Raw genomic sequence first — 63,260 nt, 5'->3', positions numbered from 1 at the left:
TTAATATATACCCTTATTGAAACAAAGAATAGGAAAGTTACACTGAAGACCTGAACTGATTTTATAATAAAATACCAGTTTAGAAGTGCTGGTTTATGATAACCTAGGTTACATTTGTACACTAGACATCCTGGAAAAGGTTGCTGGAGGTCAACCACACCATTCTTTGACTGAAACTACAGTTGTGGTCAAAAGTCAAAAAGAGGCTGAGTGAGCAGTTGAATCAAATTGCTCATTATGTGTGGCATCTACTGCATATAAAGGTGATATATTATTCCTCAATGCATGATTATGGTAACTTTCATATGCACCAATGGACATTAAACACAGCCCCACAACAATTTATAGAGATGTAAAGGAGACACTTATAAACGTATATATTGCCTGTCCCATTTGCTTTATAAATCATGGCACAGAGACCATTGACTTGTGGTTTGATCATCTACTACTGCACTGGTTGACAGAGCTGAGATGACAGGGAAGCAGTTTTGAGTGGGGATGACCGGAGGCAGCAGTGAAAGTATGCTTGACAGGCTTTAAAAGCATGCTTGACAGGCTTTACACCAATACAGATGCCCTGAAATCTTTTTATTCTGCAAAGCTGAACTCAGCAGTAGCTAGAAATCACAACATGAATACCATGACCATTTCTGACATGAATTTATCTCAGTTATATAAAAAACCACCACACTAAACATGTCAGGTAAATTGGGAAAAAGAATAGACAGCATTTTACATTTGGTTGGTGCAGATTTTGCCTACTGCTAGATATGACCTTTTGAGGGTTTTTTTTTTTTTTTTTTAAAGATTGCTTCTATTTACTGTGGAAGTGGTGGCTGATCCCCCCCCCTGCATATCCCCCCCCCCCCATATATATATATATATATATATATATATATATATATATATATATATATATATATATATATATATATTTCCTAACATAAAACCAATGTCACCTTACAATAATTGATTTTAAGTTTCAGTGTTTTAAAATAAAATATCAAACAGAACGAAATTTCAATGCACCATTTGTAATTCAGTAATATGAGAGAATTGGTCAGGGGTCTGAATACTTTTGCAAGGCACTGTATATATATATATTCAGATTCACAAAAAATCTTGGAAGGTCTCATGTTGGCCATATAACTTTAAATGATTATGAAAAGGAAAAAGTATGTAAATAGTCCTTGAGTTTAACAATAAAATCTCATTTGTATATTTACACAGTTTACATTTTCCTCACTCTCTGTATGCTTTCAATCATGTTGTTAATTTACAAAGTTGGTTCTTACAGACCGAGTCTTGGCACTCCCCCTCCCCTATTCTAACTTATTTAATTGAACCAATCTCACCATCACATGTACATTGCAGGTATTAAAATACCACACATGATAATTGTTTTTTTATATGTATTATTCATTACCGGTACTGAAAATCTGGCTATGTTTGGTCAGAAATGAGTATGAATTTAAACAATTCATAGCATGTGTGTTTGCTACCATTCAATGCTCTTTAAAATATTATGGTTTAGTTATATAAGTACCTGTTTTAGCCAAGCATGACGGATAGAATTACAATCAGAACGGTATATCACCATTACACTGATTCCATTAGAGCAATTAAACAGCTTCAGAGCATTGCTTTATTATTATTATTATTATTATTATTATTATTTATTATTATTATTATTATTATTATTATTATTATTATTCACCCTAAATGATTTTGTTTCCTGCAGAGTGACCTTTTATTCAAGGCTACAATTATGAAATGATCCTTAAAACATTTGCATTCAAAGAAACATTGGGATCTGTTTTCAAAGTCTGTGTTTATGAATAAAATAACACTTGAAATACGTGCAGATGTTTTAGGCCTTTGTTAAAACAGAATATAAGCAGTAGGAAAAATGAAGGGGAGATGACTGATTGCAAATACCTATAGAACAGACCATCACTTGTGGCTCTTTCAGCGCAGGACTATCTTCTCCAACCAGGTTCAGATTTGGTTACTTTTGAGGGGTGACTGATAGTTTCTTTTGTTTAGTTTTGTAGTGTTTGTATTCTTGCAGTAATTGTCTGTGTCCAGGAGGGCGTTTCTATATATCTGTAAAAAATCTGCACCCATTGTAACTGGTGATTCAACCCATCATTGGCTGTTGTATTATATAACATAGTGTATGCTCTTGCCATGTCCCTCAAACATGTGCAAGCAGGCAGGTACACTTATGTTGGTGGAATGCTGTTATACATAAGGCTTTGATATTGTATTTTTTCTTAACCAATTTTACTAATGCAACTTACCATGCTTTGTATAATAATGCAAAATTTAAACACCTTTTAACCAAGCAGTTTGCGCAATTGAACATTATTTGAGAGAGAAAAAAAAAAAAAACATAGTGTAATACAAATTCATTCTACTTGTTTTAGACAGAAAAAAAGTGGACAAAACATTTTGAAATGACTGTGTTTGTTAGAAAGTATATGGGCATTAAAGTATGGACATACTATACAGCACACCTTTAAAATCCTTCCCTTTTTTACATTATTAAATACAGAAGGCAAACTGGAAGGTTGAAAGCCTTTAAATAGTTCAACATTTTCTAGAGTGGTTATTTACAGGACTATACTGTACACAGCATACTGGTTTAATTGGTAAAACAAACCTCATTAATGCCTTTCTATTTGCAGTATTTACAAGCGCTGAACAAAAACATTGTGCTCGGTATTTTCTTTGTAGGATCTTTTTCATCCTTGCAAGCTGCAGTGCCAAACAGCTTTCATCTTGTAAAAATAAAATCCATTACCTTCTTCAACAAGATCTTGGTGCTGTTCAGTGACTCTTAGGAACATGTTGTATAATCAATTGTTGCTTCTTCAAACTCTGTATTGAACCGTTCAGTTAATTGCTGTTCCTTTTTGTCTGTTTTCAGACGGGGACATTGACAATCATTTTATTCAATGTTCCTTCTGATACACGTCAGCCATTATAATGAGCAACAAGTGACACTACAGGCTTTAACCCCTCAACGGACAATCCCTGTTCACCATTGCTGTTTGTCTGGTTCTGAAAAAAGATAGATGGCTGACCCATAGAAGCCACTGCGATGGTGAAGTTGTTGATGTCTACCTTTCTGCTTTTTCGCCCCTGTTTGGTTGCCTTGGAGGTACTCCTGTAGCTTGAGATCAACAAAGGCTTATGGCATGTCAGAAAAGCTTGAAAACACCTGGAGAACTAAAACATGAAGAATTCATGAATATGATTGCAAGTTACAAAAGCAAGGCAACAATCACCAAGTTTGCCACAGTAATTCTTTTGCTTTTGCCATGGTTATACTATGCATTTACTAAAGCCTACCACGGTTTTTCATGTTTTTAAATAGGCTTTCCCATACCTCTCTGGGCTTACCATGCTTTCACAATGCTTTATTCAACTTTGCTATGTTTTATGAGCCTTTTTACAGTCCAGTTTGCATTTTTACAGTCCAGTTTTATACTCGATGGTCACTGAAATAATGTGAAATTTCATTGTGAAAAGTACCAGACCCTTAAAAAAACAAACATATAAGATATTATGGTGAACCTCCTTTTTTATTTTAATTTTTTTAATTTGCTTCAGATATTTACATTTATATATTTTTCCTAATATTCTATTGTATGTTAGATGCTTATATGTTGGAAAATAGGAAACAGAAATAAAGGATTTTTATATTGTTGTAAAATAGGGGGGAAAAAAAAGATATAATATATAATAGAAGATGTATATGCATCAGGCAACCTGTAACCCAGCAACCAGCAAATTTCGGCATTTTCGATCTCTCCACGCTGATACTTTTTTCTCAGCAGTGTTACGTTGCTGCTTGTGTACTCAGGCAGACGTCTTCGTTCATCTTTTCTCGGCAGTCAGTCACGTTGCTGCTTGTGTACTCGGGTAGTCAGGTCTTTTGTTGGTGATTTTAAGACATGCATCACTATACTGTACTTGAATTTAAAACACAGGCTATTTTTGAGAAGCAAAATTTTTTAAAAAGAGTGTCTTAAATTGGAAGGAATATGGTACTTCTTGAAGTCAGAGCACAGTTGGTCTTAACTATGTTAATTTAAATTCAGTATATTTAAATACAAAAACAAAACAGTCATCCATTTCACATAAAATATTCAGAATAAAATAAGTTTGAACAGCACTGTGCTGTGCAATACGTTTCTGGTGTTGCATAACCATCAGTTCCCCCATGCATCACATATCAACACTTGCCTAGACAAGAATTGCTCATCATTCAAAATAACAGCCCCCACATAAATATCAAACTTTGGAGAACTTTGGAGAATCGGTTCCCATTACTGAGGATTTCTGGCATGGTCAAGAAATAAATGTTCAAAAAGATGTACACACACCCATTCATTTTTGAACACTTGCTTATTAACCTTTTAAGTTTTTATGGTAACCATAAAAAGCTCTCAGGGGTGAGAGAGTTAACTTTGGTTTCCTTTAATTACATTTTAGTGACTAACAGTTTTAAATGATTGCATTATACTGTAATAAAAACCATGCCAGACACATTAACACAAGGACACATCTGTCCTCTGTAAATTCAAAATGTCTTCCTTACTTACCCATCTCTTTCTTTCCAATGGCCTGGCCTGCTTTGCTCTGTTGCAGCGGGTCTTCAAACAAGATCGTGCTACTTGTATCTGTACAGCATATTTAGTCTTCAACTCGCCTCAGCTCACAGTTTCCATAGTATGGGCTGGGAGGAATTGAAAACTGAACATGACATACAGGATAATATCTCTTCGGTGCCTGGATAAAGCCTCATTTGTGACGTTTCGCTAACTGTGTAAAGCAAGGCAGTTTAAAGTTGGCTCAATACAAAAAGGAAACTCCAAGTAAAAAAAAAAGGAGCATGGGACAGGAGAACATCATAATATAATTCAGGGGTTGGAGAAAAAAAGGAAATACTTGCTGCCAAGATCACCCTTTTAAATGGGCTTATCGTGATTAATTAATTTGTTGAAAAGCGTTAACAGTTATAGAGCGCCATTTGCTGTCACAACGATAGCTGGCGTTGGCTGGGACTGTGTATCCATTTCAGTGAGCTTCAGTCACGCTAGGCAAGAGAGCAGATCGGACAGACTGTTAGAGGGGTGATAGGTGATCGATTTAATTTAGCATTAAAATAAGGACTTAGGGGCCACACTTGATACCGACGTTGCTGCAGATTTCCACCCTCAAATTTCCCAAAGGAAATCATTAAGGAATGGTCACTTATCCCTCCAGATCAATATATGCACCTTCTGCACTCACTTTGAGTCGGTGCTGTTCTGGCTGCTTATGGTGTCTACAACAGCAGGATTTTCACTTTTTTTGTACTGTGGCAGTTCTGCTCCCTGCTTGAATGATGCAAGCCCTGCTAAATAAATGCACTTTACTTTTTAGACTTGACATCCTTTTAGATACAATTTTAAACATTGTACAGTGACAAATCAAATGGCATGACAATTTATTCCTTAGGGTAGGTGGAAGTCGGTCATTTAGGAAGGGGGCTGAGCTACAGAACCCGAGCTCAATGACTCGGAGAGGAGACGGCGTGGCATCCGAGGATTGCAGGAGCGGATGCATCTATTCTTATTACGGGCAAGGGTATAAGTAGGGGGTGTAGTGTAAGTGATCTGTTCCTTGGTATATGGTTACTGTTTTAAACCTACAAGGAGTCTGTGTTGCCGTATTGTGAAACTGTGAGTTTTGTCTTGTGTCTGTTAGTGTTTTGTTAACTATTGTCTGTTCTTTAATACACTATCAGTAGCACGATCCGGAGCTATAGCGAAAGCCAGCATAAACCCGGACATCGCTTTCACCCCTGCATTTTCACAGAGAACTGTAATACAGTACGAGCACTTATTCACTATCACTAAGAACTGTGTTTGTGTTTTGTGTTTAGTGTTGGTGTGTAGAACTGGACTTTTGGTTACGGGTCAAACCCAGGGATTTACAAATACCGAGCGATACATGCCACTGTATCACTGCAGCATTACTATTTACAGGTGTTTGCTCTGGACATTGCTAATTAAATCAATAAACACCCTTGCACCTTGAATCATTGTCTGTCTGTTTTTGTATCCACTCTGCACTGCACGCATCTGTAATCACTCACCACTTTGCCACATATATGCATTGAGAATTGTTATTGAAAGTCTAAAATGCACTTTTCACAAAAGCTTGAAAACATGTATGTGGCAGTAATATAATGTACACCTGAGGTGTGATGTTATAAATAGGACACCATGGAGATCAGTTATTCAATGACAGTTTCACATAACACCCCTTGTATAACGTGGGCACCTCTTGTATAGAGTGCTCCTCTTGTATAGAGTGCTCTTCTTGTATAGAGTGCCCTTCTTGTATAGAGTGCACCTCTTATATACTTAAAGCAGAGGGCTGAAGCAAAGAATGATAGGATCAGACATTTAACTGTGTTTATATATGTACAGGGCAATACAGATCGGACACATGGGCAATACAGATCGGACCTTACCTGAACATGTGCCCTGCTGCAAAATTGGTTTTAATTACCTTCCACAATGGGCCTTTCCAGTGCTGAACCTTTTCAATAGGCTTTGATTAACATCCTCTAAACACATTCCTTGTTGTCAAATGAAGTGACATTACTTATTAACCAAGCCTGTCACAAGCTCACTAACTTCATTTCAAAAGCATCTATTCTTATTACGGAATACCAATCACAAACACAAGCTGTTTATAATCTTACTTCTAAACTCTCATCTCCTTGGCTCTTTAATAATTCATCCATTAAGAGGGCATGGTAAAGTTAAATTGCTAAGGAGGAAAACTGCAGCTGGCAAAAGTGGCTTCCTCTGTGTTGTGCACCATTGCAAAGCACCCCGTGGTTTTAAGAAACATGACCTCACACATTTATGTGCAATTTGCATAAACCCGAGCCTACATTTCTGAAATGCACCTCATTAAAGATGAATAAATCAATTTAATGTAGTTAATTAAATGAGCTTTTCATATTTTTTGTCTTCCAATTTAGCCTGCAGCTAAATTCTGTAAAAGACAATTCTGCAAATAAGTGGATTCTGAATAGAATAGAATTTCCTGTTTACACAATGTACCAACTGCTCTGATTTTCACAGTAATTCCCTTTATCAGCAGATATTAAATGAAAGCAAACAATTGTACAGCATAAAAAGCTGCCTTCTCCTGTCTGCTTTACAATTGAATAGCAATCAATGGCAATTAACTTCTGCATTGAGCAATTTATAAGCTGCTTGGGAAAAAAAAAAGTTATTTACCTCTGTAATGCTGTACTAAGGCTGTGAACTCACCCCTAGCAAATTAAATTCATCTTTAGCTCTCTAATTACACGAAAGCGATTTTAAACAAAGTGTACATTTACACATAGTTAATTACTTGAATATATTTGGTCGTGGTTTTTAAAGTTGATAAAAATCGCACAATCTGACTACCCTTGTAGTTAAGCATTTCAAGTTTTCGAATAAAAATATCTAGTCTAAACGTGAAATTAATATTTGTATCTGCTAATATCTACCTATTTTAATAACAGAAATATTTTATATATATATATATATATATATATATATATATATATATACACACACATATATATATACATATATATATATATATATATATATATATATATACATACACACATATATATATATATATATATATATATGTATGTATATATATGTGTATGTATATATATATATATATATATATATATATATATATATATATATATATATATATATATATATATATATATATATATATATTACACACACACACACACACACACACACACACACACATACACATGAGCATCAAGGCGTTTTCAAAAGAACTCCGGGACAAAGTTGTTGAAAGGCACAGATCAGGCGATGGGTATAAAAAAATATCCAAGGCCTTGAATATCCCTTGGAGCACAGTCAAGCCGATTATTAAGAAGTGGAGGATGTATAGCACCACCAAGACCCTGCTACCAAGGCTACCAAGAGGCCAATGGCAACTTTACAAGAGCTACAGGCTTTTACGGCCAAGACTGGTCAAAGTGTGCATGTGACAACAATATCCCAAGCAATCCACAAATCTGGCCTGTATGGTAGGGTGGAAAGAAGGAAGCCAAGAAAGCCCACATTGAATCCTGTTTGAAGTATGCAAAAAGATTCTGTAGCCATGTGACAAAATGTTTTGTGGTCTGACGAAACTAAAATGGAACTTTTTGGCCTAAATGTTTGGTGCAAACCCAGCACAACGGATCACCCAAAGAACACCATCCCTACTGTGAAGCATGGTGGTGGCAGCATCATGATATGGGGATGTTTCTCATCAGCAGGGACTGGGGCACTTGTCAGGATAGAAGGGAAAATGAATGGAGCAAAGTACAGAGAAGTCCTTGAGGAAAAACTGCTGCCCTCTGCAAGAAAGCTGAAACTGAGACGGAAGTTCACCTTTCAGCATGACAATGACCAAAAGCACACAGCCAAAGCTACACTGGAGTGGCTAAGGAACAAAAAGGTAAATGTCCTTGAGTGGCCCAGTCAGAGCCCCGACCTTAATCCATTCGAAAATTTGTGGCATGACTTAAGATTGCTGTCCATCAACGCTTCCCAAGGAACTTGACAGAGCTTGAACAGTTTTGTAAAGAAGAATGGTCAAATATTATCAAATCTAGGTGTGCAAAGTTGGTAGAGACCTATCCCAACAGACTCACAGCTATAATTGCTGCCAACTCAGGGGGGTGGCGATTTATCCAATTATGATCTTTCAGTTTTGTATTTTTAATAACATTTTTTTCTCAATTTAAACTTTTTTCCCCCTTAACAGTATGGTGTGTAGACAACTAGACAAAAATCCTAATTTAAATGTATGAAACTCTGAGGCACTGACACAACAAAATGTGCAAAAAGTTAAAGGGAGTGTAAACTTATATATATATATATACCAGTTCTCTCTCTCTCTCTCTCTCTCTCTCTCTCTCTCTCTCTCTCTCTCTCTCTCTCTCTCTCTCTCTCTATATATATATATATATATATATATATATATATATATATATATATATATATATATATATATACCAGTTCTAATTTTGGAATCTATCTTGCATTCATTCAAATCCACTGTAGAATGACTGGGCAAATCTCACTGTTCCAAATGACTCTGCTTTGTGAGGTGTGTTTTTTTCACTCAGGAGGGTAGCCATAAACAACGTACTCGACCCCACACCCCTATGAAAGTCAAGCGTTTTAGTGGTGTACAGTCATAACCCATTGTTCTTTTTTTTCTATTTCGTTTTGTGGAACGGAACACCAGTTGCCCCCTAGGCCAATGATGACAGCTCTTGCCAGGCTTTATCCTGCTAAAATCAGTTTTTGAAATTATAATATTAAAGGAAACATTATCAGTAAGCAATTTGTTTCAATGTGTGTTTGAGGATATATGTTTGATCTTTTTTTTTTTTTCAGAATTCTACTTCCACATTGAGTACGGTAATTCAATAAGAATAGATCTAACCAAATATTAGCTATACATTTTATTTGACTATAAAGTTACAGTAAATACATTTTATATTGGTCATACATAATATTTACATAATGAGAGAATACTCCAGAAGCTTCTGTTTATGCTGTATACTTTTCACTGTACTGAAATACACCCCCCACTCAATATATCGCGGGTGTTGGGGTCCAGCAAAAATCATCTACGCAACCTGCTTTTTCTCATTTTTCGTATGAAAAGCAGCACACCGTTTTAATTTGTATAGCAGAGGGTAATTTCTCATCAACTTCAGTCTCCAATTCATTTCATGAGGTTTCCTCTCCTTTCTCAATGCACAAATCCACTGCATTTAAATAATCCTTTCCCGACAACATAGGAGGCTTGTTGCTAGGGAGCTGACATCACTGCCTGTCACAAAGACGGCCGGAGTGGGTGGCGTCAGACCAGAGCCAGGAAATACACAACGAGAGAGGTGGAGTTTGGTGGAGCTGAGCAAATGGTTTCGCTCAGCATTTAATAAATAAACAGAACAGAAAACAAAAAGGTTGAAACAAACAAAAATACAGGACACGGCACATTCGCCAAAACAAAAGAGACAAACAAAACGGACTATACAGACAAACACGGTGAGCTGATTTAACGATTATTCTTCTTCTTCTTATTTTTATTATTACCTCCTTCTCCAATCCCGTTTTACACTCACCGAACACACAACCCAGAGTGGGTGAAGATTATAATATGCAGCTTTTATGCAGATGTACCGAGACTCGATTGCTAATCAATCATTCAGTTGGAGTCGCGGTACAACTGCGCGTGAATTAATAAAGTGCAATTCCCGTGCTCACATATTATTACGTTTTACTTGCACGTGCTGTGCAATCCTCGTGCCTAAATACACATATACATTTTAAACACTTGTGTTACACAGACCTGTTTATATCCCGTGTACCAATGACTATACACCAACATTAACACACACACAAAATACACACAGGGGCGGGCACTTTGCCGCACTGTCTTGTGGCTTTTGCTAATGCATCGCTGCCACATGTGAACACCTCATTGGCTAAAATAAAAACCACTTCAGCAAGTACAGCATGCACAGTTAGACAGCAAAAATTGGGAGCCAACTCCAGGGCCATGACCTACCCAAATCCACAGTATAGAGAGGGGCACTATAACGAGGGGTGGGTGTATTTTCCTTTAAATTAAATCAATATAATACTTTTTGGTTGTACCATGAACAGGAAGTTGTAACGGTTGTGTGCATTCTACTCACATGCCTGTGTAAAGTACGTAATTCATGAGGCAGAAGCATTGTCTGTGTTGATTATACAGAGCGTAACGCTGTTTGGCCTAGCAGGGTGCTAGCCTGTGACGTGAGGTTCAAGGTAGGGCCGCGAGAGTCACCGGCTCACCAGGGGAGGATCACCATAGGATGTGGGGGTGGAAGAGAAAAGAAAGATTTAAAAAGGTAAGGCATATTCCAAGTTTCTGAAAAAGCAGAGATAATGTTATCACTGGTTCATAAAAGGATGTGCAAGGAAGAATATAAAAGTCATCTAACTTGATTCATGTAGCACAACAACAAAAGTGGGGTCATTACTTGGTTTTCTTATTTCATACCACAACAGACTAATAAGTAACACTTACCTGTTTGTTCATAAATATGTATATGATAGGGTTGACAACTGTGCTGGTCTTTGCAAGCAGTGATGGGATGATGCTGGCCTCTGGTGTAATGAGACCAGGCTTCCCAAATGTGGCCAGAAGAGCGACAATCCCGTAGGGCAGCCAGCACAGCAGGAAGCAACTCACCATGGTAACCACCATGAGGAGGACCCGCTGCTCTCATGTTCGTCCCTTGCCTGTATTAACACCGGTCATCTTTAATAGAAAAAAGAAAAAGGACAATGTATTTAGAAGCCTTTAAGCTTTATGGAGTCCTTTCCCAGGGGTTGACTTCAATCAAAACATACATTACAACAAATATTGTTTACCTGTTCAATGACATTATTCAATCAAATTTCCAGGCATAGGTGAACATACCACTGCATAAACAAACATGCTAAACCAAATGGATTGACTTGGATATTCTTTCATTTTGAAGAGCAAGTAACTTCAGATCCCTGTTCATCTAGCCCTCTGATTGGCTGTTTTCTAAACATTCAAGTGATTGAGGACCGCCTGATATGACTGAGACAAACCAGTAAACAGCCAATAGATAAATCAGTCACCATATGCTGGTCCCTAAATTTCTTTCTTAATAAAAGTCTTAATAATTGTTTTTATTTTTTTATTTATAACTGTTACATATTTTAAAGATCTTCGGCCTTGTCCCACACCAGTCTATCATCAACTCATCTGTAAAATACAAGTACATTATTACTTAAATTGAGTCTTGTTCCAACTAAACATTGTTTAATTGAATCTGATTGTTAAAATACCATAACCTCTGTGATACAACTTCCAGTGAACCTAATTTAAAATCATTGTAGTTTCCCAATTATCCCTTGAGTGACAAGAGGTTTTCTACACCTGCAAAATAGAAAATACAATAAACAAAACTTATTCTACAGCAAGAAAATACAATAAACAAAACTTATCTGCTGTCTACCTGTCACCTCTCTTATATAAAACACTGCTCTTATATAAAGGAACAATTATGTAGACAGTATCTGCTAAAAACCATCAAATTGGATTGACAGTAAAAGTGGACAATAAGTAATACGAAAATAATGTACTACAGAAGGCAAGACACTCGTGAGAAAGAAATCTCCCCAAACCCTTGACTAATGAAGAATATAATCAGAAATACACCGAAAAAACTACAAAACCAAAGTGAAGCATTGAGAATTGTGAGTACAACTGACATCAAACATTGCAAGACATGTCATTGTTAACCAAGAGTTTACATTTCAAACTGGGTAAACTTCACAACTATTGAAGCCATTGCCAAAACACATAATGCAGTATGACATTTGTACTGATATCCCAGCTGGAAAGACTATACAATCACTGGCTCAATTCAGCCAGCTAAATATTTTTATTGATATCCCAGCTTCTTTTTTGTTGAAGCTTTAGCTGTGCCAGCATAAAATGTTAGCTGTAAAAGTATTACATTTTTCTTTTAGAAACAGCAGTTTTTTTTTCCTTTTTAAAATTAAAAAAACACACATATACACACATATAGTATATATAATATCAATGTTATTAAATATTGCTTGTTTTTCAAGTCCTTCTTGTAAATTCCTTCTCATTTTTCTGCAGATTATTTACACTTTATTTTCACTTTGAATCGGGTGAAGTTCATTTAACCGGTTTTACTATATGGTACAAGAAAGAAGTTTTGCAAATGAAAATGAAAAGCTTCTTAAGGTGTTGTTTCTTAAGGTGTGATGTTGGATCCAAATCGATGTTTTGAGGCATCATTTCATTTTAAAGTTGTGTGTGAGTATAATACAGCAATCAAGTTGTTTTGTGTCCATGTTTATCATTATTTAAGAAAGGTAGATTGGGTAAACTTTTTTTCCTCTATGAATTCTTGTAGTGTTATCTGTGTACACTCCATGCTAGTTCACATGTTAAATGAATTGTGGGAGTTTTGAATAAGAACAGCAGCAAGGGTGGCTTCCATTATTATGTCCTTTGTGTGATGGCGAGTCCTATTTCTTTATGCTCTATTGAGATGTGTTTTAACACACGATTAACCAATCATAGTGCAGCAACTGGTCCTGCCATTTTATAATTACATCAGGAAGCAGGAGCTGCAATTGCAGCACCCTGGAATGCATTACAGAAAAGAATGACGAAAGAACAGCTGGGGGAGCGGTCAATCTGATATAGTTTAATACAAATTCCACTTGGAAATAATTTCCTGATTTTGCCTGGGTCTATGTGCTTTACTCAGAATGTATTTGTGTCCACATACTGCTGAATTGATATTAAGAAATGGATGTCAACACATTTTTTACTGTTAAATTCTGATTAAACAGAGGTCATAAATTAATGTACAGAGGACAGCTACCCCATTGAGTCAAAGACAGAAATTAAAAAATCAGAAGTTTGGATGTCATTTTTTAACCCTCTGTCATTTGAATCCCACATTAGGTACGTAACTAAAGTGTCTTTTTTCCCTCTAAGAAATATTGCTAATTAAGAGCTTTCCCTCAGCACAGACTGATGCATACCTTTGTAACTTCTAGAATAGACTACTGTAATGCCCTATTTTCTGGTATTCCAAACCATGTTTCATCCAGATTGCAGCTCATGCAAAATACTGCTGCCAGGATCTTAACGAAAACAAGAAAGCTTGATCATATTCCGCCAGTATTCGCATCCCTACACTGGCTCCCAATATGACACAGGATTGACTTTAGTCTTGCTTATAACCTATAAAGTCTATAATGGATTAGCTCCATCTTATGTGAGTGACTTATTGGTACCATATGTTCCAGGTCAGCTGTTCTGATCTCAGGATGCTGGGAATCTTACCGTTCCAGAAATAAAAAATAAAAAACACAGGTGGTAGAGCATTTGGCTGCAGGGCCCCTAAATTGTGGAAAAAATTGCCAGTCTCTGCAACGGAGGCACCAACTATGGCAGTTTTTAAAACTAGGCTGAATACATATTTTTTATAGTATATCAGATATGTGATTACTAATATTACCTGAATATGTTGGACTGCTTCTAATGCTTACTGCTCTGTAAATGTTCATGTTTTGCCCATGTGAAGTGCTCTATGGCAAAGGGCACTATATTAAATAAATATTTGATTGATTGTATAAAGCGCTCTCTGTGCTCATATTGGGTTACATGCTAAGGAGCTGCTATTGCATTTCTTCTGCTCTAGGCATACACACATGTATACACAGAGGTCCTCGGCTTTCCAAGGCTTTCTAAAACAGTGGAGGAGGGCTATTACAGTCTAAGTTCTCAATTTCTTTGGCTAGATAGATAGCTTTTGCAACTTGGACAGGTGTGTGCAGAATGCAGTGCACACAATCCTCATGAAGCAGGCCTCCGTGTCAGCAGTAGCAGTCACTCCACTCACATGTATTCCCAATAGTGGATCTGATGTCCGGTAGCTCCAGGATCTTGAGCTTGGAACTTGGCAAGTTTGCTATTTCTTGTCAAGGTTTTTGGTGGCTTTGCTTTAGCATACTGCAGTAGTATTCACTCTTGACCTTCAAGTTCCATTCCAGGCCAGGTGCTTTATTATTTAATATTATCAGGTTCAATTAAATAATAGACCTGGTTGGATCAGAGAGATGGAATGGCCCTTGTAGGCCAGTGGTGAATAGCTGTGTTATGTAGCGTAATGTTGCCGTAATGTTTTAGATCATGAGGGACAGGTAAGTGCTGGCCAGGTCTGTGGTACGGTTTTTGGGTAACACTTTACATTATGTGTCTCTAATTACTGTGCATTTACATAGTAATTACTTACATGTAAGTACAATGCTATTATGCATAGTTTCAATGTATTTAATGTGTACATATTTTTGCATGATATAACTCTAAACTCTAAGCCTAGCCCTAACCCTTACGCTAACCCTTTTCTGAAACAACTGTGTACTTACATATATCATGCAAAAAGATTTACACATTAAGTACATTGTAAGGAGCTGTGTTCTACGCGTATTATGTTGTCAAACATTGTCACATTAATAATTCATTGATGCATTTTCTGGAAGTAATTAGACCTTGGAGACACTTCATGTAACGTGTGACCGGTTATTCTCTATGTGTCCTTGTGGATTCATCACCACACTGAGCAGGTGCTCCGGGGCTAATAGAAAGCCTACCTGCCTGTCAGTATAAATTAGAATTATTATGATCACAGCATTGGCGTGGAAACAGGTGTGCCTGTCTGCTTGTTGTAATACATGAATCCAGCACAAACAGCCTTCTGTAGTATGTGTCTATCAGGGTATGTAATTAAATATGTAAAAGTAACATTATTCAGCAGATTTAATTCCACTTTATGAAGCAAACTTGGTTAATTCCATAGGGTGATGCAAAGCTTTTGGCCAGAGCTGTAGGCATCATCAGTGTATATTGAACAGCCAAAATGGGCTGAAGTTCTCAAAGGTCTCTACCTCAAACTAACGCCATCATTTAATCACAAATAAAAAAAAAAAGCATCCAATGACATTACCAAATCAGAACAAGCTCAGGCATTTATTGTAGGGGGCTAAGTGATCTTAAGTTTGTTTTAGAATTGAAATTGGTGCTTTCTCCCATTCTCCCACTGCTCAGCCATCCCTTTTACAACCTAATTCCCCCTTTTTTTTGTTCCTACTTTCTAAACCTATTTTTAATGTATTGTTAGCCAACCTTTAAATCTCATTCACAGAATATTTTGTATTGGTACTTTCTCAGTTAATTGGCAATGCCAGCCTTTCCACTAAGCCAATGCATACATAGGCATCTTTTTTAGCACCTATACTTTGATTTAAGAAGGTATTTTTCAGGCTTTGTGATCCAGAAGCTTATTCACAGACTCTTACCAGCAGTCTGCTGTATCGTAAATGTGTTACAAAATGATTTATAAATCACTGGCATTTCTTACTGTGGACAGCTTTTAGGGAGCACTGCAACACATTTGATCTAGGATATTTACATTATTAACAAGCATCCAAGGGGACAGCAACATATACAGTGGCAGATGAAGAGTGCTATTAAACAGCTTTGTTTAAATCATGCCAATAATTCAACCTGAAGTCAAGCTGAAAGACTGCTGTGTTAAATGCACAATTAATCTTTACCGAGTTTGAAATGCTTAAACAATGTCCCAATAAAGCTATTTCAGAAAAAAAAAATGTTTAGATTCCTAATAAGAGATTTATCTTAATGTAATTTAATACTTGAGATTTGCAAACATCTCTTCTCAGCGAGGGCAGAAGTCACCAGGGAGATTTTCTTGACTCCTATAAGGCACCCAGGCTATTGAGTCTCATGGCTTAGAGTTCTTCTAACTGCAAGTGCCACAGCTGTTGATACTCTGGCATTTAAAGTGAGGGATTTGGCATTAAGCACAGTGTCAACATTAATTTAGTCAAAGTGGCAATGAAACAGTTTTCAGAGAGGCAAATTTTCAAAATATTTTATGTACCCTACTAGCCTTTACAAAAAGGGTACAAATGTTTTATCTGTAATTAGAACGTGCCTCTTGTTGAATGTGAATATCTAAAAATGACTGCAGAGGGTCGTAGTTCTTTCTTCATCTGCTTTTGCATCCCACAATGTCCCAGCTGACCCATTATTGGGTCCTGGCTGCCCTGTTGATTCAAATGTGTAGAGTAGCAGTGCCAGACATCATTGTGGTTACAGTATAAGCCTATTTGTTTTAGTCTGTCGGTATAACAGATAAACGATCCTGAATTTTCAAACAAATTATTTCAAAATTCTTCTCTGCTGTGGTAGGTTGCATCCCTTAGTCCCACATATGCTGATCAATTGTTCCTATTGATTCAGAGCAATTGCATTGTCAATTAAGAGGGCGTGATCTGTAAGGTGTCTACTGAGTCAAAAGACTGTTTATAGCTATTCCTGATTTGTTTACATTTATTACATTTATTTTTAAGTTTATCCTACATTTTGGTGATTCTTTTTTTTATCTTCTTTGGGAATACGTTAAATTAATTTAAATTGAAAAATGTTGACTCATAGATCAAAAATGAAGCTTTAATTTGCACAAGCTACTTTTCAGTGTTTTCTTGTTTTTTCCTCCCTAGAATATAGGTTTTAGTCATTTAGAAAGTTACATTAACACAGATTAATTAAATTAATCAGATCTAGGCTTCATGCTGCCTAATTTCCTGAGATTAGTTTCACATAGTAAGAGTTTAATAGGATCTGTCTCCTAATAATTAATAATGTGACATTTGACAGATACAGCACTCTCACTGACAGGAATGCCTCGTGGGGTTCTGTAGACCAGACCAGTCTATTTTATTCATTTTTTTATTTTCTGATGAATTTGGCGAGTTGGACTGGCAGCACAGGAGACTAACATCTTCCATATTTATTTTTTGATCAGGAATAACACTAATGTTGCCAATGCAATCTTCACAGCATTGCAGGGAATCAAATTATTCAACCCATTCAAAGGAATGTCAAGAATATCATCCAAGTTATTATATATATATATATATATATATATATATATATATATATATATATATATATATATATATATATATATTATATATATATTACAGAACCACCAGAACCCTTCACTGTTAGAACCAAGCACTCAGGGCTGTAGAGTTCTTTAGGTTGGCGCCACATGTGCACTCGTTCATTTGTCGAGAACATGGTGAAGGATGATTCATCTGACCATATCACATTTCTCCACTGTTCGGTAGTCCATTGCCTGCGCTCTTTGCACCACTGGACTCGCAAACGTGCATTGTCAGGTGTGATGAGCGGTTTGTGCACTGCAGCCCGACTATGGTATCCTGCTCTGTGGAGTTCTCGACGGACCATTTTTGATGAAACTGGCTGTTTGCACCCCAGGTTGAAATTTGCAGTCAATTGATCAGCAGTTGCTCGCCTGTTTTGCCTTGCACTTCAAATTAATGCACGGATATCACGATCCTGGAGTATGCGCTTCCGCCCACTGTTGCCCTTTGCTGATGATGTCTTTCCCTCGGAGTTCCATGCCGACCTCACCTTAAACACTGTTGCTCATGAAACAACAATCACCCCTCTTTCAAAGTCATTGAGCTCTTGCAGCCATGCTAGCCATAATTATAGGCAAGCAGGCCTGTCCAATATTTTTATACATTGTTATTTGCTTAATTAACGCCTGAGTCACACCTGTGTGGAAGCCCTTACTTTCAATATGCTTGGTGTCCCTCATTTACCCAGGTGTTTCCATTTTCTATACCACACAAGCAGCTTTGTTGATGGAACAAGAGGGAGTGCTGCAGGCGTATTGCCTTGTGTAACCACTCTAGCCAACATGCTGTCGACAACCCAGAGACAAGTCGGCAACTATGATGGCAACAAATTCAATACTAGCCAGTTCTATTTGGTAGTAGTGGCACATGGTTTAAAAAAAAAAAAAACTAATTACTTATGTTTCTATATTCAGAATACAGCATTGTGAACTAAATTGCATTATACTCAATATAAAAGCATCATTTGATGTGATGTGTTGGCCATCTGAAATAATGTTCCCAGCTCACAACAGAAATGAGGCATCTGTCTTGTGTGTAATCCTGGGAAATAAAACAACTAAATAAATACTGGTACATCACTAAGTCAACGAGACAGATATTGTGGTTGATTCTTTAGTATTACGTTTTGCTTTTTTCTTTTCCTCCCCTTCTTCATCTAAAATGGTCAGTATTGCAGCAGCAGCAGGCTCTCTTCACTTTGACAAGGTAAGTCACGTGACATATAAAACGAATAATGATTGATTTACATTATTTTGTTGCCAGAACGTTGTTACCTTGTTGACAGTAAGCTTGCCTCTTGTGTGGCCATAGTGTTTCCATGGCAGCATGTGGGCAACAAACGTCTCCATCTTGTGGACGTCAACAAAATTTGCTTATGTGACCTTTAGCCTTTGCAGGTCATTCCATTTTCCTGTGCTGAAGACATGTTGGTTATTTGTTTTTTTATTGTATTGTTGATTTTACAACGCAATAAATGTTGCTGCCTCCTGGTAAGTAATCAGTTCCTATAATTTATTTCAGTGGTACAGTATAACTCCAATCAAACTATGTGACAGGAAGTGATAAAATACCAGGAATCTATTGCACTGATTTGAAAAACATATATTTTTTAAAAAGCTCACGAAGAACCAAACACAGCACAACAGAAAGACAACTATGCTTTTGAAGTCTTGGTTATTTTATAATTTATTGGAAATCAGTTAGGTCTTTCATTATGTTTAAAAGTAATCTTCCTCGTTTTATTATTAAAGCACTTTGTCATTTCTGAGGAATTTTACTTAAGAGCTGATTGACAGAAGCAAATCTGGGGGATTAGAGAAAAAAAAACACGGTACAGTTACAGCATGTGAGCTTTGTTTAATGAACGGACAGTGTGGGAATCGTGGTCTGAGTGAGCAGAGCTCATCTTTCAAAGAGCAGTTGCAAATAATCCATAGAATTTACATTGCCCCTGTACCTGCTATGAATCTGAAATCAAAATCCTCTACTGGCTGACTTGTTATGCCTTCTCTACACCTTCTCCTCCCTTGTTCCCCTGTGGTGGAATCAGCTACTGTTTGTTCTCAGGACTGATCATTCTTCTCATAAGCTACATATTCAGTCTTTATTTGTAAAATCCTATTTATACTGTATATCTTTTTGTATTTTCCTTTATATTTATTTTGAAAACACAGTGCATTCCATTTATAAGAATCACATCTGTCCCTGGTGACTTGATTCTTATAAACAGTTGATTCTTAAAAGTGGACCGATATGATTACTGTGGTGCAGAATCAGTATGTTAGTATGAGAATGAGATGAGCTTGTTTCCCTGCAGTGTAATGGGTTGCCCACTAGATGTCACGAGTTCCCGTATGTATGCACGCCTACGAAAAATCCACAGCTCCTTTTCCTTCACGAATTAAGGATAATGGTGAATTGGTTAACTGTCTTCTTGTTAAAGTTAATGGCACCTTGATAAAAAAAGGGCTTAGCCAACAGCTTTGTGATAGGGGTATACAGGAGTAAGGAAGAAAGAAAAAAAAGAAAGAAAGAAAGAAAGAAAGAAAAAGAAAGAAAGAAAGAAAGAAAGAAAGAAACCAAAATGTGAGTAAGAAATCTAGTGTTTGTTCCACACAAAGTACTGTATTGTTTACTTACTGCTCCAACTGAGAGCGGTTTATTTTGTTTGTTTTATTAGCGGTTATTTTGCCACTGTAGTGTAAGAAAAATAAAACCAACACTGGTTTAAAACTGTAAATCAAGTCCTCAGCCACTCTGTCGCATTACAATTAGCAAAAGTGTGCCATCAGCAGTTTAAATACAGTATACAGATGTCAATGGTGCTCAATCACTCAGGACAATACATTAAAACAAGTCCTTGTGGATAAGCAGCTTGTTATGTGATCACGATTATGTTTGCTCAAGGCTGCAGAATCCTATTTTACTACAGTATGCTTAAGAAGCGATCGTCTTGTGAGGGTGCCTAGTTTAACTGGCGTGCGGTGTCACATGTAACACATGTAATTGAATTAAAATGACATTACAGTACAGCATTGTATTGTCTTGCTAATTGTCTGTTATGATGCAAATCTCACAGTTTTTCATTAAGAGGAGTTGCAAAGCTCTGCAATCCCCCCCCCCTCCTCCTCCTCCTCCTCCTCCTCCTCCTCCTCCTCCTCCTTCTGCCACACAGCAATCACCCTCCCTCTACATGCATATTGCACAGTAACACCGCTGTACTCAATATGTATTCAATGAATGAACGTTCAACAATTAACACATTTTCAAATAACAGAGAACACACAAAAACATACCTGCACAATGCAGTGGCACAATCACTGTTTAATTACAAACAATGCAGTGTTTCCTGCATCACTGCACTATCCATGCTGCGAACGTGCCTAATCACACGAGATGTGATCCAATTCAAATTCAAAAACAGCTTTATTGGCTGTACACGTCATTGCAATTGATCAAGTACCTTATTACATATAGTCAGTTTGCCCCGAAATTCTTATATCAGCGATTCTTATAAACTGAGTGCAATGTATTGTATATACATGTTTGTTTTGCATTTTTATTGCCTGTAACTTATATACTTTTATACTTTGTTTAATTTCTGTAAGTCGCTTTGGATAAATGCGTCTGCTAAATAATTCAATAATAACAATAATATATTAATGGGCCATCCTAGACACTAATGGTTTAGTAACTTCTAACATTTACTCTTTCCTCTTTGGGTACAGAAATTTACTATGGAGAAGTTTGGATGTGTTGTATTATAATAGTGTTAATAATATAGGGGAGGTTATTTAGATGGGTGGATGAGGATATATAGTTTCAGATTGCACAAAGAAAAGCTGGATTGTATCTTCAAAAACACCAACACCAATAATTGCACTCAAATCTTTAAAAAGGCACCCAGAGTTGCAGTGAACTGTAGTACAAGTCAATTTAAGACAACTGACTGTTATTGTCCAACTGTTATTTGTCTGTTATTGTCCAACTGACCGTTATTGTCCAATTGTTATTGTACAACTGCTGGAGACAGTGGGTGGCAAGCTCTTTTCTCTTGCAGCTGGGAACTATAACTGATAAGCACATGTAAATAGTAATGTGAAGTATATACAGGGGGTTCTTGTTTAATGTAATGATGAAGTTTTAATGGGCATTGGGAAATGAGCCATTGTGTGCACGGTGCATCAGTTTTTTTTTTACTGAAATGAAATGATGCATAACACCTCATGACTTCACTCCCATTTTTAATAGCTCATTATACAGAAAAATCAATTATGATCTAAACCAACTAAAACAAGGAAGAAATGTGTACAACCTTCACGTTATGCATTTGGAATAAGTAGCTTTAAAGAAAATTCTTAATCATGCAGTGCTACTTATTTATTTAATAAAATCACACACATTGATATACGCAATGAATTGCAGATGTCAAAAAATAAATAAATAAATAAATAAAAATAGGTCACCAAACTTCAAATGTTCAACATTAGAATGACATCTCAAATATCCACTTTAACTAAATAATGCATGTTCAACACATGCTGGAGATTGTGAAGGGACTGAATGAAAATCCTGTGTTTTACATTATGGTCCTCATTATTTAGATGCAATTGTGTTAATGCTTCTACAAATAAAAGACACCAGTATATTGCAGCAGTCCGTCTGCCTGATTTTACTGCATTCCTCAACTAACCGCCTGTCTTGACCCTAACTGTCCTAGTTTGATCAACTGCATTGTTGTGCATGGTCCCGGGAGATTGTAATGAACAAGTGCAATGTTTGTTCTAAATGCGTTATGTTCAAATTGCTATTAATGTGCTGAGGTTTATTTAGGATACCACACTTTGCAAGATACCGTTCAATTTACAGTGTACAAGATAAGCTATGTATTGCTTCTAGACTATTCATTCAAGGATTTACTAAAGCAGTATACAGGATAATACATTTGAATTACTGTGTTGCACTTTTTTTTAAAAAACATGGTGTACAGCTCAAGACAATGAGATAAGATCTTTCAACCAATTGCATGATTAAAAGTGGAAAAAATCAATACCATGGCTAATTAAATTAAACACAACTTCAAAGGCTCTTTGTACACTAATAATACAATTCTTACAACTGACCCAGTTCTGCAATACAGTCCCATATGAATAACTTGGTATGTGTATATACTGTATATAATACAATATATACACATTCATAAAAACATTAACAATATTTATGTCTCATAGCGATATGGTGAAAGTTTACCCTTTACTGAACTTTCATGAATAAAATATAATTTTGTGTCAGGCTATGGGTACTGCTGTGAAGTTAAATAATTTATAAATACAGTATTTATAAATGTGTTTTTCTGTATTTAAACATTATTCCCCACTGCAATGTAAATTTGGACCTGGTGAGCAGTTAAAGTTCAAGCTTTACATGCTCAATAATAACAAAATAAACATTTTGTTCTTTAGTGCAGTTTGAGCTAGAGCTGTTACATGTATTTTATTTATAGTGTTGTGTAGTCACTAACCCAGGTATTAATGGGTCTCAATGGTTGCTAATTGTTCACATTGCTCTAGGGGTCTAGAGTAAGTATGTGCCTACTGCAATGTAGACAATGTACCCTGGCTGTATTGCTCTTTCTAGATCATATGTTCACAATAATTTGACTGTGAGAAAATAGCAAGTGGATTTTTAACTTTTTGTGGTTCTTTTTGTATTTTAAAATATATGGCGATGAACAGCCCAGAGCCAAGGGGCTGTGAAAATATACATTTTTCCCCATGTGAATATTCACCCTGAACATTACTTGCACTACGCTGGAGCAACCTACATCCTGACTATCCGGGACAAATCTACACATTACAATTGGGGGGGGGGGTTAACCAAACTTTTTCCGTGGCAACCCACCAAGCAACCTGTCGACCTGCGGTTCACAGACAACCTCAGGAAGATAAATAAATGCTATCCTCCCTCAGTCGTTGCACCAAAAACATTTAACAAAAAACCACAATAGGCACAGTTATTTTTTTCATTTTTTGTTTCCCAGCTACTCAGAAATGTAATGTTCAGAACAAACATCAAGGCTCCACAGATATGCACTATTTTCTACGCAGCTCATCCTGCTATCGCACGCCGCACACCCCAGTGGACACAACAGTTAAACCTGGCGGCGCTTTTCTTACTGAAAATGTTTGAAAGGGAAAAGAAAAAAAAACAATAAACTAAAAAGGAATGAAAACAAATCAGTTTCTATTATATGTACAGTAACAGTAATGTATTTTAAAATAAACACAGTTGCAAAAACCAAAGGCATTTAAACCTCTAAAGAAAACAATTGAGTCAGAATTACTGTAGGGTACAGCTGGAAGTTTGCAAAGCACCAAGATGTACCGTGTGAACTGAAGGTTAAAACAATTACAATTAATCATAAATGGCGTACTTATTGCTATACTCTGTGTTGTGTGGTGACTCATTGAGGACACAGGACAAAAGCTGCTCTTCAGTTCTAGTTGTCTGCCTTAGACATAATGTATCTAATGTAAAGTGTCTTTATATTATAAAGCACCAGCGCCATCTAGTGCACAGCAGTGTGTTACCAGCAAAACACAAGGAAACTTCTATAAAGATACTTGTTCTGACCTATGTTGTGTATATCTATAGCAGGCCATTTGAACTGAAGAACAGCTCTTGAACTCAGGTGAATACCTTCAGAGAGACTTACCAAACAAACACAAATGCAGTGTTTGATTCATTGCAATACGAACTACTTAAAATGATTGCAAACATTTTAAATAAGTAAGGTGACAGATTAAAAAAGCTGGCATTTGAAGCTTACTTTTTAAATATGTAATATAGCATGAAATAGCAACACGTCAAACTGAAGAAACAATGAAAACACAATATTAATCATGTGTGTTTTCTCATTGTGGATACTTGGGTATATAATTTCATCTCAGTACAAGCAGTCAGATTTCCAAACATGCTGTTTTTTGAGCTGCCTGATTCAGAACTAATACTCACTTTGAAAAGCAATCACTGGAGTACCCTTTACCTGACCTTTTTATAAGTTTGTACGAGTTATGCCAATGGAGCTTGCGAGTGTGACTGTTCACAGTAGCATCTAATTCCTTTTCCCAGTCAACTGAATCAGGTCCTTAGCCTTCATCGGCCAATTTTTTGCTTTCTTGACTTATAGTCTTACCTACAAACGCAGATTTGATTTATGGAATATATACAAGTGTTCACAGTTACTGTGGGTTACCGTATTTCATTTAGATTACAACTGAATATATTTTTCAGGTTCTACAAAAACATATACTTTTGCCAGCTCTGCGTATTTGTGCACATTTCTACAACATTGTGCAGTTTATACATGACATTAGAAAGCAAAATTGCAAAAAAGGGCACCAGGTTTAGATTTTTAACTACTGGCCCCTCGGGCCACTGAGCTATTGTTTTTACTGGCCCCAATGCAATTTTATCTGGCCCAATATATTTAAATATTTTTTCATGATGGTTTTAATTTTCAGTATGTTTCTAACTGTGTGTGGAAACCAAAGACAGCCCACGTCTCAAAAGAAAGTGGCTAAACGAAGCCTTTCAATATATGTTACGTCAGCCATTAAACATGTATATAGCAAGTGCTATAAGCAGTAATCCAAACTTGGGTAACATTGAAATTAGAAAGCTAATTTAACATTATGATGAATATAAAGACACACTAAATGTTAAGCACAACAACGCAGCGACTAATAAGAAAAGGCAAGATACTTGGAGTTGGAAAGGATTATTTTTTTTTTTTTTTAACTCTGGACTGCAGTTCAGTGTAAAACATCTACTGTTGACTTTCTGTGAATGGATGGAGTAACGGCAACATTTGCACTGAGCATTAGAAGTACAACCAGGGATCCTTGTTTTGAATTATTTTCAGGTTATTGGCTAGTTGTAATTAGTAATGTTAAACTATTATAATTTTATTTTAAACTATTTTGGCCAGGTTACAATATTTCCACTAAGATTATGTTTTAAATATTATTTGTTAGAATTAAACAGATGTGGAATATTTAGATTGCTATATGATAGTTGTTATTTTATTCTGAATACACTACAGCAATAAATATTATTTGGTGGTTTGCGCAATATTATGCTACTGTTGCTTTAACTGGAAGAGATACATGCTGTGACATTGCTGCTACTCATTGAGTTCTGTGTATTTTAATTCAGTAAACAAAATAAAAAACTTGTGCCTAAGGAAATAGGGTACAGATAGAAGAAATCTCATCTTGGGCATTGTTTGAACACTTGTGAACCTGGCTAAACTTTACTTGCTTACACTGTTCTGCTGTCTGCTTGTACACACGCATTTGCCTTTTACTCTTGGTAGCGTAAGGGACAAGTTCGAGCAATCAAATATACAAAAAAAGTTGCACCCAGTGTATTCAAATAGGAAACTATTTGAAATTCCCACCCCTAATCCTAATTATAAACACTATTAAAACAATACTCATAATACGAAATAATAGAAATCCTATACAGAGGGTTGTCGCTTGTGTAGCCTCTCCGAAGCCCGCGCCAATCTTGCTGAGTGATATCAGCTGGTCTTTCAAAGATTGTGAATGGCATTTTTGACCTGAACACATCGGATCCCAAATCAAAAAGTTAGACAATTCGATTGCGTATCTGGGTATCCATTGGGATATCTTACTGTGAGACTGGATATGATGTAAACGAAATGTTGAATTCACAACAAATAAAGCTGCTGTTTTATCTGCAAGTCTGGGAAACTGACGCCAAACAAGTCAAAACGTTACTTTTTTTTCCTCTGTCATAATGAAGCCTCCACTCTAAATGTTCGTCGTCATTTTTTTTTTCATAATTACATTCTTTATGATTTATTGATTTCAACACGTTCCTTTTGGCTTATTTGTTGCTTAGTTGTAGAAAACACGATTTGTAAAAGATTTGCCGCGGGAAATAGTACCACGATCCATGATTATTGTCGAACCCTGTCCGAGCAACTAAAGAATTGCGGAATACATCAGTCCTGAAGGAGTTTGATCTCAATCAAGGCAGCGTTAAAAAAGTGTTTTAATCACTTGTGCTGCCACCTGTGCTACACATATCATAACCTGTAGAAACTGTGATCAAAAAAAAAAAAAAAAAAAAAAAAAAAAAAAAACCATCACATCCTACTACATCCGTGCGTTCTGCCCTTCTAAAATGTAACTAAGAAATCTTAACTGCTCTTTGAAAAAGGAAAGCATCCGACCTGTCTTTCTGGATCAAATCTAAAACCTAACACTTATCAACCTGCCTACCAATCCTGCTTTTCAATGCAGTCACAGCTTTGTACACAACATCAATAATGATGCTTGATCTCGACAAGATGTAAAAATGAAATATGAAAATATGAAAATATTTTTTTTAACCTTTCCGGACTTATTATTTTGACCTCAAGTGAAGACATTTCCTATTAGAACACAATAAATCAACTTCCGGTGTTACAGATAATAGGACCCCATCTGTGGTCAGGTGGGGTCCTATCACCTCTAGCACAGGAAGTGATTGGGGAGAGGAACCTAAGTACTTATAGCAATGCTTTAGTGTTGCGGCCAGATACATGTGACTCGCCTGACAACAAAAAGATAAAACTGTAAAACAAAGAGATTGAGAATTAGTATTATTTATTATTACATATTATTATCGATCGACAGGGGTAAGGTACACGATCAAAATTCCATCCCATTTAGGAATGATTGATTTTAAATGTCATCTTTTGCCTTTTACATTTCTGCTGCTTGACATGATATATTGTTTTAAAGACTTCCTTTCAGTTCTCAAGAGCTATCACTGGAATTCATGTGATCTACTGTAAATATTATTAAATGCCAATGCACCCCCGCAGCATTCTAAAAGCTTAATGGAAATGACCCTGTGTGTACCCTGTACTGACCTATTACACTTTGAATGGTCATTTCAAGACAAAAAGATGATGATCACTCTTGCAGGCAATGCACAAAACAATACAATGTCATTGTCTCACAAGGACGCACAGTGTTTAGTGCACGCGCAGCTGTAAATGTATGCATTGGCACAGGCCAAAGAATTCAGTAGGATGGGTCACTTCTTCTTTGTCATGTATGCTATGTGTATGTATGATTCACGACAAGCACCTGTGAACAAGATTGTATTGTAAGCCTGCTGGCTCAGCAAAGACTATACTTTAAAGACAGATGCTATTTTTGCGTGTTCACATTTTTTGATGCATTGATCCAAGGGGGGAAAACATCACACCTTACTATAGGCCATATTTAAAACAGTGATCTGGCAGATGTTGCTGCGGTTTCGTTTCTATGCCAGAAACTTCAGGTCAGGTCAGCAGCACATTTCCCAGGGGAGTTTATATAACCCTGAAATAACTTCTGAGAAACAACATATTTACTAAAATCCATCAGTGACCATCTAAGAATGTGCATATATAAAGAACAGGGGAAAAGCAACCATTCAAAATGGCATTGGAAGCTATGAAGCTATATGGGCAGTTATGTGTCTGCATGCATAATAAATGTAGATCTAAATGTATATTCCTTAACATCCTATTGGAATGAACTTTATATAAAATAGACTTAACTGAACTTACCTGCTTGACAGCATACAGCAACTTTCCATAACAGTAGCATATGACCAAAAATGGTATGACAAGACAGAAGATAAAGAGGCATACGATGTAAGAGATGTTGTTTGCATCCTTGGCGTACCAGTTTACTGAGCATGTTGTTCCAGGACCCTCAGGTCCATAGCTGCTCCATCCAAACAGTGGAGGTAAAGTCCATAGTAAAGAATAGCCCCAAGAAAGCAAAATGCCAATGGCTATTTTTTTGTAGTTTGTGGCATCTGCCTCTGTTGTGCCCATCATTGTACAGTAGCGCTCATAGGAAAGCACCGCCAGGGAAATCAGAGACACTGTACCTGGAAACAGAATTAACCAACTGTCACCAGGGGGACAACATGGCCCGTGTGCTGTATGTAAAAACATTGCATTTATTTTATAAAATAAAATATCAACAGTACAAGATATCCTAGATAAGCCACTTGACATGTTGTGAAGGGAAAGAATAATACATGAAACAGGAGAACTGTAGTTTTGGTCAGGGGTTCAAATTCAGTTGTCTGATAGTGATTAAAATTCAACCATCATATTTGAAACGAATGGGAATCTTTGCTGACAGTCTCTTAGAGAGGTGAAAGATGACATACAAAGAAATGGAAACTGTGCAAAAAGAGGATGTAGTTTCCAAAAAAAAACTGTTATGTGAATGCGTACAATTGGTAAGAGACTACTTATAAATAAACTTGTATAAAATACATCCACCCTTGTCAGCAATGCTCTACAATTTTCCCTTATGATGGCTTTCAATTACAGACTGAGACGAGCCATCTGTACTTGTCCCAGTTGCACCATTTGCAGATATTAAATTCAGCGTTCTATCGTTTCCCTAGACAGCGACTTGAGCCCATCTCTCACAGGCAAGCTGACAGTCATAGCAGCTTTTAAAAGGCACTAGCTAAGCTTTATTGGAACTTCCTCTGACCTTTTTTTTTTCTATCTTTGCTCTCAGAAATCAGAAATGTTGTTTAGGCCAGTTTCACTTGATGAACTTTTAGACTTACTAAAAAAGATGCATGCACTGTACTTTATAGTCATGGTTCACGGTCTAACAATTTTTTTTTTTTTTGTGTGTCATCACTCATGCAGTCATGTAATGTTCATATTAGAGGTAGACACAGACAGCACCAATGTAACTGGACAAATAAGTGTGAGACTTACACAAGATGTTAATCGTCCTTTTAACCTTAATTTCTGACTACCACAGGTCAAAATCCATAAAGACAGCCCAGAACAGAACACTGCCTGCTAGGTAAGCATATATTTTCAAAGCGCTTAGTGAAGTTTGCTCTGGGGTGCTGCCAGTTTCACTTGCTTACTAGATCCTCCTTAAAACACCCTATAAATGTCAGCACATAATTCAGTTCTTATAGATGAGTCTCTGGAATTGACAATTAGGTGGCCATTTTTTTTCTTAATTAAGCTGAGTAAAAGTTTTTTTCCCAATGGTTCAGGATACTGCCATCCCACTGGACTGCAAGTCAGCAAGACATTGCTAGGAGTCTCTCTGGGGTTGTTAATAATGGGTTTGTAATTAGAAAGAATCAAACATACGATATGAATCTCATTATTTAAAAACTAGTGATATTTTCCTTTGTCAAGGATTGAAATACAGAAATAAATGGGAGGATGAAAGAACATCTATCTCACTCTGAGGAGTCATATTAAAATTATTTTCTTTGTTAAAAAGCTGTCAAGTGCATGGGTATCATTGGCAAGAGGCTACTTATATTGGTTTAGACATCACAGAGACAAGACTGTTTTGTGAGAGATAGGGAAAATTGACTACGTCAGTTATCAAATAAATAAACTTCAACATATAATGCCAACAGGCTTTTGTCAGTTAATTGTCTAGTTTCTCTCATCATAACATGCCAAGACTAAGATTGTTACTGATTTATGTTTACCAGACCACTAAATATATAATGGTACAAAAAAGAAAAGGCAACATGCCACACATAATAAAACTCCACTATATGCATTTCTATATATATTTTCTAAAATATTTTGCAGTTTTATAATTGCATTAAAAAAACAAAGGGGTGGCATTATCTTCGCATGTTTCAATGGATTATGTTCGCCTTGGGAACATGCTGTCATTCGTTAATGCTTCAAAGGACATATGTAGTATATGTAAATGGATGACTAAGTGTGCCCAAATCATACTAATCATACACGCAATTTGACAGTACTTCCTCTGACAGCTCCATCAGCACCTCAGCCGTGCCCAGAACGCCCCCTGCTATTCAGTCCTGGCTTTCCATCTATCAGACTACCAATTTATGCTCAATTGTACGGCGGTTCTTTGAAGTGAACTAATGTCTTCAGGAACAACAAAGAAACTAATTTCAACAAACCCCCAACCTAATCAATACAAACAAACCACCAAGTACAAAACCACTCAAGCACAATCCTGTCTGACACACCACAGATATTGCTCTTGTTCAGTGAACCAGCAGTGGCTTAAATCTGGCACCGATAGTTAATGGGCTACTGCCGAATGTGTCCCTAACAACTGTTTGCAGTCATGAAATAAACTAAATATAATAACACCGTGTAACAATTTTGTTGTTGTTCCTGGGTAGTACGTGTTATTTCCTAATTGCTTATGCCTCAAAAGTATAGAAAATGGCTATTATTCCCCACAAACTTTGCTTTTGTGACCAGGACAGTGATATTTCAAAATATCACTATTTCCAATGGGAAAACGGGCAAATGTGTGACTTTTCGTTCACATAAAGTCAAAAAAAACACAACAACATATGAATCCAAATTGTGAGTAGTTTTGAGTGAGAAGTTTTTCGAGATTTACGATTATACTGTATTTACAGTATAATCGTAAATCTCAAAAAACTACTCACTTCTAAATCTTTTGTAGTCATTTTTGTATTACTTCAGTATAAATACATGTTAATTTGGATTCATATGTTGTTTTTTTCTGACTTTATGTGAACGAAAAATTTTCAGTTGTACAACCATACGGACTATTAAATAAACAATAAATAATGTTTCTATTTTTCTTTGCGTATGTAACCTGTAATAAACAAATGATAAACGTGACCAATAACTACTTTTTTAAATTTTAAAATCAGGATGCAGATTATTTTGAAAAATGTTAGTGACAAAAGCGAGCACCAACTTAACATAACAATAAAAATAAACACACAGACGAAAACATTCCAGTTCAATATATATATATATATATATATATATATATATATATATATATATATATATATATATATATAGACACACACAAAGCAGATACCACAGATACAAGCTATAACACCCGTATTAGGTTTAAATGCATGTACAAATGAAAAATATATAGATTGTAAAACTCACCTAAACAAGAATTTATAAATCCATACCAGACGCATCCCGTTTTCCCTATTAGCCAGCGTCCCTGAGTGCTGGCCGCAAAACTAAAAGGCGTCCCCACCACACAAACGAGCAGGTCGCTGACTGAAATATTCATCAGCAGCAGGTTTATGGGCGATCGCAGCACTTTGAAGCGGCAGAACAGCGCAAGAACCAGCAAGTTGTTTGAAAACCCAAGGGTGCCGATAAAACCCAGACACACAGCCACTATGAAATGTCCAGTAGGGCTCAGAGGACGGTTCGCCGCAGCCTCCAAGTGCCCATCATTACTGCTTACAACACACCAAGTGCTATTAGCCCTAGTGCAACTAACGTTGGACACAATCATCTCGGCGTGAAGTTAAGAAAATATGTTTAAAAAATGTATTTTTTATTTTATTTTATTTCATGTTATGTGGCTGTGTTTTTGTAAAATTTTACAATCAACTAATATTGCTCACTTTGGTAGTCGTTTCTAGTAAAGCGAGATAGTTTCGGATACCAAATGAAGGCGAAATAAAGTTTCTCCTTTACAGAAATCAGGTTTCTGGATATACCTGGCTGCACAGTATTCATGCGGCTGTGCTCCACCGTGTGGCGACTTCTCACTGCTTTTATATTGCCGCTGCTCCTGCTGACATGTACAGCAGGGAACAGAGAGAACATCTTGGTTGGGGAAAATGAAAGAATAAAATCTAGGTCAAGATGGCACAGATGGGGGAGCATTACCATTGAACTTCTAAATAATGTTAATAGTATTTGCCGTTTAGGTCAGAAAAAAAAAAAAAAAAAAAAAAAAAAAAACAAGAGAAAAAAAGTAAGACTGTATATTTTAAATGTTATATTTAGGTGTAAACAAATGTTTTTACTACATATGTTATTTATGTTCCTTTTTTATTGGTGTGTAGCATACCTAAATTGTAAAAGTGCGTGTATGGTTGTATAAAGTGTATTGCAATAACCGTTTAATGACCGGTGACCAAGGTCCCGAAAGCGCAGCTAAAGTGAAAGATTATAATACAATACTGTACTTACGGGCATGAACAGTGCATGTACACTTGTATCTTTAATTAATGCATTAGTGGATGCTAGTGAGTGATATATTATGAAACATGTGGAATTGCGCGAGTTTGTTACAACATCTGTCCAAAGTGATGTCATTTCGAGAAAGTATGTAATTTCTTGACACACACACACACACACACACACACACACACACACACACACACATATATATAATATATATATATTATATAATATATATATATATATATTATATATATATATATATATATATATATGTGTACTACAACGCCCGCCGGGCGGTTTACAAAAGTGTTTCATCTTTACAGTACATTGTAACATTGTAAGTTTCCAAAAGGCAAAACAAAATGATTGTTCTGCAAGCACAGTAGTGTAGGTATATATGTAGGTTAAAAGGATATTTATATCTCAAAGAAATAATTTGTTATTGTTATTTAAAAATATATAATTTATAAATGAAATATTGCATTATAGCGTTCTGTATGACCAAGGAATTTCAGCCTTGTGTGTCTGGTATGCAGGCACAGTTCTTTGTGTTTTTGCACTGTTTGCTGCCCTGTAAATAAAATTGCATACAGAAATGTAATCCTTACCTACCATTTATTCAGTACAGATGATGATTTTACTAATTCCATTATGCAGCATTGCACAATCAACAGATTAATTGCGCATCTGCCAGTTTAGTAAACACTGACGATAGAAACAAAAATCAAATCATATCATCATTCATAATTCGATAGACGTTATCTATATGAATGATTTAAATATAGTAAAGGTAATACTATCAATACATTATATTCATTCATTGAATATAATTTGTTTGATTACATTTGTTTTAATGATTGTTTTCAGATTTTTGTGAACCACAATGTGCAGCTGTAACAACTTGCGGAAACCTGGACAGGAATGTACAAAGTGCTGGAAGATGCCCAGAGGTGTCATGGCTATTTGTCTTCTGGAACCTGCGCTGTGCAGTGTGGCACTGTTGGCTGGGGTCAGGTTTATTTTCAATTGCACTGAGACTGGTAACTGGGAATGCCTTGAACACCGAAGTCTTTTCTAATATATCGCAGCAGGTGCACCAAAGTTGAAAAAAGATGAAAGCTGCTGTATATCTTTAACAATAGTGAGCTGGGCGTGAGCTGGGTAGCTAAGGATAGTGCAGAGGAAGCAGAAAGAGCTGTTAGTGGGACAGAGTGCCACTAAAGGAACAGACTTAGGGCAGAGGAGTGGGTGAAGCCCAGACTTAGTAGCGGGCCGATGGCCTGGGCTGGAAATTAGGATCGAAAGATGGTTGCTGACTGAGGGTGACATAGTCAACGCATCCCAGGGGTGAAGTCCAGCTACCGAAAAACATATATGAGGGTTAATATTCGAAGAGTTGACCCTCGGGAGATGAAATTGGTCCTGGGCGCCAGGACACGAATGGAAGTACGAGGTAGTTGCCCTTCATGAGAGTAGGGTGCCCAGCATTCAAGGCTTCTGTAAAGGGGCGCTCGTTAAACCCTGTGATTGAACGAGACTCCGCACTGCCTGGGACCTGAAGTAAAGAGAAAGCATGCAGGTTAGTATGGGACTCAAGCACTGGAAGTCTAAAGCAGCCACATCCCAAAGAGAGGAATGGATAGAACAGAGCCTCACAAGATGAGGTAAGATAAGCGCATGAGCTGCAATAGGACAGAGTGTGGCCGGGGGTCTGCTCTGACTCACGGTGGTGAGAACCCTATATTAGAAGGAAAGTAGGCGGATGCCTGGCCCTGAGGTCAGGGGATTGTCAGCACTTGTCCCCCAAAGCATGGACTTCCAACTCTCTGTGAAACACCTGTACCATGAGACAATAACAAAACACATGCAGACACATAACATATACAAAAGACTAGAGGGACAAACAGGACAAACCGAGGGGGTTAGGAATTATTAGTAGGTGTGACTATGTGAATACCTGCCGCTCAGTGGAGAGGAAAAAAACCCTTGAGGCTGATTAGGGGAATGGCCCCGGGAGAGAGAACCCCCCCCCCCCACTCACTCCGGGCATACTAGCAATTTTAGAATGGACAGAAACTATATCAGAGGAGGATGAATCACTGTAAGAATCCATCGCAGAAGAGGACCAGCTCCCTATATTCTTGATCAGGCTGTGATTGATTCTGGCCCTCGTGGCAGAGGTAGCTGCGCCTATACAGAATGAATGGGGGTGTAGATCTGAGGAGGGAGGGCTGCTCTGGAGATGAGGGTGGAGAGTTGGGTTGAGAACCAGTGATGAGTGTTGATAGAGCAAGGGGAATCAATGAACAGAGGGAATGGGGGGTTTCTGCTGGGGAGATACGTCGCCTTTGAAATGAAAGGGGATAAGGGAGATGATATAGGCAGCAGGAGGGTGAGGCAGAGGGAATGTTCGTAAGAATCCCACAGAGGGTCGGACAAACTGCTGGTATGGAGAGAATGGAGGGTGAAGGCATATACATGATACGGTAGTGATATTGGATCCCTGAAATGTAAGATTTAATAGATACTGAGGCGAGATGGAGAGAATCTCTAGCGTGGATGATGAAAGCCAGGATCCAATTTTGATTTAAGGAATTCGATGAATCCGGTTCTTTTTTTTTTTTTTTTAATACCTCCGCAATGACGTTGCTCCAATTTTCATGTTGTCATTTATATTGTACTTTTATCTGCATGAGCTGCTTTTTCCTTATTCGATTTATTTTTGTTCTTAGCTTAACAATTGAACTTGACAGATTTAGAATGAGGAATTCCTTCCAAAAAGTACCACAGCACTGCTTATAGTCCGTTACATGGACAACAAGAGCGTCCAAGAAGGCACCCACTCAACATGGCAAGATGCTTAGATTGTTCTGATTAACTGTTTGCTCTAATTCCATCAAAGTCTGTCTCTCTGCAGTATACAGGAGTTCCTGTCACTATCAAAGTTTGTTAGACCTACTGTCTTGCCCATTGTGACTGAAACTGTTGAAAAATAGAGAGATGCAGACTTTATGTATTGCAGAACACATCATGTCAATGACTCCATTGGAGTAGTTATGAGACCCTTCAAAATCACGAGCCGCCACTGGTTGAATAGAGTTTGCAATAGGCTGGATAGGTCTTTAAAACGTTGGATGTTCCTGATGGAGGTCCAGAACAGGATCTTCTAATGGAACAGTAGATTGTGCTGGCTCTGTGGGAGCAGGTGCCGAGTGGGGAGTGGGCTAGGGTCGTTTGAGTGCAGGTGAGGAGTAATGAGAGATTCAATGAACAAAGCTTTGTGGTAGATTTAAATAAAGCTAAGGCAAGGCAATCACTGATAAGGGAATGTCGATGTCTTGTTGGTGGAGCTTTGAAAGTACAGCGGAGGGCCAGTCTTTATAATGAATTGCACATTGAACAGAGCTGTTGTTGGGCTGGAGACTGGATGGAGCAGGAAAGACTAACGTTGGAGCTCCTGGAGCAAAGTAGAGAAGCTGAATGATAAGAAGAATGAGGGGAGCAGGTAGGAAAATCATTGATAATATCTTGGCCACGCTGTGCAGAGAAGTGACCTGCAGTGAAAGGAGGAGGCATTCAGAAAAGCTTTATGGGATAGTTCTTCATTTTACACCAATAAATGTTCCTACAATATTTACTGGTATTTTTTCACATCCACTTGAACATGGGTGTCAGATCATGATCTTTAATAGTTTCAATTAAACAATTTAGAACAGGATTGGAACAGCCAACATTGGTCATCCCTAAACTGTACGGTTAGTGATTACACTGCTCTGCTAATACAGGTAGTTTGAGGTTAGAATTGATTCAGACATTGAAGCTGCAAAGATGTTTTAAATTTCTGTTTGAAAGGTCAAGGGGTGATGTGATGACTAAACCAGAAAAGGATAGGAACTAAATATTAAGAATAACACATTTGTTAAGATAGCATTGGTATTTCATATCCATAAAAAGAGTCACTTTAAGAATTCTGGAATTGATCTTAAAAAGAAACTATTGTTACATGGTATCAAATGACATCCCCTCCTGGTCCAGGGCTGTAACAAAATTTGTTAAATGCTGATATGCATGCATATACTGATGCTTGTTGCTTCCTTAGAACATCTAGACCAATCATTGTGTCTTTTATACTGGATGCTACATTTTCTGCATGCTTTATAATTCTGTTGCGTGTCTCGTTTAGTCCAAATGATTATTTTCTACAACAATAACATAATAGTTGGTTATGATAATTAGTCTTATCTCACCTTCTTACAATGGCACATTACTGATATTTTTCCCCAGTTAATTATCTGTAAGTGCATAATGGCATGCCAAAGGTCTATTCAAATTGTGTGCCATAATTATTTCTTCAGTGGCATATTCAACCTGTGTCTAACAATATAAATATTGTGAACAGTGACATTTTAACTGAACCAGATTATGCTTGTATCTGTTAGAAAATGAGATTGGAAATGGTTTTACCAAACGAAAAGGTGAAAAAAAAAAAAGAAGTCCTTTGCCTAGGTGAAGTAAGGAAAAAATAACTTCCACACCCATAAACATCTTTTATTGATCCAAACAGTGGAATCTAATTTAAAACAGAGGTGTCCTCGATCTAACCCTTTTGTGTTGTATGTAGTAACGTTAGTATGTTGTTGTGGCAAAGTGGTGAGTGATTACAGTTGCATGCAGAGTTGATACAAAACAGACAAAACAATGATTTCCAGGTGCAAGGGTGTTTATTGATTTGATTAACAATGTCCAGAGCCTTATGGCAAACACCTGTAAATAATAATGGAGTGATACAGAGGCGTGTATCAATCAGTATTTTTAAATCCCGGGGTTTGACCTGTAACGCAAAAGTCCAGTTTGTAAACACCAGCACTAAACACAAACACAGTTCTTAGTGACAGTGAATAAGTACACATGGTGTATTACAGTTCTCCGTGAAATGCAGGGATGAAAGTGATGACCGGGTTTATGCTGGCTTTCGCTACAGCTCCGGCTCGTGCTACAGGTAGTCTATTAAACAGACAACAGTTAACAAAACACTAACACACACAAGACAAAACTCACGGTTTCACAATAGGGCAACATAGACTCCTTGTAGGTTAAAACACTAACCATTTACCAAGGAACAGATCACTTACACTACACCCCCTATTAATACCCTCGCTCTTGACTAGGGCTGGGATTTAATCAGTGGTCACAGATTCAGTGACTTTTGCTAGCGTCCGCGATTTTTTCTGATGTGCGTGTCTTGCGGTAAATTGTGTTCCATCTGATTGTGATTTTATTGGAAAGTGTTTCTTATTAACATAAGAGTTTGCAATAAAAAAAAAAAGCATTTATCGTTTTAATTCGAATAATTACATTTTGAGCTCCGACACCACACTTTGCCGTCGTGTTTTATTTATTTCTTTTGGGAGAAGAAAAAAAAAAAAAAAATCTGCATCACACTAAGCTCCTTAAATACTGCTTGAAAAAGTTATGTCAACAGTTCAGTGTGTGCTATACTAATTGCCAGCATTCGCTACGGGACATATAATGAACAGTTCTCTTTTCAATTTAAAATTATTGTTGCACTTGTTTAATTGTTGTACGGCTGCACTTAATTGAATGCACATGTCTCTTGCCAGCCCCACACCCTCTTTGTGTGATCCTCGTGTGTATTTCTCGCCTGCAGTGTGTTAAGCCTGTCTCTTACCCTTTCCCCTGTTTGCGTCTTTATTCTCTGCTTAGTTCAACGCTTATAAATGCTGCTGTTATAGTCACCGTTGCTTTTTTATTTGCTCTGCAACATACTGAAAAAGCATCGTCCTTCTTTGCTAAACCTGCTGTATCTCCAAATTTTCCGTGACAAACTCCTAGCTCTACTCATGACCCCCAGATTAACGAGCGCATTCATTCCTTCAGTCCTCGAATGCTACGCGTCTCCCGTCCGGGTCATTGAGCTCGGATGCAGTAGCTCAGCCCCCTTCCCAAAATACTGACTTCCACCTACCCTAAATAACAAATTGTCATGCCATTTGATTAAGGGTACCCTGTTCCTTTCACATAGTTCCCTTTCACAGGTCAGGAGGGAGATCTAACACCAAGAATCATTTGATCTCTGTCACAGTTGTTCAGTGACTAGGGGTAAAACACCAGTGTCTATTGGCCATGTGATTATTTCATGACTCCCATGATTCTACTAACCTGTTAATCCATCTCCCAGCAGCCTCTGGAACTGCCTTCCAATCCATGCGTCTCGTATAAATCAAGTCAATATACGTTTCCCACAATCCCTACAACTAGCAAGCATAGCACAAAACACTGCATTCAAGGTCAAAACTACTAGTAAAATGATGAAAGCACTACCTGTAATGTTTGTCTACTTTAGAGTTTTTTAAGCTAATTTGAAATGCCCACTACTGCAATTCCCGTACAGGTGCAGAGAACATGTGGGATCATTCTAAAGTAAAAAAAATAGATTTCAGAAACCATAGACAATATTCCCTTTATACTTTTCACTTGACAGCAGTTTTACCAGAGATTCCCTTTAAAATATAATCCAGGAATGCGGTGTTATTTATTTTGAGGATGGCTTTTTCTTCATATTTAGTATGAATAGGTTTATTTGTAGTGTATACAGTACAGCACCAAGGATGTTATATCTAGATTGACCTATATAGCTGGAAACACAATATCATGTTAATGTAATTATTCAAACTACTTTCTCTTCATTATTAAAATTCCCCCTTACAAATATACTGAGCAAGTTTTTCAGGTCAGCATTCCTGCTAAGACGTGGATGCCAACATCCCTGTTAATTGCCTGAAAGTTAAATCTAGTGGTAGACAATGGTAATCTTACTGCTGTCACCACAAGACAATGCATTTCATTAATGCAAAACTAAGAAATTGGAAGAATTTAATATTCATCCTTCAAGGTCAGTGTGCTGGGTGCGTTTTCCCCATCTATAGCAGTAGGTGAAAAATATCCTTTATATTATGCCTGAACAGCCAAAATGAGCTTGAATGAACACCTAAAACAAACATGTGCTTACAGAAATGGGGACTACTAAACAAAAACTACTGCATTGCAGAAGAGAAAATGCTTACAGAAGTGTAAATTACAAAGCTATATAATGTAATATACCTATGGGGAGGGGGATGAGAAACTCCCCGTCAACTACATGTATCTGCACATCTTATTACAAAAGCTGCATTTTCAATGCCACAAACCCTGTTCCAGTCAATATCACTGATTACCAAGACAAGCTGGGAAGGGGAAAAGATGTCACAAGTGCCAAGGGTCAAAGATCTTGGACTTTTCACCTATCAGTGTCACACTCGGTCCAGGTTTTTAACTCATTACAGGTCTGTTTATTGCTGCTACCTTGCTCGTGTACTTGGAAAGATGCACCGCCGCTCTGCAACACTGTTACAAGAACACATGGAAGGATGCACCTCAAACTGCAGCACTGTGTGAAAACAGTTTGACCCCACTCCCTTCCCTGCCTCACCCACACAATAGTTAAATATTCATTCATTTATACATAAACCCCTTGGAGTTGGTCTCTAGATGACTGCCAATTTTTTTTTTTTTTTTTTTTAATGCAAGAAATACAATATAGTAGTAGGAAAATCATATGTGTCCTTAGCTCTATTTATACTGACATCTTGTTTCCCCATGTTATCCTCAATTTCAAAATCTATTTAAACAATAAACCTGAATTTTAAAACAAAGAGGCAAAATATTTATGTTTTTGAAAGATACAGTAGCTATTTCATAAATTGAAATCTTGTAATATTAAAAGTAATTATCCAAATCCAGCTGTTTAAGTTACATTCAAACATACTTTATTTTCCATAAGTTGTACAACAATCATGGTTATTTTACTCAGGAGTATAGCAACATTCAGCAACCCAATCTCATTCATGGAAAAACTACTACAAAGTTCACCATGAACATTCATTAAGTGTCCTTTATATCCTCCAATTAAATAATTTTTTATAAAATTTGCAGCTCACCACACAAGCTCACATGGGTTATTTTCCCTTCAAAGTAAAAGACCCAACACACAGGATTGAAAGGAACAGCGCTCACACGCACTTCTAATAAACAAAAATGAAATAAGTAAAACAAACACCTAGCTCCTGTTTGGAGCACTAACTAAACATATGCAGGTCCCTGACTAACACACATGACAGCTAAGCTGTTTTCCTGACATATAACACCAAAACAAAACACTAACACAGATTCTTATAAAACTAAACGTACATTTTACACAGACCTTTACGACTTCCAGTCAAGCTCTACAGGCCACAGCAGCAGCCCCAACCACACTGACTGCTTTCCTTTTATATCCTGCACCTGGCTCTAATTTTTATTAGCTGCAGGTGATAATTAAACAAACAATTACCTTGGCAGGGAGACTTTAACCCTGTCCCTGCCGTAAACAAATCATTTTTCAGTTTGCAGGCCCCCTGTCCTGCTACATCCTGTATATACTATATACATCCTGTATATACTATATACTGTATCGATATATACACAGCGCATCAAAAGAAATTTAGCACTATTATAACATATTTATTTTAGAAAGAAATAAGGTATATAAATGATGGACATTGATTAAATGTTTTTGGTTTCTTTTTAATCACTCGATCATTCATCCTTGCTCATGACACACTTGAGTGACTATGACTGAAGCATGTGTAGTTAATCACCTAATTAGTGAGACAGTTGATTGGACACTGGATATGGAGTGATTTCAGCTGTTGAATTGCAAGCTTGAATAAAAGCAATAAAGAAAATCACAGCAAAAAAACAATATGCCATCTCTGTCAAGAGAGCAGCGCCTTTGTGCAATCAGCATGTTGGAGGCTGGACTAGGGCAGCATACTGTAGCTTGCTGTCTTGGGTGCTCGCAGCCAGCAATTTCAAACCTGGCGAGACGGTATAACCAGACACATTGTTAATGACAGGCCATGAACTGACCTGCCCAAGATTGACAGATCATTTTGCAGCATCTCTGTGATGTCAATTGTTAATCAACACAATAAAAAGTTACTGCACCTGCTCTAAAACAGAGTTTGTCATTTTTCAATCACATCTAGTGAATTTTATCCAAATATAAGTGATACATTTCTTTTGATGCTCAGTATATAAGCTAAGAACAAAAGTTAATTTGTCACAAAGATTAGTGGGTCAGTAATCATGTTACTAATGCCAATAAAAACTAGTTATCAACTGTTAGAATCATAGTAAATTTTCATTGGAAAACAGGGATTTTTTAAAGCCCAAACTCAAAGCTTCAAAGAGATTTAAAAGGTGCTACTCTTGCTTGTCTAGTAAGCGTTCACACTCTGAAATGGGCTAAGTGGGCAGGGATAAGGTTGGTAAGTTGTTTTTAATAATGGCCTCATTCCCTACCTGGTCTAACACCCCTTTACAGATGCGCTATATATTTCTTTTGTCAAGTGATTATTGATGATAAATGCTTATCAATTGACATTGATTGCTATGTGTCGTAAAATGTAAAAAGGTCATCAAGCCAACCTGTATCGTATAAAATAGCAGGTTGCTGGAAACACTCTTACCTCTAGAGGAAAGTTAACTGTAGGGATTTATTATAAAAAGACAGACATGAACTTTAATTACAATGATTCAAATAAGGATCAATAAAAAGAACCTGGTTCAAAATGAAAAAGAAAATGTAGAGCAATAATGACAATGATCCAAAAAAGAAATGTGCCTGATGCTAATGGGAATAGTGCATAAAACACAGACTGTAAGTCATTCATCCTGCATACTTATTATAAAGCCGCTTTACAATGCTGCCTTGGGGATCGAGCACAATTTGCAGACTCTGCAAAGTGCAGCCTAAAGGAAATAGAACAAAAAAGCATTTCTATTCTTTTAAATAAACCCATTTTGTTTAAAAGGTCAGCTTTCTCACCCATTTAAAACACATATTTGGTGTGAGGTAACTCATTTGTCTGAGTCTATCTCATTTGTCTTAATCTAAAATATATAATTCTAAGAAAAGTGGTCAAATGTCCAAGAACTAACAAGTTATAAATTGACTAAAGTAAAAGCGTTTTGTCCTTTCTGTAGAAAGATTCTACTAGATAACAGTTATTCTAAATGGATACATCTTACAGTGCAAGTTACACAATCTTTTATCTAGCTACACATTCTTAATTGTCGTTTGTGAGATCCTCAAATACAGCCTATTTACAAAGCTGGGTGAGCGGAGCTAATCTTCTCTGTATTGGCTAGTTTACCACAAAGTCACAACCACATAGCTGTTGAGGGTATTTGTTCAGTTCTCCAACATGCTGTTACACCTTGTCTAGCAAGTAATAGCTTTTTGGGCAATTGGAAACATATGGTATTAATTACTGACGAGAAAGGCCACATTAAGGTCACATTTTGGGATTGGTTGCCTTAGTAGTGAGTTTTCACTGCGCAATGTGAATATATTATTTTGACACCAGGGTTGAAAATAATATTTTTATTATTCTTCCATACAGGTTAGCAGGTCAGAAAAATAAAATGGGTCAAAAGTTATTCTTAAACTAGTTCTATTATGTACAAATGGATAAATCCAACTACATCATATAAATATGATTTCCATTGACCTTTTTGTAGGTCAAATCAATCTAAACAAATGAAATGAACACTTGGTTATACTGAGAACCTACTTAAAAAAAAAGTAAGAATCAGTTTATGTGGAAAAGATGTGCTTCTTAATTGTCAAATTAAACACCCTACAAAGAAACCACAGCTGCGTGTAAAATCGATTTGTTTGCTGTGCTCTGAGCATTATTTTCATTTCTACTGTGTGAACTAAACTGCCATAACGCCATGTTTGGGGAATTAAGTGCAATGAACCAAATTGAAAAGCACATTGTGTCAAGCTGTGGATATATACCTTATTATACATGTACATTACTGTGTGTGGCTTTCTACCGTGTGACAAATGTTTTACTGAAGGCTGATATTTAAAATGTTTTACAATGCATTGGAATATTATTCCTGCCATATCACTATACAGTAAATACACTTCCTTTCCTCTGATTGAAAATGATATAAATCAAATCCTTAAGTTCTTACAGAACATTTTAAAAACTGCAGGGTTCCATTGTCATGTTTATCTTTATTCTACAATATTTATTTTACAATATCATACCAGGCCAGCAGGTTAATTTGTGTGCAGTAGGCCCATTCCAGAGCTGATATGCAAATTAGGGTGACGGTTTGGTTGTTTTATGGGGTAATTAGTGAGGCGTGAGATCTGCATCAGTAACATGTGACAAGCAGTCACAGAACAAGGGTCTACAAAGGAGGAGACTGTGGGGTTTTTATTTTAATATGCTTCAGCTCTGACATAATTATTGCGATCAACTCTTTAGCTGATTCGGTCTGATTAATTTGTTAATCAGTACAGTTAGTCTAGGGGTATATATAATGAAGTCTATAATACCCCTTTCACACAGACTAGTTATGACGGCTCAGAACAGGCACTAATGCGGCATTTTGGTCTGAGAATTCTGTATACCGTCACAGAGCCATCATATTTTATGCCATCTCTGAACCACATCTTGAGGTGCCACTGACGTCTGCCTGTGTGAAATGCTATGCCGGTACTGAAGCACTATAGTGTATGTGGATTGAAAGTCAACATCCCATGTGACTGAGCCATATACTCAAATGTTTCTCTTCCCATGCGGAAATGTTTTTTCCACTCACTATCCGAACATATTTGTAATGTTTGGTTCCAAAGTACATCACCATGTTGGCGTTCAATTACCCAAGTCGAGTGTTCACACAAGCATCCTTTATATTTAGCAAATGCCACTCGACCATATTTTCGCTCTCTGCTTTTGCATGAAGAGCTGGACTTTCTTTAAAATATACTGTAGCACATATAGATCATATCAGATGTGTTGACGCTGTAACACCAAACTAAATTTTGTGTACCTCCAATATCCCAAAATGCTTTGTGGTGTGCTTGTCAAAATACTCCGAGCAGGACCTGGAGGAATACTTGGAATAATCTGTCAGTACATCTCTCTGTTAAACTAGTGGGGTAAATAACAAAAGCACAACGTTAAATTAGGCGACTGCAAAATTGAAATGTGAGTTAAAAGTAGGATGGGCGATGTACAATTCACTTAATTTGTCAGCTCTGTTTGAAATAAAATTAAGGGCACCATAATTAGGCTCAGGCAAGATGAAGGTAAAAACAAAAAAAAAAAGTTTTAATTAACAGCTTAATTGAGTTTAATTATGAAAACAGAATCGGCTCAATTTCTTAAAAGGGATGTCATCTGATTAAAAATTAAACCCGAACATTTCAAGCCCAACTTGTGTGTGTTTGTATTTACTTTTTCCAAAATACTTGTTTTATTTCTTTTTAACAACATGCACCTCTAATAATGTGAAGCATAGCACATTATTTTCAAATAAAATACGGTGTCTTATTCATTTCCACTGTTCGTTGCGCTGCTAGGAACTGTAACAAAACTATTCTAATACTGTGTGTATGCATTAAGCCCGACTAAACATGAAACGATACTTCAGAGTGGACGCGTTGAGCTGGATTCATTAAAAAGTTTTTGAGTACGTTTCTCGAGTTCGGTCACGTAGTGTGGATTGAGCCTTAGATTATAGTGACATCTACTGGTGTGAAAATGTAACTGAAATCCCCGTATTGAAAAAGCACTATACCGATGCAGGCTCAATCAAGTATCCTTACAGTCATTCAGACAGTGGTGTTGGCATTCACAGGGATTAGAAACAAATGAGCTGCTTTGAATGTAAAACCATTTCCAACAAATTACTCTGCTATATGCACCTGACAAAACAGGAAATGTATTAATTTTTACATGAGTAAAATAATTACCAGTTTCCGTTCAATTAGGAATAAATAAAATGAATAATACAATATATATATATATATTGACAAATCTTTTATTTGACAGATTATTTTGCAACAAAAAAAAAAAAAAAAAAAACCCTTTAAAACAGCTCTGTTTTAGATTAGTTACTGTACTATTGGGGTTTTTTTTTGTTTTGTTTTTTAAACCAGTTAATTAAAAAAATCCTTGGCCCTCCTCATACAGCTGCTGAATCAGGTTCACGTTATTCTTTGGCTGACCCGGACACTTTTCTCCAATCATTGTAGGGAAAGGACGGATGATGGGACCTTCAAAAGCAACTAGAGAGTCAGGGAAAAAGGGAAGAGTAACAGGCGTCTGTGCATCGGCATTGTGAACAGTTGGTACATCGATAGGTGTCAGATACAGCACTTCTCCTTCTATCTCCTCGTAATGAGGGGTGATAGCTCTCTGAGAAGTGGATTTATTGCCATGGTGATGGTGCTCATGAGCATGCAGATGTTTGTGATGATGATGGTGGTGGCCAGGCCCATGCTCATGGTGGTCATGCCCATCGTCATGGTGATCCTCATGCTTGTCGTTATTGTGGTCATGCCCGTCGTCATGGTGATCCTCATGCTTGTCATGTTCTCCGCCCAGCAGGTGGGGTTTCTCTTCCTGCTGTGAGGCCTACAAAATTTTGTAAAATAGACAGAAACTGTGGTTTTATTGTGCTTATAGGAATGATGACCACATTTTTTAATCACTAAGTACTATCAGCATTATTACTGCCCGTTTTTTCAAGTATTGATTATATTATTCTTCACATTCTTATACTGTAATTAAGGAGAAGCACGTATTTCACCTACAACACTAGAGATAAAAAGCTTTCTGCAATTAGACTAGGTGGTGCCTATCTGCAGTTTGTTTTGACCTATAACGTACATGAAAAATCTGTATCCTAAAGCAAAAAAGTAGAACCAATTTGAATTTGCAACAATAAAAACTTAGAAGACAATATAACAAAATATAAATAGTATTTTAATAAAATGTATTTTAAAGTCTTTGTTATCACTCCCTAACAAAATATCACCCTGTACAGATTATATGATTGCTCGTGCTTCTGTGTATCACCATCATGCCCTTGTGCTTAACTTTTTAATGATATATATTAAAGAAATTCATACCTCTGGCTCAACGAGTTCACAAGAGACAGTGACATACTCTTTATCTGGAGCATTCATGTATGATCCTTTGCAGTGACCTTTGTGCTGTAAAACAAACATGCTTGTTAATTCATTTTAAACACGGTTTTATGGATGAGCACTCTAACAATCTTGCCTCTCTGTCGTTTTGTTACCTAATTGTGTCCTAATGCATACCTGTTGTTTAAACTTGCTATGCCCACTAGTGATCTTTTCTTCACTGTTCCTTTCTTCCCCTTTGTTGGGTCACCTTTCAAGCCCACCTGCAGTTTTTCTCAATTTTGTATTATCTGTTCATTTATATTAACAATCTATATCTGTTAAGAGCATATTTAGAGATTGCATATAACCTCCTATAACAGACCCCTAAATTACTGATAGCAGAACGTTTACATATTAAAATACAGAATTTGAACTGTTTTGTTGTAAATAATGGCTGCTGATTTGTAAAGAGTAATGGTGACTTACAGCAAACTCGCAGGTCATTAATTCACACTGGGAGACGTCGTCTCTATGCGTGTCCTTGGAGCACACTGTCTCCTGGATAGTGAATTCCAGTCTATAGTTCTTAGCCACAAGGGCCTGTTAGCAGAGAGAAAATTCCAAAGTTTTAGAAGTTTGTTACATATAAATAAGGACTGATTGTTTATCCTGCATTATCAATATATTCAGGGTCTCCACTGACATACTAGCAACACAACCATTTTACCACATAAGAAATAAAATGACTGAATAGTGTACCATCATACTGCTATGTGGCGTTCCAAGCATGGAATGCAAAATAATAAAAAAAAAAAACCTGCAATCAATAACTGCTCCAGTGTTTCCATTATTGAATCTTTAATATGCCTTTTGTGCATTTTTATTTTTTTTATTTTTGTAGAACGGATATGTCTGGAGATATTTCTAGCAGACATTTTTCCCTATGTAAAAGATACATATATATAATATATATATATATATATATATATATATATATATATATATATTCTATATATTATATATATATATATATATATATTTATATTTTTTTAAACTACACTTGCTTTTATCAACACTTTGATAAAACAAAAACGATATAATATGAATGAAAGTAATCTCACCTGCGCCGATGCTTTAGTCACGTTCAGAAGGGCAAAATATTTTGAATGTGCGCTTTCATTGTTATACTTTTGAAGGACCAGCTGTGTAGCTTTTAATACATCAGGGTCATCCACCTTGAGTGGTTCTGGACAGCCTAGACACAGATCATAAACTCTATTGCGTGGAACTGCAAAGAAAAAAACAAAACAGTATCCCTCAATGTTACTGTAAATTCAAAATTAGAGCTGTCGATATAATAAAAAAGAATTTATGACTGTGACATATATCAACAGTATGCTCAGAACAGTAGAGAATAAGAATAAGCTATGCCATGTTTAATAGCAATTTGATAAGCGAAGGGTAACATACAGATGGATGAATGAAAGGAAAGACAGACACCTCAATATACCAGCAGTATGTAAGACTGTCTCAACTATATCCCCTTCAGGGGATAATTATGTAGACAGATGTGTCAAACTACTGAAGTCAAAGCATGGCTAAGCAGTTTGAATTGGTTTGCAGTTTGAGACACAGAGATCGTTTATATTGTGATCTTATTAACATAACAATAACTATAATGCAGTATAACAATTTTCATTAGTGCCGTACGCCTAATGGTCTTCTACTGGTTTTGTTCTGTACAGGGTGTATTAACAGTGTGCAAAGCTAATAACATTACATCTTTATCATTACCATCACAATATACTGTACTGTAGGTCTCGGATTTTGTATTCTTGAACATTTAGACAGCTACCTCTGACCTTTCAATTTGTTTCCACTGAGAACCCTGTCATTCTAGTTCCCAGGGTGAATATTTATGGAATAATTGTATCTGCTTTGAGTTTGTGGAAGAGACTAAGTTTATAAAAATGACATACCTGGCCTTAAAGAGCAGTTGTAGTTGTAGAGTTGAACAGCTCTTTCTACTTTATTAATGTAAATTGTTGCCTGGCATTGTCCATAAACCTGTCAATAAAACAAAAAGCATCATTATTCACCTTTGCAAACTCCTTCAATGTGTTACAGTCATATGTTTTGTTCTTCTCTTATTTTTTTAATGTAATTGGAGAGAGGTGGATTTTCTCAAGAACCATATCTTTGTAGGGTTAAGACTGCACCTTACTTGTACCCTTTTTCATTCCTGAGTTAGACTCAGATGGTCTACCAAAGTGATTCCCTTTGTCCAGACCATGGTAATTGATATTTACCACAATGAGGTGTACACTTAAAATCTACATACCTCCTTAAAGGAAAAACAAATACCAAAAAAATTTAAAAGATTTGTACACAACCATTGAATCTGCAATCGTTTTGTAAATGGTAACAAGAGGTCATTAAATAATTTTGCCCAAAATGTGACTTGCTTGTAAAAATTCAGAGCTTTATTGGAAGATATTTTACAAGATTTGAAAATGACCCACTTAATTCAACCAAAAATCACCATCAGCATTGACAAATTGCCTCCCTTAAGCTGCAGCATATAGTGTAATGCATACTTGTTACTATGATAAATTATATAAACTGTTGCCTTGCAAGTTTGATCAGTGTCACCAAGTTTATACTGTAGATAAATACTTGAATATAAAATACTCACGGCCTCAGTTAATGGTCTCAATTCACAGGATGTCCACAGCCTCTTGGTAAGAACGTTGCAAGATGTTTCCAGAATATCTATCGTCAGGTAAAATACAGTCCCCATTGGTCCCTGAAAACACAATGAGATGGTGTGTTTCAACCCCATTATTGATCAATCACACAAAAACCAAGCACTTCTTATCCTGGGCAACAAATGTCATTCAGTATGCATCAAACTCTCTGACAGGCTAACATCCTTATGAGAACAGCATGGAATGTAAATATTGCAAATTACATATCAAACAAAATATTAAATGACAATTCATGTATCAAGGGGTCATTTAAAATATTGACATTGCAGATTGAGCTACAGAACCCTGATTAGAGGCCATCTGCCTGGTATGACTGTTGGGTTTATAGGATGAGAGAATATATAGAGATGTGGACAACAAGGTCCTCCTGTTGTCAAGGTTGCCTACATTTTCTCACAAGTCCCACCATCTATCAGACAAAAGCTGCTAACTTTAAAGTATTATTTTCATAGGTCATCCAGTGTCTACGCCATTATATCAAATGTTTAACTCACCATCTGCTTTTGGTTGACATTGGAAAGGCGGTAGTAGCTGAATATGTAGCCTTCTTTCCGGTGACTATTGATTTTCCTCAGAGCCAAGTCTGCAGCAGCAACAGCGTCTGGGGATTCACAGGAGCCAGGTTGCAGAGGATAGATTGGCTCACTCCTGGACCAAACACAGAGCAGCTGTGTGCACAGCAAAAGCAAAGCAAACTGTTTCATTTTTAAAACGCTGTTCTTTTTCTTATCCCAGTCAGTCTGTCTGCAAGGACAGAGAAAACTTCAGTGCAGTGAGACAGTTTATATAGCTGACTGAGGCTACTCATCAACCAATCATGAGTGACCCTAACCTTTGCTCTTTGCCTTCTGGGAATCAATTTACTGTGAGTGATTTGTAAGTCAACCCTTGATTTTTGTTTTTTGTAAAGCAGGTGTTAAATCATGTGGTTTATGAAATATCTATGCTTTTAGGGCTTTTATCTTTTTCAGAATAGATAGGCATGAATTGAAGTTTGTGTGATACAGATTTATTTTATTTCATTACTGATGTGAATATTTTAAGAGTAACAGAAAACTTCTAAAATAGATATTCTTAATATGTGCCATGTTGTAATGTAAATGTGTATGGTTTAAAAGAGTATTGCGGAATGTAGAATTTGCATTTAGTTTAGTCAGTATTACACTTACCTGATGAATCTGATTTATTTGATTAGTGCATGATGAGCCAGTGGGCTGTGTATTGTTTGTTTGGTATTGAAAAAGGCAGCTACTTTGAGTCTGCACACTGTGTATTCCATGTACAGAATGACATATTCGAGGGCTTACAACCAGAGGGGAGTAAGTGACATTTTTCTAATTTTACAGGAGAGCAAAAATAAGATTTTGATTGTGTTCAATTGCCATTTATCAGTACATGCACAGTATCATATGATTTGGAAGAAAATTAAAGAGTTTAAAATATTTTTGAATTTGAAACTTCAAAAAGTAAGACGAGCACCAGAAATTCTGCTTACAAATTAGATTTTCCATAATAAAATGAATACCCATTGCAGACAAGTGTGGTTTTCTGCACTAGTTCTGCCCCATACTTGTTTTTCTTCAGTTTAATAACAATTATTAAATCAATATGTACCTTTAAAATATAGATGTTCACATGTACAATCATATTTCATAAATTGTACTTTAAAAAAATAATACTGTAAAGTATAATTTACAATATTTTCTACAATTGACATGGTCTGGTTCTTATTCTGTAGTGAATTCATTGCTTGAATCCTTAATTTAACTGAGTAAAATATCCTCAAAAGTTAGATATTGTTTTACACAAAGCTTTATTTTACAGCTTTTTTCATCCGTTTTGACTCATGTGTTGTTATTCAGCCATCCCACAAAGCAACACTCAGTGCCAAGAGTGGCGTGATTGTGTTAGTTACTCCCTCCTGGCACTAAGTTTACCTCGATTTTGCAGTTGTGTCTTTGTTACTTTCTCACTTCTTTTAATGCAGTTTGCGATTTCAGTTAGGTCCTTTTGGCACTAGATAGATCTCATCTAGATCTTATATAATATGCCATTTTAACAAAAATGTCACTTACGTCCCTCTTACGTCCCTCAGCTTTTTGTCTTTTTTTAGATTTATTGACTTATAATATGTTTACAAGCGTTCGTTTACGGTGGATACATCTAATTAAGTTGATTGTATTTTCTACTGCACTCAACCACTAAATACTAAATTGGTAATTCTTTTTTTTTTTTTCTTTTTTTAAATAGCTTACTAGTATTAGAATTCACTCTTCTGGATTAAAAACAAATGTCTTGCACAGAAATAAGGTTATATTTGTCTAAAAGTTATTGATCTCCTGCCATTTATTTAGAGATAGCCTATTGACCAAAAGTCAACAGCTGAGATATGAAAAACAGTTTTCTGGCACAGTGCAGCCTTGACTTGCACAGTTCACATTTTAATAAAAGCCAGTGTGCTAGTAGGCACTTTAAGTTAAATGACTAACATATTGCAAGGAAAGCTGTCCTGGCTAGGTATATAAATTAGTACAAGCAAATTGAACAGCAATAGAAAACAGTTACAATAATCCAAAATAGTGTCTTGATCCAATCAATTCACACAGCAAGTCAACTTTCATATTCAAATCGATTGCCATATATTAACTAGGCTTTAAGTTAAATTACCATACAGCAATTAACCAACCTTTTAATATAAAAGCAATCAAATAAAAACCAATACGTGAAACTAAACAAACCAATACCCAACCTATAACAACAACAACAACAACAACAACAACAGAAAACCAAACAATTGACACCCACTACTTCAATGAAGAATCAATCATGCACATTTCAATTATAGAACACAGTGAATATACCAAAATTAACATTATGTTAATTGGCAAGATACAACAGCAAACTCAACTCAGTTAGGTCAGCCTAACTCTTTGGTTCACTGTGGACCAGCGATCCCTGTGATCTGGCCTGTAAGCTGCCCAGGGCTGCATTGCCCTCCGATGCTGTAGCTCTGGGTGGCTGCATGGTGTTTCTGCAGTGTGTAAAAAAACGGGTGGCTAACGGCACACGCTTTAGAGGACAGTGTGTGTTCGTCTTTGTCCCTCCCGAGTCAGCATAGGGGTAGTAGCGGTGAGCTGAGCTAAAAAAAAAAACACTAAATTAGGGAGAAAATAACAAAAAACTAATTGGCGGCTACTAAATTAAAAAACGAAAATTAAAAAAAGAGTGGGGGGTGGGGGAGGGCTTGATAATTTAGCACCAGTCAGCTCTCTGATGTTAAACTTTTCAAACAGTTAACATCAAATTTCAAAATAATTGCAACAATGAAAAGGTTGGGAAATGCAATGGTCCGTTGAACCAAAAAATGGCAAAAATCAATACTTTGCTAAAAAAATAAAGTCAAGTTGATTAGCTTTGGATACATGCAAAGTTTTCTGAATGATTAACCCCACTTGTTTAGGTGGACACCAACAGTGAACTCTTTCTAAGTGTTTCATGTCATGTATTTGACTGTCAGGTGTATGTGTAGGTGATGGTCATTTTACTGAACAAAAGGTTAAACCTCAATGTTATTACCCTCTCTATTTAAATATTGAACATGATATACAGTAGTCAATATTCAAATTATAATAAGCTCTGCATCTGCTTAGCACCGCAGTGTGATGTGGAACAGTGCAATTTGAGTACACTGTAGCAGTACATACAAATACATACATATTCAAAGTTAGAACTGTCAACACTCTCTGTAGGTTCATTAAGTTTAACATCAACATTTAGTTTTTGAACAGTTCAGTAGGACTTTCCAAAGAGCAATGTCAAGGTACAGTACCTCTGCTTCATAGACGTCTTCAGTTGGAGCAACTGGTATAACTGTGTGAGTGCAGAATCCATTGTGCTGCAATTTTTAAATGGTTTACAGTAATACACCACCATGAGACTGTGTGGTCCAGTGGTTAAAGAAACAGGCTTGCATCCAGCAAGTACCCAGTTCAAATCCCAGCTCATTTTGTGACCCTGAACAAGTTACTGAACCTCCTTGTGCTCCGTCTTTCGGGTGAGACGTTGTTATAAGTGGCTCTGCAGCTGATGCATTGTTCACACACCATAGTCACATAACTTGTAAAGCGCTTTGTGAAGGTGGTCTACTATGAAAGGCACTATATGAAAATAGATTATTATTAAAGAGTTTTCCAAAGATGAAATCTATGGATTTGTCCAGAATTCACTCAAACATAATCAAGTTAGGGATCCACTTAGATTTTGTTTAAACTTATTCTGCAGTTAGTGTCCTTAGTATTTTAAAGCTTTTGTCCCATTGTCAAGGTCAATTTGAAATAGAACATTATAGTGTGTTGGCTAGTAGGATAAACATGACACACATTGTATTGTGAGGACAGGAGTAACCACTAATTCAGTATGACTAGCCAACACAACTGTATGTACAGTGTACAACTAACCCAACCAAGCCTTGTTGTTCACAGGGTCTGTCATCTACAGGGTAGGCTACTGTACAACATGATTCATTAGAAATGTTGTGCAGATTTGGATCCTGGTACTTCCTTATTCTACAAGTGATATTCACTGTACTTGCAGCAGAGCTCTTAGTAATAGGGGCATAGTCATGATGACCCCAGGCGAAGCAGAGCTCTCAGCGACCCCAGGCGGCAGCGGACCCTCGGGAGGCGATGGCAGCAGCGGACCCTCGGGAGGCAGGAGCTCCACTTCTCCCAATGGTGGTGGTGGAGGCAGAGGTAGCTCCTGCTCCTCTCCTCTTGATGGCAAAGGAGGCAGGGACTCCTCCCCTTCTGGCGGTGAAGGTGGGAGGGGCCCCTCCCCTTCTGCTGGCGAAGGCAGCTGGGCTCCTCCCCTTCTGTGAGGGGGCAGTTTGCTGGGAAATGCCCCCACTCCCCACAGATACAGCAACGATACTGTACACCCATGCTGTGGAGGAGGGCTTTCCAGCTAACCTCCTCCAACTCCTCTTCCTGAGGTGGGGAGTGGTAGCAGTCGGGCGACACGTGTCCAACCTTACCAACCTCAAAGCACCACTCCTCCCCCCTCAAGCAAGTTAGGCAGACGTCCACCTTGCCAGAGACGTGGTGGGGCTTGCGACCAGCCCCTCGCTGCTGCTGCCGCTGCTTCTTTCCCATTTTATTTATTTATTTTTATTCAAAGTACAGAAAAAATCTGCAGTACCCTTTTCTGGCCTGCGTCCAGGAGGCGCTGGTGATCCCACCCTGACACCGCGTGTGACACAGTAGCCAATGTGGTGACGTCAGGCCAGAAGCAGGAAGAACAATAGACAGTCAAGGTACTGCAGGGCAAAAAGGCATGGTGTGTGCCGTTTATTTAAACAAAACAAAATTTAAAAAATGTTTAAACACAAAAAACACTTGCCCGCAGAGCAAAATAAAGGTTTGAACAAAAAAAATCATGAACACAATCCTAAAGGTCCGGCTGGGAAGTAGCCTTCACGGATTCTATAAGTTTTAGTTTTGGTTTTCTTTTGCTCCCTCCCCCTCGCTCTCCTCTGAACACCCACCTGGAGTGAAGAGAGCTGCAGGTTTTTATGGAGGTGACCACCTCCCAATTGGCAATAAATTAAACAATTAATTAAATAGGGAGATGGCCACCTACTGCACAAGGTTTTTTAATGTGGATGGGGCTTCCTATTTACCCTGCAAAACAATACAAAAACAATACGGCTATGCCGTCAATACATTTTTTAATAAATAAAATGTTTTAAAAAATAAACAACAACACGGCCCTCTGCGTCATACTTATACATAATAAATCATAATAATAATAACAAAAACATATATAGAAGCAGGGCCTTGCCCTGCCCCTTTTTTAATAATGTGCAGGGCTCTCTCCTGCTGCCCTGCTACAGGGTTTTTAAAATGATTACAACCATTTGACAACGCATGTCTTTGAAGAAGCACAGCAAGAAGATGTGAACACAGATATTTATTTAGTCATGCAATTGCAAACATTTTAAAACAATGGTCAAAAGCAAAACAAACAGTTTTTTATTATTGTACAAGTTTTGTATTAATCTATGTCATATTTTATGACCACCTGTGATTATTCCATTTGTTTGTATACTCCTTAGTATATAAAGATATTTTGTGTTTCACTTTCACACTACATTTTGGTAAGCACTATATGGTTGAATTCCCTTCCGTGGTTGTATTTTAAACTTTAAAAAGACACATTGACAACAACCTATATGTATCCTGCAAATAACACCCATGAGCTTGTCTGTGGATGTGCTGTATTAAACGCTGTGTGGGTGCAGCAGCTCGGTTCCCTATGTACAGGAATATGAAGTTGTATATGATAAAGCATGAATCCTGTGTAAATGTGTGGATTTCTATGTGTAACATTCAATGGAATGAAATTTTATTATGAATAACCTTGCTGGTGAATTAATTAATTTATTCACATAACTACAAGCATGAGATTTAGCCCATTTAAATGCGCAATGTGTGATAAAACTCAAAGCATCAGAGTGGCATCACCATGAATGTGGGAAAGAAAACCCAGGATGGATTAGAACAGTGGTCCTCAAAGTAATTTGGGCACGGGCATAAATTGATCTTACTTGTCTGTCTGCGGTCACGCTGACTATTGCATAGGATCTTATCTTACACACTGCCTTCTCATGACATATATATTTCTTTAAGAGTTTTAGTGGGGTTATTCTTGGCTCACTCTGATAAGGACAAGTCTCAGGTAGTAATTGTGCATACTGCGCCTATTCTTTAAATAATTTACAAAAAATATTCGCTTTTTTCAATTTGACAAATTTGTCAACACTACTCTGTTTTAGAGATCCCGCATCTGCGGTACAATTATTCCGAGAAAGTGGATTCGTAACTAAATATACAACGTGTTCCCCTTGTCTGGTGAAATAAAAAAAAATAGAGATAGAAAATTAATTTTTAAATACTGAAATGTATTAATTTTCTCAATAACAGTCCGAAATTCAGTGCTTACCCGGTATGTTAACACCCCGCCTCGGCTCACGAATGATTGGACAGCTGTCAGATCTTTTACTTTCCCATTGGCTACTCACTCGCCTTCAATTTTCATGCAGAATACCATGAACGGCCTCTGCTTTCTTATGATTGGACAGCTGCGTAAAATTTGGCAGATATTTAACTCTTCTATTGGTTAAACTTACAGTTAGTAGCTGCACGTGAAATAGACACAGTTTATGTCCCACCCAGCTAACTTATTATTGGGCTACCGCAGAGATAAATCAGATATTCAATTGGTTGATCATGTCGCAAAAGCCATTCAGAAAAAAAAAAGCCGCGTACGTACAAGCACAACATAAGCGAGCAGCGCTGTCAACAGACTGCTGTGGCGCTTTTGTTGGAAAACATTTTTTAAAGCTTTCTTTATTTTCCCTCACTACGACCCGCCAGAAATGTGTTCACGAATGGGAAGAGCCTCTCTGACAATTAATCTCTGAACAAATATACAAAAGCTGCCCTATCAGGGCCCTGCTGTGAAGGGGAAGTCCCGCCCACCTCCTGCTGAAGAGGGACATCCTCACAGTAGCACATCGCCATTTTCTCTTTCATCTCTCTGAGACAGGTCGTACATTGCTTTTGCATTTACATACCGAATTTGGCTAATTTGTTGGATTTATCCGCAAATTAGAGACTAATTCACGGTAAAAATTGTGCTCAAGCGTGTCTAAAAGAGTGCCCTTGCTTTATTCTCGTGTAAGTTTTCTGGCTAGAGCTGGTTTTGACCCCTCTGAAGAGATTAGCAAGCGGCCATTGCTCTTTTCACTACACGAGGTGACCGGTGCTCAGCTAAGCTGCCCAGGCAGGACGAACATCGATCCTGCGTCAGGTGCCTAGGGCCAGAACACACGGCCAAGGCACTGGCAGGTGAGTTGGATTACTATCCATGTCAGAAGTTCACGAGGAGAACTAAGTGACGGAGAGCAGCCCTATCACCAGCAGAGTCCTCTCATGCTCATCTGGGTCACCCTCCCCTACTGCACCACCGGTACAGAGGCACAGACACCTCTCAAGGGAGGTGAGATGGTCACCGCTGAGGCGGTATCACTCGAGGGGACGCTCACCAGGGGAGAGGCAGTCGTTGCGCAGGCACCACTCCCCTTCCCCAAGGGACAGATGGTTGCAGCTCAGACACCGCTCCCCTAATCCACGCAGGGGCAGACGTGCACCGTCACAGTCGCCTCGAAGGCGCCTAAGCTTGGCCGAGCGGCGCTTCGTGGAGCTGGCAGAGACTGTAAGGGCTCAGCAGACCAAGCTGGAGACCCTATTGAAATCTTAGTGCAGGCTGCCCCCTACCACCGGGCAGCTCCAGCCCCCACAGTCTCGTTCCCCATCCCCTCTGTCTAGACCCCCTAGCCTAGATGAGCTATCCTTGTCCGCATCCAGAGCGGATGCCTCGGACCCAGCCGCCTCCATCAGGCAGGAAGAGTTCCAGGCCCTAATGCAGCTGCAGCCACAGACGTTCCATGGCCAGCAGAACAAGAGGGAAACGGGAACCGCTTCCGCCAGCAGAAAGAGCACCCACAGCATGCCCTCCCCCTATGCCAGGACTTCCTGGAACTGGTGTGCTCCTCCTGGAGCAACCCAGCGCCTGCACCCTCAGCCTCCAGAACAGCAGAGTCTCTGCTTCATACTGCAGGAGCCCAAGAAGCAGGCCTAGGTATATTCCCCACTATCAGGGACACGGTCACGGTTTTGGTGCAAGGTTCCACCTTCACCAAGGGGGATAAGGACCCAACCTGTCCGTCCAAGCCTTGCAGAACGACAGATGCGATGCTCCAAAAAGCTTACGCATCAGCAGCACTGCTGGCCGGAGCAACAAATGCCATGGCCATACTGGTGCAATACCAGAATCAGTTGGCAGAAAGACTGCAGGTGAGGGCTACACAGGCAGACACGGGGGAGCTCCAGGCGGTGGCTAAGGCAATGACCGACCTAATAGGGGAGTTAGGTCAGGCATCAGGGAGGTCTTGGTGGTGCTGGTGGCCGCCATCCAGCATTTGTGTCTGACACAAGCCAAGGTCATGGAGACCGAGAAGGTGGCGCTACTGGACTCCCCCATTATACCGGGGCAGACTTTTGGGGCGACCATGATGCGAGCCTTGAGAGGTCCCACAAGGCCACGGAGGTCATCTCCAAGTTTTCGCGCCTTCCGGCATACGAGTCAGGGCCCAAGGTGGCATGGGCAGCCTGCCTGGGTGAAAGGGTCTGAACATCGCCTTCCACCCCAGAATAGACAAGCAGGCAGAGGCAGAGGCAGGCCCAGTGGCAGGGGACCACCGCGGGCCAGGGGTAACCGGTTCTCCGGCTGGAGACTGAGGCCAGGGCCTAAGACAGACCCACCCCTCCCAAGCCCAAGGGAGACCGCCCCTGAGGGGCCCCGGCTGCCACCAAACCCTCCCACAACCGGACTGACCTACTGCAACGACCCATGGCAAGGCTGCACCCAGGACTCATGGGTGCTATTGACAATGAGATACAGATACGCTTTACAATTCAGCATAGGTCCGCCACCCTTCAAGGGTGTGCTCCTCACCACCGTCGAACCAGCGAGGGCAATACTCCTTCAACAGGAGAATGCCAATCCTTGAAGGAAGAACACGGTATGCTTGGTAAGTCCTCAGCGGCTTTTACTCCAGGTACTTCCTGGTGCCCAAGAGGGACGGCGATGACTTGTTTCTCAAGCAGAGGAAGTTCAACATGTTGACAGCACAGCGTATTCTCCAGTCCGTCCAATTGGGCAACTGGTTCACATCGATCGACCTGCAAGACACCTACTTTCATGTCCCGATCCGTCCCGCACACAGGAAATATCTGCGCTTCGCCTTCAAAGCAACGCGTATGAATTCTGTATGCTGCCATTTGGCCTCTCGCTGGCACACCACACATTTTCAAAGTGTATGGATTCAGCACTGGCTCCACACTGGCTGGGGGGTATTCCAATCCTAAACTATCTGGATGATTGGTTGGTTTGCCCACGGTCAAAAGCACGCGCAGAGGTGCACACAAAACAGGTCATAGATCATGTGGCGAAGTTGGGGCTCTCAGTACATCAACAGAAGAGCAACTTTTTATCGTCTCAGTCCACAGTGTTCCTGGGGATCAAACTGAACTCTGTGAGCATGCTTGCCTCTCTGTCGGAAGACAGGATTCGGTCATTGGAGATCACACTCTCCCTATTCAGAGAGGACGCTCTCCTACAGGTCAAACTATATCAAAGATTGTTGGGGTTGATGGCAGCCACCTCGAGAATCCTTCCACTAGGGCTGCTGAGAATGCGCTCACTTCAAGCCTGGGTGAATACGCTCAAGGTGCACCCGGTCCGAGATCGGTACTGGCTGGTGCGAGTGTCCAGACAATTCCGGAAGAAACTGGAATGGTGGCTCCGTCCCAGCAATCTATGCCTCGGGTCTCCCCTCGGATCTCCTCACAGAAGAGAAGTGATCACTACAGACGCCTCCAGCCTGGGCTGGTGAGTGGTCTGGAACAGGAGAGGAATAAGAGGTCAGTGGAAGGAACATTGACAGCAAGCGCACATAAATGCGCAAGAGCTGCAAGCAGTGAGCCTTCCGTTATTACATTTTCGCCAGCAATTAGTGATACAGCGATCAAAGGTTGGGGCGGGGCTGGAGATGCTGTATTGAGTGTTGTGTTGATATGCAGTGCCTTATAAACCTGTTTTACTTTTAATAAAATTACTTTTAAACGCTGTATGTAAAAAAACCAGCACATGTATAAATAAATTGGACCTGACGCGCCTGACAGGCGCTGAATAAATAGACCGCTAATCTGTCACAGTTTGAGAACGGAAAGCTTCAGTTCAGGAATTGATATGAGGGAGTGGATTAAAATAAAATATGGACCGCAACGGCCATGCAATAGGACAGGAAGCTAGAAGTTTAGCTCAAAGAAGCAGTGAAAGATTCTGGGCATGTTGCCAGAGAATAGGCAATATGCAGATAAGGTGCCTGGGCAGTTGTCCAGCAGCAGAGAAGTGTTAATGGTATATATTGAAAGCACAGCTCACAGCTGCAAACTCACAACAAGTTTAAGAATGAATACAATTTCAAGCAATGTTCTAATTCTGGCCTTAAAGATAACTTGTTGGGAAAGTGGCAGTGGCTACAGGAAAGTCTGAAATGGCGGAAGAACTGCAAGGAGATTATAGTGAATACATAAGAATATTGCGACGGCTGCAGGTGCAGATAGGGGAGTGTGGTGTGGTGGCCTCGGTCGGAGCAAAGAGGGAGGTAATGATGATGGGGATGAAAGAATGTTTGTTGACGCAAAGGTAGGAGGCCACCCATGTAAAATGTTAGTTGATACAGGGGCGTGTGTGACAATCACCTATTTGGATGTGATGTCCCTTTAACAAGACAACATGTAATGATTGAAGGTGTTAATGGAGGCACACAAATTGCCTTCAAAACACAGCCGTTACAAATAAAAATTGGAGATATCACTGCAACAGTAGAAATGCAAAAATCACATTTAGATGTAATGGGTTAGATGTAATATATGTCTCATCTTTCCCTCTCACACTCCAGGACTTGACTGAGAAGTACCCGGAAGTGAGGGCTCAGCATAGCAATGACTGCATTAAGACAATGGGCGAGCTTATCACAATTGAAGGAGATGCCCATCCTCCACAGAAGCAGTACCCAATTAAACCTGAAGCAACTGAAGCAGTGAAGGGTATTATTACAGACCTGTTACAGCAGGGTATAGTAGCTGAATATAACTCACCCACGAACAGTCCCATTTGTCCAGTGCCCAAAGGGGAAGGGAAATGGAGACTGAGAAGCAAGACATAGTCAAGTATGTAATCATGTTAAGAGACCGTCTAGCATTGGTTAGTCGTTTGGTGCAAGAAAATCTAAAACTAAACCAGGATCGCCAGGAGCAGCAGTACAACAAACAAGTATGACTTCTGACTTTTCGGCCAGGTGATAAAGTACTGTTGCTATTTCCTACATTGGAGTCGAAGTTGTATGCTAAGTGGCAGGGGCCATATGAGGTGATACAGGAATTGGTGATGTGAATTATGAAATCAGACAACCCGATCGCCTAAATAAGACTAACATTTATCACATTAATTTGCTAAAACCCTGGAGTGAAAGGGAGGCCCTATTTATAGCCTGTGACAGTTTAGAAGAGGATTTTGGTCCCACTGTCAATCCACTAGTTACAACTGACATTTACTTTTCTGGCTCACTGCACATGCGCAATGAAGAGGCTAAGAAGAGAGGATGGAAAGATACAAGCAATTGACTTGTATTTGACTTATACAACGAGTGCAAGGACAATAGAAGATTACAAAGTGTGGAATGTGTGCAAAATTGTAATGGTTAAATAAAAGATACATAGATGAAGTGCCAGCACTGAGTGATGCAACCTCTGTGGCAAATGTTCAAGGTTACTTATGCAAACTGTTAATATGTTATTTGTGAATTTCAAAATGCTACATGTATTTCTTTCTGATACAGACGCATAGGGGCAAGTACTGATAACCTCTGCTTCATTTTGTGGTCTGTCTGTTTTCAGCATTTCGAAGGTCCAAAGGAGGGACTGAAGAGGCAGCCAACACCAAGGTCGGCACTTGCTGGGTTAAAGAGGATCGCATGATGTTTCCAAGGCAGGACGGTCTAGTGCAAGATGACTGTTTGCCTTTCATAGCCTGCTATACTGTTTTGTTTTTGCTATGCTATTGCTCAAAATGTTATAGGATGGAGTGACTTTGTTTAGATTTTAATGCAGCTACACTTGTAAAAGATTAGGGAAAGAATGTCTTCAAGGTTGCTGTATTTGTGTGAGAGTTAAACTGTTTTCCTGAGCTTTGAGCTAAAACAACTCCTTATAGGGAGGACTTCGAGACTGTTCCATGATATTGCTGACGTATTAATCTGCTCAATGTTGCTATGCTAAACATCTATAAGTACCAAACCACCTCCTCTTAAAACTATGAGAGAGTGTGTTTGTGTTACTGCTGTGGTGTGTTCATCTAGCTGCTCCTCTTCCCTTGCACACATTGTAATAAACTTCTTGAGCTGCTACCGATCAGAGTCATCAGCCATTTCATACAACAGGAGATTTCCCCCTTACTACAAGAGTTAATAAATTTATATGATAAATTTCACGTTCATTACAGTGATCAGGCTGTCTAATTTCATAATTCACCTTTCCTATAGCCCAAATTACTTCATATGGCCCCTGCCATTTAGGACATAATTTCGATTCTGAGGAGGGAAACAGCAGCATTACCTTGTCTACTGGTCGAAAGGTTTGAATTAATGCATTTTTATTGTAATGCTGCTGCTGCCTGTGCTGAGCCGATTTGAGGTTGTCCTGGGTCAAACGACTGACCAAATCCAGATGATCTCTTAGCAGGAGTACATGCTGCATTACGTTTTTGGACGTGCCTTTGTGCTCCTCCCACCCTTCTGTCAAAAGATCGAGGGTGCCACGAGGCTGTCAGCAGTACAAGAGCTCGAAGGGGGGAGAACCCTGTCGAACTCTGCGGCACCTCTCTCACTGCAAAAAGGAGGTAGGGAAGAAACGATGCCCAATGTTTTTGCTCTTGGTTTTTGAAACATCTCAACATCTGCTTTAGGGTCTGATTAAAACGTTCCACTA

General features: G+C 38.1%; 2 protein-coding genes across 2 annotated transcripts; both read right to left on the bottom strand.

The window, feature by feature from the left end:
- Positions 1 to 2,979: 2,979 nt before the first annotated feature.
- Positions 2,980 to 32,098, bottom strand: LOC121323480 (vertebrate ancient opsin-like). The gene is given in 4 exon segments (XM_041264564.1): positions 2,980 to 3,234; positions 11,197 to 11,430; positions 28,363 to 28,691; positions 31,735 to 32,098. Coding segments are annotated over 4 exon segments (1,182 nt in total).
- Positions 32,099 to 45,710: 13,612 nt separating this feature from the next.
- LOC121322557 (histidine-rich glycoprotein-like) lies at positions 45,711 to 50,355 on the bottom strand. Its single transcript, XM_041262672.1, has 7 exons — positions 50,082 to 50,355; positions 49,515 to 49,625; positions 48,799 to 48,886; positions 47,941 to 48,107; positions 47,306 to 47,419; positions 46,820 to 46,903; positions 45,711 to 46,322 (listed from the first exon to the last, which is right to left on the bottom strand). Exons 1-7 carry the CDS (start codon positions 50,289 to 50,291, stop codon positions 45,849 to 45,851), a joined length of 1,248 nt encoding a protein of 415 aa, XP_041118606.1. The 5' UTR covers positions 50,292 to 50,355; the 3' UTR covers positions 45,711 to 45,848.
- Positions 50,356 to 63,260: the final 12,905 nt, after the last annotated feature.

The sequence above is a fragment of the Polyodon spathula genome, chromosome 11, assembly GCF_017654505.1.
Source record: "Polyodon spathula isolate WHYD16114869_AA chromosome 11, ASM1765450v1, whole genome shotgun sequence".
NCBI classification, from domain to species: domain Eukaryota; kingdom Metazoa; phylum Chordata; class Actinopteri; order Acipenseriformes; family Polyodontidae; genus Polyodon; species Polyodon spathula.
The sequence above is the reverse complement of the archived record's forward strand: the minus strand, read 5'-3'. Positions and strand labels throughout refer to the sequence as shown.

Coding starts and splice junctions, on each gene's coding strand:
- LOC121322557 (XM_041262672.1), bottom strand. CDS start 50,291: ATGAAACAGTTTGCTTTGCTTTTGCTGTGCACACAGCTGCTCTGTGTT. Junction 48,887..49,514: donor TGAGACCATTAACTGAGGCC/GTGAGTATTTTA, acceptor TTTTATTGACAG/GTTTATGGACAATGCCAGGC. Junction 48,108..48,798: donor CAACTGCTCTTTAAGGCCAG/GTATGTCATTTT, acceptor TTTTCTTTGCAG/TTCCACGCAATAGAGTTTAT.